The sequence below is a fragment of the Homalodisca vitripennis genome, chromosome 5, assembly GCF_021130785.1.
Source record: "Homalodisca vitripennis isolate AUS2020 chromosome 5, UT_GWSS_2.1, whole genome shotgun sequence".
Lineage (NCBI taxonomy): Eukaryota > Metazoa > Arthropoda > Insecta > Hemiptera > Cicadellidae > Homalodisca > Homalodisca vitripennis.
The window spans coordinates 126,906,706-126,961,329 of NC_060211.1; the positions used below are offsets into that span (position 1 = coordinate 126,906,706).

At 32.5% G+C, this 54,624-nt stretch overlaps 2 protein-coding genes across 3 annotated transcripts; one reads left to right on the top strand and one right to left on the bottom strand.

Moving 5' to 3' along the window:
• The first annotated feature begins 1,911 nt into the window (after window positions 1-1,911).
• On the top strand, window positions 1,912-11,633 carry LOC124363606 (centrosomal protein of 120 kDa-like). Its single transcript, XM_046818862.1, has 6 exons — window positions 1,912-2,034; window positions 2,958-3,049; window positions 7,342-7,458; window positions 8,121-8,167; window positions 8,658-8,756; window positions 11,455-11,633. Exons 1-6 carry the CDS (start codon window positions 1,961-1,963, stop codon window positions 11,593-11,595), a joined length of 570 nt encoding a protein of 189 aa, XP_046674818.1. The 5' UTR covers window positions 1,912-1,960; the 3' UTR covers window positions 11,596-11,633.
• A 6,140-nt stretch (window positions 11,634-17,773) lies between these two features.
• Window positions 17,774-41,096, bottom strand: LOC124362843 (sphingolipid delta(4)-desaturase DES1). 2 transcript variants are annotated; one of them, XM_046817694.1, is made up of 6 exons: window positions 40,940-41,096; window positions 33,588-33,764; window positions 31,607-31,746; window positions 25,725-25,938; window positions 24,652-24,863; window positions 17,774-20,061 (listed from the first exon to the last, which is right to left on the bottom strand). In XM_046817694.1, exons 2-6 carry the CDS (start codon window positions 33,697-33,699, stop codon window positions 19,921-19,923), a joined length of 819 nt encoding a protein of 272 aa, XP_046673650.1. In that variant the 5' UTR covers window positions 33,700-33,764; window positions 40,940-41,096; the 3' UTR covers window positions 17,774-19,920. The 2 variants fall into 2 exon arrangements, with proteins under 2 accessions (XP_046673650.1, XP_046673649.1); XM_046817693.1 differs by lacking the exon at window positions 40,940-41,096 and adding an exon at window positions 40,013-40,378.
• Window positions 41,097-54,624: the final 13,528 nt, after the last annotated feature.

Below are 54,624 nucleotides of genomic sequence, written 5' to 3' on the forward strand. Positions count from 1 at the left end.
CCTCTCCTATATTACCATTTAGTTTTATGTCTGCATTTTTTCAGAGGCCAAAAACAATAAGTTTTAAATCGTATAAATGATTTTAAAGTTTGTCAAACCTTTTTATTGTTAATATTTTATTAATACCGTACAAAATTAATATTAAGGTCACTTTATAGTTATAGATGTTGAAATTGTTCAAAATATGATGATTTAAAAAGTTAAATAAAATAATGCTATGATTCAAAGTAACTTACAATACATTGAAAAATATAAGCTATTTTTAGAAAGTAATGCAGAATGCACTTAATTCGATATAGATATACAGGGTGAGTTTTTTTAAAGTGATCCAATAGCTAACTTTTTAATTGCATGACTTAGCACCACACTTTAAATTTGGAACTTGCTCAATTTTAAGTTTTACTCAGGAATACACTTTCAATTTTTTTGAAGATGGCCGCCATTTTCCAATATGGTGGCCAACTTTAAAATCTTTTATGGAACACCCTGTATTTTATGTTGTTTTTAGATTATACTCTAAAAAATAAAACCTTTTTGTACTTGAGAGTTTTTCCATATCTCTAATGGTTCAGGAGCTACGCGGACTGGAAGTTTTCATAATTTTTTTCCAATATGGCGCCCACTTTAAAATCTTTTATTGAACACCCTGTATTTTATGTTGTTTTTAGATTCTACTCTACAAAATAAGACATTTTTGCTTCTGAAAGTTTTTCTATATCTCTAATGGTTCAGGAGCTACGTGGACTGAAAGTTTTCACCATCAGTCCGAAAAAATCCGAAAACTTCCAGTCCACGTAGCTCCTGAACCATTAGAGATATAGAAAAACTTTCAGAAGCAAAAATATCTTATTTTGTAGATTAGAATCTAAAAACAACATAAAATACAGGGTGTTCCATAAAAGATTTTAAAGTTGGGCGCCATATTGGAAAAAATTATGAAAACTTCCAGTCCGCGTAGCTCCTGAACCATTAGAGATATGGAAAAACTCTCAAGTACAAAAAGGTTTTATTTTTTAGAGTATAACCTAAAAACAACATAAAATACAGGATGTTCCATAAAAGATTTTAAAGTTGGCCACCATATTGGAAAATGGCGGCCATCTTCAAAAAATTTGAAAGTGTATTCCTGAGTAAAACTTAAAATTGAGCAAGTTCCAAATTTAAAGTGTGGTGCTAAGTCATGTAATTAAAAAGTTAGCTATTGGATCACTTTAAAAAACTCACCCTGTATAAATAATAATAGGACTAAGGTAACTCTATATATATGTATTGCTTACACTGTAGTTGTAATTTCGTTGTATTCTGAAATAGCATTTTTATATGGCTCCTTGACAGAGGGCAGATCTGGTTATGAGGTCACCTCCTAGAACTGCTCTCAGCGAGAGTCCGAGAGAGCACTGCACAGTCTTTGAGGCTGAAATTTACGCTAGTTTAGCTTGTGCTAATTTGTGATTGACTGGAAATTATATCGATCAACGGATAGTGATACTTTTTCAACCCTGTGCTTTTTATGGCCTCTAATTTGACAGAATCTAATGCAAGGCATTGGACAGAAACTTTTGGATCTTGTTGAAGGTACTGGGAAGGGAACCCTACTAGCGGAACTTGGGGTGCGCAATAAATTTAGGTTTATGTATTGGTAACTAATAGTCCTTCATAACCCTCTTTTAATCTAATGTAATCTAACCTAGACTAATATACAAGCAGTAACAAAGATTTACCATGAAACTTAAATATTAATACGTGTAAATATTATTAAAGTTTCAGAAATTTAGTTTTAATAATGCATTATTATAATATAAATAATAATGCTAATGTTCGAATATGTTAGACTAAATAATGATAGTAATAATAGTCATCTATTCCACGATAATCAATTCCAGGAAAGTAGACAGGATGTAAGAAGGAAAACAAAAGTTGCTATGACCATCTTTCTTGTTTAATCAATACAAAGGTAAATATGAAGGTGAATATGAAGGAAAGTGTTGAAGTTATGAATCTGAAAGCGGAACTTGAACAAGAAATGAAGTATAGGTGAATATAGTATTACATAATATAGTATAATAACGTAATAAGATATATGTTTAAAAATAATTCGTTTTTAAATGTATTGCTTGCATAGTTGCATTGAAACATATAGGTACTTACTTCATTGGCTTCGCAGTATGTGTGTTTGAAATGAGTTTATAATAATGAAAATGCGTGTAATGTAAATTAATCGTAAAAGTTGTTAGTAAAAGTAATACTTCCATTATTTTCACCCGACAGCTTAAGAGATCCGCTCTTGGCTATTTTTGAATACGTCACTTGATTTTTGTATGTGTTTATGCAACATTAGTGTCATAATAAACAAAGTACACACATTTAGAATTACGAAAAACAAGATCTTTAGCAGCTACACGATATTTAAGTCCAAAAGAGCACTAGGAGTAATGTGACTATTGCTTAGAGATTGTGAGTAATACGCGTAAAGGGAGGTGTAATATGTAGTGGGAAGGAGATCCTCTCTGGTGGAATTCTGCCAAAAGAAGAGGGCTGTTACCTGTTTAAACATCAAAGAGGATCATTATGTCATTCGATTTCCTATTGCGAATAAGTGTAAGGTATTTTTTACTAGAAATATATATTTCATAATAAATTTTGCTTTTTTCAATTTAGACGATTGCAGGCTCTGTCCAAAATCGGTGACTGCAGTTTGAGAGACGTAACAGAAGAGTTTTAGAAAACAAAACTGAAATGATAATGAGAGTGGTGGAATATTGTTCTTCCTCATGCGCATTAGCTGTTTCATGCTTTTGTATATCTCTAACAAAAAATCGGCATTGGTCACGTCGTGGAGGTTTCAAACTGTACCTTAAACACTATACAAAGAGAAAGCTCTGAGGCAAGATGAATTACTTCTTCACTGAGAGCCTTCCGTCAATAGGGCATTTAGTTACATATTTATTTATTTTCAGGGATAAAATGTTTGCTGATAATAAAAACTTAGAGGCCACTATTTTAAAACTGGAAAAGGAGTTGCAGTATATAAGAAAACAAGATCCAAACCGTAAGTATAACTGTGATGATTTAACTCATAATATTAACAGGCCCAGATCAATACTAAAGCAATCAGTATCAGAATATTATGGAAATGAACGAATGAAAATTGTGAGACTGCGGGACTTACACAGTCTTGAGTCTAAACTATGATGCATCTATAGATATATTATATGTTGTTTTGCGACACGAGTCACTTTAGGATAACCGGAGAAGTAGTATTGTGCGAACACCACAGCCAATGTGTTGCACTTTGTAATTTATGCAACAGTTAGTTGAAATAGGACTGTATGTAGTATTGCAATGGCGTAACTAAGGGGGAATGAGGGAGGGGATAGAACCCCCTCCCTCAGAGCCCTAAAAATAAATAACATTATCCCTATTACATCAACTCAACCTTTCTTAAATTCAACAGCTAAATGTTTTATCTTGAATTATGTCTATATTTAATTAATACAAATGTACAGTGTCATCGAAAAATAATGCCTAGATTTAATAAAATTATAACATCAAAACCTTTCATGTTAAATGAGTAATTCTTTCACTGGACGATAACTGGTGAACGCAAGTTTTGTTTTTAGTTCGTCTGATTGTGTTTCCCTGTCTTTGTGATGCGCAGACAAGCTGCGCAATCGTCAAGGTCAGCCGGCCACAGACGCGCCGCCGCTCAGTACGATGTTGACCGTGCAACAAAAAGCACAGTGCGTGATTTGGTACTCGGAGTCAAAGTCAATTGTCAGTGTACAGCGGCTCTTTCGGAGAACATATCCTGGTCAAACAGCACCTGATAACAAAGCTATCGTTCGATGGTTTAACCAGTTTAGGGAAACAGGGACCGTCGGCAAAAAATCTAGACCAGGCCGACCAAGAACATCAGACGAGAATGTTGAGCGTATCCGGCAATCTTGTGTTAGGAGCCCAAAAAAATCCATTGCTCGACGAAGTCTTCAACTAAACATTCCAAAAACAACAATACAAAATGTACTGCACAAACGGCTAAGACTTCATGCGTATAAAATTCAGATAAAACAGCAAATAAAACCTACCGACCGCCCTAAACGAACTGAATTTGCAAGTTTTATGTTAAATGAAATTGATGATAATCCAAATTTTCTACAGAGAGTGTTGTTTAGTGATGAAGCTACGTTTCACATAAATGGATGTGTAAATCGTCACAATTGCCGTGTATGGGAATCGCAACAGCCAAACGAAATCCACGAGTATGTGCGTGATTCTCCCAAACTCAATGTGTGGTGCGCGTTATTTCATGACAAAGTTATTGGACCTTACTTTTTTGTAGAAAAAACCATTACAGGCCTAGTTTACCTGGACATGCTTGAACTGTTTGTGTTCCCCCAATTAGACGATATCGAACAACAGACTGGACAGCGAATCATTTTTATGCAAGATGGGGCTCCACCTCACTACCATCGCGAGGTACGCGCTGCACTAAACGCACGCTTCCCAAACGGTTGGATTGGTAGAGCAGCCCCCATTTCATGGCCTCCTAGAAGTCCTGATCTTACCCCTTTGGATTTCTTTTTCTGGGGGTACATAAAAAATATAGTTTACGCAGAAAAGATTCGGGATTTGGACCATCTTCGGGAGCGAATTTCTTCCGCAATCTTAACTGTTACGCCAGATATGATTGGACGCCCGTGGCAGGAAGTTGACTACAGACTTGATATCTGCTAGGCAACGAACGGTGCTCACATTGAAACATACTAAGGTATGAAAAAAAATATTTCTTTCCGCACATTTTAAGACTACAACCTTTAAATTACCTTTAATAGTTTTTTTATGACAGTTATTTAAAATCTAGGCATTATTTTTCGATGACCCTGTACAATAGATATATTCAATTTATTCCTTACTACCCATTGTGATGTACTCTTCAATCACATTCATATCCTCCCAAAGCCAAGTCCTAGTTACGCCAATGTGTAGTAATATGATGATCAATACAGGAAGTGAATCCTCTCACATCTATTTACTATCTGGCCACCTTGTAGAGCTAAGGGAGACGCTAGTCAGTTGACAGCTACCGGCCGCGCATCTTAGGCTCCGCTATAAATATGGCACTAAAGTTTAGAATTCCGTTATACGTTTCAAATTTACACATATTTCATTATAAAAACTTAGACTTTAGAGTCACACTCAGTACCAATAAATTGTAAAAATTACTATTACTTGTTATAATGTATATCAATCCAGTTTAGTATTATAGTATAAGTATTTTACCACAAGAAACTATATTTCTGTAGCCAATGATAATTGTCTCAGAATATTAAAATGTCGTAGTGATAATTATTCTTTGAAGGATTCTGATAAAGTTTACTTACCTGAGAAATTGGGATGCAGAGTCTTCTAATTTAAACCAAACGAGCTTTACAACATTTCGATTGTTCTACCCAAAAAGAAATGTACTGATGTCCGTGGTCTCTAAGTGGCATGACGCGTTGCTCGACCACTTCATCGCTGCATTGCAGTGATCACTCTGTCAATAGGATGTTCTGTATCCAAAGAAGAGCATTAAGGATTTTCTGGGGCTGAACCAGCGAAATAGCTGTAGGGGGTTCTTCCGATCAAGTGGTAATCTCACTCTGGCATGCCCTCTCGTTCATCACACAGTAGTTTTTGTGTTTACAAAACACAGCTTTTCAATCCCCAGTCATAATTATAACATTAGACACAAGGAAAGTCCAGTTGCCTGATTCCGTCTTTCCTTTTCATAAAATTCAGTTTTAATTTTTGGACCTAAGTTTTACTATTCCCTTCCACATAATTTTTAAATAATTGATAATTGATTGGAAGAGCTTTTTGTAGCCTTCAGGAGGCACTTGAGGAACAGACGACCTAAGGTCAACAGGTCGCTGTTCTCTCGTGATTTTTTATTTGTAAGCTATTGTATAGACTTGTGATTCGTTGTATTATACTACTATAATGGTCAATGATATATTTTTAGTATTATGACTTTCACAAAAAAACTGTAATGTTCGAACTGTGTTAATAAAGAAGTTTAAAGTTTTAAGCACTCAGCTCATTTACGGGGGTTGAGGTGCGCCGGACTCAGCGTACTCATCTGGACCACCTGCTGGTCGTCCGTGAGATTCCGGATGACTTAGTTGTTCTCCGCGCGGGCATGGTGGTCATCGACGATAGACGTAAAACTATCCGAGTCGTCGATGCCACCATGCCCTTTGGAGGATGGTTGGCGTTCCATAGTCGAGGCCTGAGAGAGGAAGTACACAATTTATGCCTCGTCCAATTCCTGCGCGCCTGCGGCTTCACAGTGACGATGGATGCCTTTGTCGTTGGCCAGTTGGGTGTGTGGGATAGGGCTAACTCTTGGATGCTCACTTGGGTGTCTCACGGCAGTTGCCTTCTCCCGCGATTGTGTCTCAGTGGCGGTCCAGTGGAGCTGGGGGATATGTCCAGCATGTGACGGGTATGTCTCAGTCAAGGTCAAACACAGGATCTCTAGAGCTTAAGTTAAGCTCGTAAGATTCAATATTAGATTTAAGTATTTATTAATTTGTTATGATCCTGTTTTAAGAATTTTCTATATAAAACTGAATGAACAATGTTAGCGTTACTTTAGTGGTTAATTTTTTTTTAATTCAACCTTGACCATGTCTGTAAAACAGTATTAAATATGAATAGTTTATTAATAATAAAATATGTGTTTCTATTATTTTCATTAAGGGTATAAAAGGTACACCAGACCAAGTGTCGAGTAACAGGCTTTGCTAAAAATAGAATAAGTGACATCCATTGGAGGAACATGTACGTTCATCAAACTCAGTGTTACCTATGAAGAAATAAATATTAATGCAAAAATGTTACCCTTTGGCTCAACTTGTTTTTGAAATACATGCAGATTTACTGCAGATAAACAGGCAGAATATAAATTTTGTCATACATAGACATTGCCAGACGTCATTATGTATGTATATTGAACGAATAAAAATGATTTGATCTAATCTCTTGAAGCTCCTTGATCAGTTTGTTCTTCCTTCTTCATAAATAACAGTTCTTAGAGATTTATTCTTATCTATACAAGCTATTTGATCTTCTGTAGGACCCAATCTTAATACCAGTTTTAGAGGTCTCACTGATGGCAATAATAGTTTAATTACACTTCAGGTACTGCAACACAGTTCAATTACCAATGATTTGTATTCAATTAAATTCTTCCTGCTGCTTTATTCCCAACTCAAATGTTATATTTGTTCTAGTTTATTCAATATTATTCCAAGAATTCATTATTAGTGCTTTTGATTTATTAATTTTTATTTCCAGTGAATCCTCCAAATACTTCTTGCGATGGTTATCAAAGATGGCAGGCACAGCTTAAGGCCAATTCTAAATTGGAAAAAGACGTAACCTTAGAGAGTGAGAAATTGCGTATACTGAAAGGTAAAACAAAATAATAATTAAGACATCAAATAAAAGAACATTAAAATAATATTTTTTGAAGTCTAATTAGTTAAAGCTAAGCTGCAGAATATTAACTGATTGTCAATATGTAAAAATACATATTTGTCTCTAATTGCAGTGACCTAGAACACTAGTGAATTAAATTTGTTTATCTCTACATTTTTTGTACTTTTACTTTTTTCTGTATAATTATGTGGCCCACATGAGCTTCGAGTGTTGTTCATATGTCAATCTTAATATCACTTTGATAAATTTTAGAACAAATGAGTATTTTTATTCCAGGTTTTATTATTTTTTTATTTGAACGAGAAAATTTAAGTTTTTATTTTCAAAACTATTTAAGTAAATATACACTTTGTAGTTTTTGATCCGATGTACAAGAACATTTTTGCTCTAAGATTTTCTAAGATATTTAATCCCAAACTTGCCAAAGATTAACTTAACACTGATTGCAATAACATAATGGCTGAGGTTACTGGCTCAGTAAAATTGAAGCTTGGGTGTATGAAATTATAGTACTGTTATTAAGTTTAAAAAAAAAACCATGTAGTATATAAAATATTAAGGTGAAAGTTTAATAAATTACAATAAATGTATTCTAATAATACAAACTATTAACTATTGATTATGATTTGTTTTAGATGCAGAGACTGACATTACAGATCTTAATCTAGATAATTTATCACAGGCAAGTCAATAATTAAAGTAATACATTTACAGTTAGTTTATGAACACTGCATACTATTTTATATGTTTGAAGGTAATTTTGTAATGTTTGAATATGTATGCAATAGTAAAATAAACCTTAAAAAATGTTTGAAAGAAGATAATAAGTTGGCAACAGGATTATTAAAATGAAAAATTATTAATTATTAGACATAGTTTAAGAACTTTCTATCACTCAACAATTGGAAATGTCCATAACAAATCCTCTTACCCATAAAATTTATTCTCATCAAAAATAAAATTTAAAGAAATAAAACCATGAGTGTTGACATATGCCATTAGCTACTTCTATACTTTGATTCGATACCAAAGTACTTTGATTCATTTTGGTTCTTTCTTTCATTATCAGTATCATAACAAGGAGTGTGATATCAAGATGCAAGCTTTATCTAAGCACATGGATGTAATTTTTTTATAGTTATTTACATAGTCAGTGAATTGTTCTTTTACAGGCAGAGTTAATTCGTTTGGTCAAACAACTAGAAAGGTTGAAAACAGATTACCAAAGCACATTAAATGATACAGAGCACCAGTTGGATGTACAAGCAAAGGTAATATTTTAAATCCTTATTAGATCGTAAAATGTTTAAAAAGATATTCTAGTGCTGTGTACATTTGTTGAAAACTTTACAGAGTTCCCGATGAATTGTTTCCGAGCTGCACACTTAAATTGTCTGTTTTCAGTTACTAATTTTATGTTCCAAAATTGTAGTCTTTTCTGAAAGTCCATTACATATGTAGACAATTTAAACATATGTATTTTAGAACAGTAGACACCCTATTAATTATCACATCTGAACCAAAAGGTAATCTAGATAACCTTTTGGCTGGTTAAACTAATGTTGCCTATACACTATATTTTTATAAGCAGAAAATTACAACAAATATTATTATATTGAACGGGTGAGGCAAGTGTTGAGGGCTTCATACTCCTACATGTGCAAAGTCGTTTTGCCCAAGCAACACACACAGCTACTAATGCTTTTTTCTAAGAGCTGTACTATTCATACTCGTCAACTTGGGAACAGCCTGGTCCAATTTTCTTCAATTGAAATTCCACCAGACTGAGTGTCTTTCTTTTGCATTTTCTAATATTTTTCTATTTTGGTTTTCTCTACTCTAATCTGTCGGATCACCTGCTAACCAAAACACTTACATGCTATTCTATCCTCATTTTTCTGATTTCCCAAGCCAAGGCGTAACAGCGTGTGCTAAATGGTCCAGGGAACATACTTGATCTTGAGTATGTGGAGTCTGGATATCAGATATTATCCAATTTTAATATAGTTCACCTTCACCAAACAGGGCTCTGATGAGGCTGTTCTAGTTCCCTAGATACTTGTGAGATTCCCATAGCATACAACAAGCAAAATCCTCTGAAAACACCAATCACTGTTAGGTGTTTCACTACCTCAGTCCTTGTGTATGGAGGCTGACCTGGCTGATCTTTCGGCTCACAAGGTTTTCAGAGTCCAACTACTCTACCTAAGAAGACACCTGAAGATGATGTTCTGTCACTTCCTTCATAATCTTCTACCCTTCCTGTTCCCACCGATCCCTCCTTCCACCACCATTCAATCTTCGTGACTTTTTTATCAGCAGCGGTGGAGATTTTACAGAAGTTGTGGTTCTACTGCCTGCAGGTCTAAAGGTGACGTATTAATGGATTCCTCCTAGTCCAGGTAAATTAATTTATCATAAAGACAGTAATCGGCTGAAACATGGAGCTACCATTGTGATGTTTGACAACTTTATATTCTTGACGATTCCAGAATTCATACTTAGAGAAATCTGATTACAGTCCTTCTATGGTTGCAGACCCATGAGGGAAAATTGAGGTGGTACTTCTCGAGTGATGGTTATGATAGCCTGTTGGTTTGCAACGTTATCCAATACTTACACAATGGATAATCTTATCATTGAATGTGGCACCAATACCCATCACATATTGTGGAACAACATAGACATTACTCATAAGGAAGAGTATCTTTACAAATACATTATTAGTAATGGCATCATGCTAGTTAGTAGGGCTAACACTATTAAAAGTATGCAGTTTTAAAATGTAATGTGGAAGGAAGTTCAGGTTTGATTGTAAATTGCTGCTTCATGTAGGTAAACAAATTGCATTTGTCCAGAAAGCCATCTTTTTCTGTTAAAAATCATAAACTGTTCAACATTAAAACAACAGGGCTTAGTATAATAGTGGATTGTTCCACAAATTGCTGGATTTGATGTTGTACCGCTAAAACCCCTACAGGCAATTTTGGTGCATCTGGATTTGGCTGTTTGGGAAAGAGACAGTCCTGACCAAAGGGCCAACAGCCTTATAGTGCTACCCCCAAAGCCTATGATAGAAGGTGGCAAAACCTTTCGAAGCAATAAATGGCAAAGGGAAGTGTGCCTTGGTTGAACACAGTAAAAGTAAAAGCCAGAAGGCTCTTTAAAAAAGCTAAAAGGCTGGTCAGTGGGACTGTCTGTCTATTATTACTTAAAGTGCAGGCTATCCACAAGCCACTCTGATGTATGTGCCAAGGCGTGGGGGATTACTGAGAATACAATAGTGAATAGGTTAGCAAGAGCAAGATGGAGTTTAATAGGTCATAAACCTTTGTTACTTGAAAAAATGTTTAAGTTATAAATGTTGTCACAATCGGTTTTAGAAAAATTCCTGTACAGGAAAAGCCTCCCATTACTGGTACATTATAAGTAATAGTTACATTGAGGGTAATCTAGTGTATATAATATTATTACAAAAAATTAAATACTGTGTAATAATTTGATTTAAAAATTAAAATTCAACATGTTAAATGTGAATCTGATAAATATATACGATAATACATATTTGTGTCACTACATAGCTGGTTAACGTCACGTATTTTGTAAAACTTTTTTTCTTTAATGAACAGCTATATTTTAAATTGGTGTATTTTTTTACTTGATTTTATCAGAATAACCTTTGTATTAAATGTAGGTTATTTTATCTAAGACCGTTTTAATTTTGTTTTGAGCTTAATATAATAAAAAAGTACACAAAAACAATTTAGTACGTGGTTAAAGTCAAACCAGTTTGGTTGGTCTTAATAAGAATTCACATTTGGAAAACAGTTCTAAGATTTTTTTATATGCATCACATATAAGCAACACTAGGTAGCCAACTCATAACTACAATAATGATGATGAAAATTAACAAAATTCTGATAATAAATTCATTTAAAATAAAGTAAATTACTAAAGCTGTGTATCTAGGAGTTCCACAAGCTAAATGAGACAAGGAAGCTGTATCAGGCAGAGATGGACTTACGGGAACGCAACAAGGGAGTGAAGAAGTTGGAACGCCACCCTCATGGGGGTTCAGTGGAACAGATGGCAGGTCTGCAACAACGCTAAATCTCATTGTAGTCTGTTCTGAATCAATAAAAAATGTAGGACCTCAATCATTTCTGTTATTTCTCGTATTCACCTGAGTATACATTCACAATCTGAAGAGCATTAATTAATTGTCTTAATATTCTGTAGTTTTCTGTTTAAAACAACTTTTTAAAATTTAGGATGGTTTTTGGACCAATTGGGCGCAATTTAATAAAAATTACAGAAATTAGATGTAATATTTTTGGATAAGAAACACACTTTCATACTATATTTTAATAGGTATGCATTTTAAGCTTTTTTAGTGTAATAAAATATTGCTCATCCGTTTAAACTGTTGGGTTTAATATATAGATTGTAATTTGTTTAAATAAAAGCAAAGAAGCCAACAATTAATTGTCTGTTGCACATCTGGTTGCAAACCACACCATCATCATTTCTGATGACATAAAAGCTTCAGCTACCCAATTTAATTTTCATTATTATCCTCATCCCCCCCTTAAAACGAAAGAGGACACCCAAGTAATCAAGCAAATACTGTACAATAAGTTAAATGTTGAACACAATGAATGAAAAATACTACAAAACTTATGGGGTATGTACATATGCATATGTCAAACAACATATCAGCTATTTATGTGTACTCTGGGACAGCGTGTATTTTTGTTTTATACAAGTGGGTACTTTACATGTAAACAAAAAATATTTTTTGTCAGGGTTGAATCCGGATTATTTATGGTTCAGACTTTTACAGCTCTACTGTATTATCATTAATATATATGTGTGTGTGTGTGTGTGTGTGTCTCCTACCACTCAGTGGACCGTAGACCAAAACCACTCACACTGAGTCCTCTGTTCTGAGTTTAGCAATAACCATTTTATTTTATGACATTTCTAATAGAATACGTTTGGATGCTCTCGGCTGGGTTTGTTGTTTACATAATAATACAGTAGAATGAACTCAGATGTTTGTTATATTAGTTTGTTTGTAAATGGCGGTATGTTTTGTTCCTTCAGAGCTTCAAATAAATGTGAGAAAATATTTTAGTTCCCTATTTATTACGTTCAGATTTATTTATTTAAGAAATGTATAAAAATATCTTTTAGCAGTTAGTGTAATAAAGAACTGTTGTCAGTAAATTGTGATATGTACCCCAGACTTTCGTTGTGGCCGCTCAATCTACCAATGCAAATAGCTCCAGCCGCAGGGTGTTAAGTATCGAAGTTTTCCACCGTCCGCAATGGGTTAAACGATAAATATAATATCAGTACAAGAATAAGGAGACATAGTGTCTTGTACTATTCATGTTCTGAACAAATATGTTAAATATAATCAACAAACAATATTTATTTCACTTTTTTAAGCATAGCATAACACTGAAATTGTTATATAATGTTTTTAACTCTTCAACACATTTTTTTTTAAAGTCCAGTCCAACCCAGGCTGCACCACTTTTTTACCCGTGTTCCTTTATTTTGACTCTTTTTACTATAAGGACAAAAAAAAATTATAAAATACTCTTATAGGGATATTTTATATAATTTTTTACATTAAATATGAACAGAAAAAACCTATTTAGTGATAAAATAAATTAATTTAATTATTTATCCTGACCGAGATATAACAAAACATGGTTACTTACACTAAAAGTTAGTGGTAGTGTGGTAAACCTTGAAGCATTCTTCAAGGCATAGGCCTGCCTCACAATTTGGACACCAATACACTGTGTCTCTCCTCCTTCCATGTTTATTACACACCACACATCTTCTTTGAGGTTTGGATTTTGCCCAGTAGCAGGAATCTTATCAATGAAATGCCTTTCTGTAAGACGAGACGGAGGTGGCTCGGTTGATGGCCTACCATGTACTTGTTTAGGAACACCAGGTTGATATTTTTCGATAACTCCTTTGATCAAACCTAATCTAAAAGAGAGATGGTCTGTGTTTGGCCTTCCAGATTACATAAGAATTTAAAATTGTTATATTCAGTAATCGTTTGAACACTTTCAGATACCATTTTGTGCCCCGTTTCCTTTCCATCAAATAACTTTCCAGCATTTGGTCCCTCAAGTCCACTCCACCCATATTTTTGTTGTATTCAACAACAACTGCAGGTTTCAATACTTCTTCTTTGTTTCAATTTTTTCTTTGTTATAAAAATAGTCGTCCCACGCGGGCGACTATTTTAGCCGGCGGCACTCGGACTGCGCAGTGACTGTTTGTCATCAGCTGACCTACTATCGATTGTTTTGCTAAACGGAATCAATAACAATAAATCGATATATAACTTAACCATTCGATATTTCAACTCAGTAGCTTTAAAACGAGTATGCGTTTAGAATATATTAGTCCAAAAATAACCGGTTATTTGCTGAACGAACGATCGAATGTCACAAAACGTACCGCGTACGTCGCGGTGCGAGCTCATTGGAATAACGTAAACGTACCACATACGTCGCAATTCATTGAAGGGTTAATGAAAGAAAAATAATAAAATTCACATAATGTTTTCAAAAAAATGTATTTGTGCAGTTTAACACTATTGCAATAACACGTGCTTGTATTTAACACAATAGCAGAATTAATTAATTGTTTAAAGGAACATAACATATTCCAACAGAGATATTAATGCAATAATAAATGCTTGAAATAAGCTTTATAACTTTAGAATAAACTGGTAACATTAAACCATAATTGACTACAGATCATAAAGCTGACTAAAGCACAGTAATAGTATATAAATTTATAGCATTAAACTAAGGCTTGTTATTTACTGTGATTAGAGAAGTTACAATATTTAGATACCTGTCTTTTCTTGTATAATCTTACGCTTTTATGAATTAAGAAGAGATGCAACAATCTGCTAAATCAAAAAGTTATTTACAGGAAAAGAATTACATTAAAAGGATTTAAATATTTTGTTATACCACTTGATTTTTGTATTTTTGATATTCTCTTGATAGATATACAGTACAATGAAATGAGAAATAATTAACAATGTTTAGATTGAACTGTATTAACAGAAAAACGTTTTGTGTTTAAATATTATAATAAAATAATATCATTAATAAACGTTAAATTATCAACTAAACACCATTTTACAAATTTAATTTTGTTACAATTAAGTAGACAATTGTTACTAAAGTCACTCAGGTACAACTTTAATTAAAAATATCAATAAACCTTGTTTTAAACCCTTAAAGCGTAGAAGAAAATTTAACCTAGGCTCAATAAGCATACATTTATAGATTTTAAAAATAATTCAGGTTTTGCCAAGTTTAATTTATTTTCAGTTTCTTAGAAGAAGAAATAACAAGCAATCAAATGTTCTTTAATGCTCAACTGGTACTGGCGACAGTTTTGTGTATGTAGATGTACCATATAAGTAGGTACGTTGTACGGATATATCTCCATACCGTGCCAAGTATCGTCAGATGAAATGACAATAAAAGAATAGCAATGGTTATTGATTTATTTTTGGCACGACACACATACCAATTTGCTTACCGAAAGTTATATATCAATACATTTAGGCATTTCAACACATTCATGAATTATAATGTACACAATAAACCAAAATATGAATATTTCCATAAACCATGTTCAGCGCATTTCTGATAGTAAGGACAAATCCGTATGCCACGCTTTAGGGGTTAACATGTCTACAATTAACTATATTAAATATCTATTATTTTTTTAATTCAATTTAGCAAAATAAAAGTAATATTTTAATACTTATGCTTATTCAATTAATAACAACAAAAACAAAAAATACATAATCAATGTTTTGTTATGTGATCCAACACTTTAAACAAGTTGTTGTTTTTTAAAGTTCACTTAAACGATTTAGTACTACAAAATAGTTTTATGTTTAATCCTCCCTGTATACAGAAAATTATCACTACAAGAAATGTCTCATATCTATTTGACTCTGACATGGTACAACTAAATATATGCAACGACTAGAAAAATCAAAACCAAAAGCTAAAAGTTTTGTTTGGATGACAAAACCTTCCAAAGCCATGAAAAGTTACATTTAATATTTAATAAAATAAATAAACAACCAATCCTTGATGCTCCTTTACAACGTCATACAAATGATAACAGAACATATTGAACATAATTGAAAACAATGAATATATTAATAAATATATTGACAAAGTCCCCAGTCTGCACACTGTTTTACAAAGTTGACAACAAACTTCTTCCAAAGAAGGTTAAATGTTAGCAAAAAGGAAAATGTACGAGAATTTGTTTGTTATTAAAGTTTGGAGAGTATATCTTCAGTTCCCAATAGGATCTATAATATATGAATTAGAGTAATAAAGGTCAGTTTCAGCTTATTCAATACATCAAATACTTGTGTTTAACACGTTCGCTACCAAGGTGTAAATTGGGTCTATCCCTACAGATCGAACGTTCCGTTTGTGTGCCACCTGAGTATCGCCAAAGACTAACTGACATCCCTGACTCGCCACTCGGGCTGTTACAGTAGCCAGTCGTCCCACATAAATAGCACTGTAGCTGGTTAATAAAAATGGTTGCCAATCTGTCTCTACCTATTTTAGAAACAAATCATCTTATCCCTTTTACTATATATTTAACACAATGCAACTTTTAAAACGTTTTCTTACTGTAAAAGAACAAGAAAAAAGATCTAGTACCAGACAGTAGTCTGATGTGGTTGTGTGGATCCGAATGACAGTAGTGGATCAGGGAAAATTTCCCGGTTACAAATGTATTAAAGTGCAGAGTACGTAATGGTTGTTTTTTTTAATCATTATTTACTGAACTTTTGTTTTTATAATCTGTTTTTCAAAACTAGTAGACTAGTTTAGTAATAGTAGCAAATACTTTGTTTATATTCTATATAAAATGTGTGTTCATCATTTTATACTTTAACTTGTTTAATTTTACTTAACTTTAAAAACTTAAAAGTTTAAAACTGAACTTTACTTAAAACGTTGTGTTGCTTTAATTTTTGGGTGGAAGTGAATACAAAGATATAATTTTAAGTTAACATTCAACAAGTCATAGATACTCTTTCCTTATTTGATACTTTTTCATTAATTTCAGCTTCATTTATTATTAATTTCTGTATAAATTTTGTTTAGTTCTGGGTCCAATATGTTTTCTTGAAAGCAAAAAAAAATTACAAAATTATTGGGTTGTTTGATTAAAAATGATCAAGGTTTTGTGTTTCTTTAATTTCTTATAATATTAGACACTTGTATCAAATTTGACTATACAGGTCTAGTTTTTATGTCTGTGGAAAGTTTAATTTAAATATGGCTTGCTAAGAGTTTACAAGGGTTTTAAAATATATACTTATGTTTAATGTAAAGGGTGGGTGAAAAGTAACTAGTTATTATAAAACTGTTATAAAATCTGTTATATTACAGATTTCATGTTGGCAATATGGCATAATACAGAGTATGCATTAACAACATACAACAAAACAAATTCAAAATTTAACAATAGTGGAGTATACAAACTAAAATACAAGGACTGTCAAAACCACTATATTGGACACACCCACAGATCCTTAAATATTATATTTAATGAGCATATAAAAGCACTGAAGACATCATCAAATTAAAAATATGCTAACCATTTAAATAACACTGGCCACACATACGCAAGTATCAAAAACAATCTTGAAATTTTACACACATGCAAATAAAGTCATCTAATGTTAACTTTAAAACATTTTTGAAATTTACAAAAGTCCCAAAATGAATCCTAATGTATTATTAAATGACATAGATTTCTTAACAAATCATTTATTATTTGACAGACTTAAAAAATATAAATATATAATATTTGTCACAATATAAATTGATCACGTATAAAAATTAAATACAAAATATATAGCCATACATAAAATATATATATATATATATAAATCAGGATCATTATTAAATAATTTATAACAGTTTTATGATACCCAAGTTACTTTTCACCCACCCAGTATATGCCTGTTTTGTTCATAGTTGATAATTTAGCTACAATTACTAAATATTATTGTCAATTCAATCTGAGTTTAATTTAAATTTATATACTGACAGAATAGTTTAAATGGTTTTTTGTTAGAAATAAATATCATATTTTAGATTTTTTTAAAGCAGTATATTTTAAATATATAGGGTAATTAAAAATTATTGTACATATATATTTAAATACCTATAAAAATACAAGATTAGCATGGAAACAAAACATATTATTCATTATTCACCAATGTGAAAAGATTACAACTAAAGACATGATATAACTAATACTGACATAGAATCTTTAGGTAATTTAAAACTAGTTAACTATTATAACGTAAATATGTATATAATTTAATAAAGCATTGATTCTTAATTTTCTGTCATGTATTTAATATCAATTCATTTTTATAAAAACAATAAGTAAACTATGACTAATTTGAATTAATTTTTAAATATTAATGCTTACTTACATACTATTGTATTTTAAGTTTAAGAATTAAATTTACGTGTATGAATAAAAACAGTCAAGAAAGAAAGAAAAAAAGATTCTCCTTAGTTTGAATGTAGTTTTACTGTAGCTGTAGACAACTAAACTGATATTTAACAACAATTTAATAAAAAGCTTCAGTTAAATTATAACTGGATTAATTATTTATATAAATCATGTTTAAAGGAGAGAATAATAAATGCATAATATCTTTGTAGAAAACCTACTTAAAAACATTAAAAAATTTCAATCATTACAAAAATATTTTGCTTTGATATTTTAGTACTATAATACAATTTCAGTCCAGTGTTCTATATAATTCTGTTAATGCTAAAGCAAATAAAGTTTCATTAATACCAGTAATATAGTGTCAATGAGCAACGTCATACTTTATCACTCTCAGTGCCAGCCAACGGTGTTCATTTTAAATCAGAGCCTTTATACTAAATGAGTATTTTACACTGTCTTATAAGGGTTGTCATTATTGGTAGATTTGTCACTTAAACAAATAATACATGCATTGTGTTAATAATGCAAATGTATCTAACAATTCTGTGTTTAAATAATTTACATTAATACACAGATAGCTTGCAGTCAGGGCCGGTTAAACAAGGACCTGAGATCAGTGCGGTAAATTTTTAAAGGCAGTTGACCTTTGGGAAAAAATAAATATAATTTGCATAGAAACGGTAGCCTGGAAACATGTTTACAAGTTGCAGAGAGAACATTGTACTTTTAAAGTACAATTGTACTAATGTAACATGAAGGTAAACTATGTGTAGAAATGATCTCAAAAGAACCAATGAATAATTATATGTTTCTCTACATGACAAGGGGTGATGGTTGGTGCCAGTGTGTATTGTAACTGTAAGTTCGTTGAACGTTTTGAGCTCCTCATTGGCCACAGCCTTGTCATTCTCAACTCTATTTAAAAGAATTGCATGAATAACTAGAGATCGGTTTATATTGTTTACAACTCAAGTCAGATTGGCATTCAAGCTACAAGTTACATGAAGTCCGTCAGCCACATTATTGTTTCATCTCCAGTAACCATTTTTCTATTTTTTGGAAAACGCAACTTTATCTAAGCAAAACGTAATGAACAGTAGTAGCTCTAGTAGTATTCTATTTCAATAATTTATCCTGTTATGTGCATTAATTTGCTAAAGACATAAGCAGTTTTGTAGCTAAAGTACTAAAAACTTCATATTATAAAATTCTATTTTCTTTAATTGTATAATGTTCATATTAATATAAAATAATGTTCAGAATAGAAAGTGTATTGCTTTTCACTGTAATATAATAAAGATTATCTTTACAAATACACTGTCAGTATTTTTTGTGCTTGTGATAATGTGTAGGGTTGATGATAAACCAAACGAATAATGACACAATTTTTTAAGAAATTATGGTACTTTAAATTTTTATATTAATTATATACAAATAAAAAAGTAAAAATAAATATCGCAAATTTAAGCAAGATTGAGTTAACTAAATTAATGAAACAGGAAGGGGGCGGGGCGGAGAGAGCTACAAATGTTTTTAGTCCAATGGGTATAAATATTTAAAACCGACCCTGTACTCACGAAGCCATTGCTTGAAAATCACTTAAAATTATATCTAAAAAATAAGCAAAGAATTAAATATATTATTGATCAAATGCGTTATTCATTATTCAGCAAAATCATAATAAAGGCATTAATTTTTCATTACATTTAAATTCATATTTTTTATAGTTACTCAAAAAATAAATAAAATACAACTAATAAACTAAGCAATAACAATAATTTATACACATTTTAAAACTATGAATTTTTTAGTGATTACATTTTATAAGACTAGTAATTTTGATGTAAGTAAAACACAATTTCAAGTAGAAAGGCCTCTGTGTTTACGTTTTATTCTTGCGTAAGGCCCAATTTCTGGATCCATGATGAAGTCGTACAAAACAGCCACCCAAGAATGGTGTTGAGGGAGATTATCATAATATTCTGCAGCTATTCTCTTCACCTAAAAACACCATTAACATGAAAAAGTTTAATTTTAAGTTTATGTACATACACAAATATTATTTAAATTATTATTATGCTAGCAAACCATTAATAATATATTAATATAAATATGTGTTGAACATCTTGTATATTGCTACCAAATAAAAGATCATGTATTGAAATATTGATCACTCTCAATAATGTTTATTGGTTGGAAAGGATGATAATAATAATTGTTTTTATTTAACCCTGTCAATGCCAACGTCCGGGTAACCGGAGTTACTAGACATTTTTCAGAAAATGCAATACATTTTATTTTGATGTGTATTTTATATCAATTCGTATTAAAAATAAAATTACTTTCTGTTAAGCATATAACATAGTGCAAAAACACAGCTGATCTATCAGTAGCAATGACAAAAGTTTATGATCAAGTTGGTCGGTCGTCATTGACATCGTAGCCGAGATGCTTCGTTTTCATAGTTGTTAATCTGCTGTTATGGGGAGTGCTCTGTTCTAGGCATGTTTACATTTGTTTATAATTATAATATAACCAAATAGTGTGTTAGTAATTTGGGTGTGTAGTCAAGTATTATAAATCACTCAAGGTCCCCACTGAATGAAAATACTCTTAGAAGAGTAGTGGAGGTAGAGTATCTAAATGACAACTTTGTAACTGATATTTATTTTACAATATAAATATTTTTAGATAGCCAAAATCATGTTGGGACTACTCTTTTCTGTTCAATCCTTTAGTGTTGTAGTGTTACCATTATGTCATAAGAAAAGTAGTAAACTCAGTAAAGGAAATGGACATTTGCTAATCGAGATATGCATTTTAGTTCCTCATAAAAAATTAGTGGCATTAAAAAAAATGTTATAGTATTTTTATTTTGAGTGATAATTCTTTTGAAATTAGTCAACATATTCCAAATAAAGTGATTTTAGTGTGCTTCACTTTATTGGTGTGAGAATCTTGTGAGTACTCATTTGAGTGTAAAACCTATAAATTAAAACAGAAATTCTTTTAAAAACGTTACTGTTATTTTTTATTTTTCTTGAAGTATAAGAAGTTTTTGAGTACATTTAATGTTAATATACACATTTCCATACAAAACCAAACAAAAATTATAAAAATTCGCCAATACATAACAGTTATGACATTTTACATATAATAACCGTAAGCAAATTGCTAAAAATCGTATGGCACTTTTATAACATTTGTAGAAATACCTTTGGCGTTATTGAATAACATTAAAAAATTGTCTGGCACTGAAAGGACTAATTGAATTATTTATTGATCTTTACTCAGTAAATTTGAATGTTATTGCCTGATAAAGTTGTTTTAAATATGATATCTATTTACAATGCGTTTTGATTTGTAAATTTCACGATGTTTTCTAAAAATAAATTGAAAAAATCACTTGGTTTACCGTCACCAGGTGCATCAACCAATAACCTTTGATTTCTTCTAGTATCCAGTCCTCAATCCATACAGGTGGTACAGTGGCAACCATACAGGTGGGGCATCATCATTGTCTTCACTATCGCTTGCCGATTCAAACTCCTCTTCATGCGTAGAAAACATAACCTCCGACTCATCGTCAGAGAAAGATCTTCCTAAACCACTTGGACCCGGTTGTTCATCCATTCTAAATATAAGAAGTTATACCACATCCGCGGAAATAACAAAACTAATACTAGTAAACACGCCAACAAAAGAATACTAGTAATTTATTAGGAACGAGGAATTAGGAACAACATTTAATTATTGTCCGCTAGACAGCAGCTATAAACAAGCCAAAAGTCGTATGTTCCGTTGACACAGTCCGGACAGTTGAACCGCATTTTCCAGGCAGAACTGAATTAACAGAAAGTAAGTATACTTAAGTTTCAGAGACCTACCGCAAGATCGAAGCATGTAACAGGTGAAATAGCAGAGTGCTGCAAGGATTGATCACACAACTGTCCGAACAGTGGTCCGCAGTTTTGGCAAGGGGCATGGTACTGTCCGGACAGTGGCCCGCAGCGAACGTGTTAATATACAGTACAAAAATAAATCACATGAAAATTTCCCATCTTAGTCTTTAAAGTTGTGCAATGTGAACTGAAAATCTGTTAAATGTAATCAAATGCTCTGTGTAAACATTGTATTATGTTGTGTATTTGTTTACACAACAATTTGTTTATAGAGTGAAAGCATAACAAAAGTAACACTTTTTATTTTAACATTGTGGCAACAAGACAAACCAATTAATTTATTCTGTATTCTACTTAATCAGCTAAATTGGGAATGTATACATGTAAGGTACTGAATTTGGTTTCCTTAGATATTGTAGGACGGCATATTTATAGTAGCTGAAGGAACAAAAATGGAGAGACTGGACACTAGCTTGATTCAACAATTGTAACTTCATGACTACAATTTTAGGAAACAAGCGAGCACAATGTGTTTGCCATTATAGCAAGTGGAATCACAAAGCAATGTACGAGACACTAAATGCAATTTTTATGACAGAAAATTGTCGAGGAGACATCATTCTCAATGAGATATACGATACTGATTAGGTATATAAATCCCATCCCACTAATATTATAAATGCGAAAGTTTGAATGTTTGGAGGTTTGTCCTCGAATCACGCTGAAACTGCTATATGGATTGTGCTGAAATTTGGAACAGGTATAGCTTTTGGTCTGAATTAACATTTAGAGTGCTTTTTACCACCCATAACACATTCATTTCACCAAATAAAGTTGAATTCAAATTGAAAAATTAGTTTGTTTAAATTCGAATGTTATGATAAGAACGAAACGTAATAACGTTTCATAATTCAAATTAAACTGGCACTAAACAGCTGTTGACAGCTATAATTCAACAAACTTTCTGAACTTTCTGAAACATCTGTTTACATTTAAATTTTATCAATAATAAGTAAACAGTGCTTGATCGGTAGTGTAATGCAGATAGTAAATAAAACATTAATATATAAATTTTACTCCAGATTGCACCAGTGACGAATTAAAATCATCTAATGCATTAAATACTGTTATAAAACTAACCTTAATGAACAAAGTTATGAATGTTTTCACATAAGTTACTTTAAACTGGTGGGCTTCCTTGACATTATGATATTACATTTTAACAATGGCTTACGGAAAAAAACAGAGAAATGAATACTAAGATACCTTAACGATTCATTCTTTCCCTGGCTACAGTCCAAAAAACAAGTGTAACGCAAAACTTTAATAACGATTATTTTGGAATGTTGCATAACCTTAATAAGGATTTCCCCCTAATACCAGAAGTACATAAGAAGTAGGTAGGACTTCCCTCTAGGTAGTAATAGGCTTTTCAGTCCTAGCAAACTCAACTATGCCAACACGATTTTGACCAAAATAGATTTCAGAGAACTACATAATCAAATGTATATAGTATTCTAATCGAGGCAATATGGCAAGCTAACCTGTGACATAGTAGGTAAGTGAATTTAAACGGTCTTAAGTAGGCACTTTTTAACCGAAGTAGGCATCTCAGTCCTATGTAAGTATATATATTTTTTCGTCGTCAGAACAACAAGGCAAACTCTACTATGGTACTGGAAAAATCTTAGACCTGAAATATATGACAAGGACTGGAAATATAAGCTTTTTGACCAAAGTAAGTTTCCGAGACCTGTGTGATCCGAGATTTGTGTTTTCTTGAACGGGATTACAAGGCAGATTCAGCTGTGACATTATGTATATAATTAATTAGAACCAGAAATTCTCCTCCTACACGTGCCAAACATGATATAATAATTAAGTTAAACTCTGATTCTATTTACCATGAACTTAATAATATCTAACTGATGTATGCCTACTTACGTTTTAAAATGTTTGTAGGACTCCCATCATATTACATCATAAATGCTTTTTATAAGGACTTCAGTTCTAAAAATTGCGTGCGAAGCCGCAGGTAAAAGCTAGTACTGATATAATTAATAGACTGGACCGAGGAAATAGTATGATATTGCGAAAATGGATTGGAAAGCAAGAACATATACTTTACTGTATCATGTATCATCTTTACATATGGATGACAGCTGTCATAATGTAAATAAGTATTGAAATGTCTTAGTATTATTGATGTTGACTTTAGTTATTAATTTTCAGTAACAATATCTACAACCATACAATTTGGAAAACTGTACTGTTTTGAATCCAACCTCATTACAAAATTATATATATAGGTCTATTTATATTGTTTCCTATGGCAAAATAGCAAACTCCAATTTTGCGTTGGAAATAGGATTAATTTAAACTAGAATTCAAAAATCTGAAATAAGAATTACTCGTGATTTTGCTTAACCTCTGTTCCTCTTAATCATGAACACTGAAAAATCGGTACCTGATGCATGATATATAAACTAGTTCCATTTTTTAAATGTCAAGTGCGTTAACTAAGAAAGCTTTGGACTTTAAATTTGGAGTTTTTGTCAACATTGATCTAAAATAGTTCAAGTGTTGCTGAAATCGTGGGAGCTATTCAAACAAGTACACAGAATGTTGCATAGAAACTGCGAGTGAAGTATGTGCTAATAAACCATAAATTAGAAAATAAAATTCCTACTTCTGGCAGTCTGGAGCCGGGAACAAATGGGAAGTCGTGATGTTCATTATGATATCCAACATTGAAAGTGATCTTGTTCAAACAACCGTAGTAGGAGTAGGTCTCGAAGCCCTTGCGGAACATGTAATGTTCGGATATGAAGTGTCCAGCTACAGGATGTAGACCCATGGCCATCAGTGATCCAGCTAACATGTAAACCAAGACCTTCACGCCTGCACATACAACATCATTCAATTGTTTACTACAACACAATCTTTTGTAATAAATAAATACCACCATATTAGTATTTGCTTGAGTATCACACGTGTATAATATGATTGTAGTTAATTATTTATATTAGCCTGTGTAATAGATTTTAACCACAGCCATACATCTTAATCATAAAAATACAGTGATCTTTTAATGACACCAAATAAATTCAACCACTATTGTAATGAGTGATTCTAGATTTAGTTACAAGTTAATTTTTGCTGATATCTTTATTGCTTCTTAAAGATGACTAATTTTAATTTTGTTCAACATTTTAAGGAATACTTATCATATAGTACAGTAGATTAATTAAAAGAACTTAATAATGTTTTTATTTGTATTGTCTAATTTTATAAAGTTTTAGGTACAAAACATGAAATAGAATCTCCAAGCTCTTCATTTTGTTATACCATTTATACATCTTTTGATATGTCAACAATTTTTTTATATTCAACAATAACATTATATTATTTAAAAAAATGTTGTATAAAAAAGGTCAAGTTTAATTATTTGTGTATCCATAATCTTTTAAGTTATCTGTTGAAGAATTAAGTCCATGACTTAAGTTACATTGGATAATAATTCCATTTGTACAATAAATTAAAGAAATCACTGAATTCAGCTTGTTGAGGTTACAAACATTTTAAAATCTCTAAATAGCATTTATCATCTACAATAATAATAAAAAAACTATTGTAGAACAGACAATATTTTTTTTATCTGTACGATACTTTCAAAATTCCAGTATTGTATTGTTTAACATAAAAAACCTTAATTTTTTAATGTGACAATTAAACTGACTATCACAACATTAACTCACTTACCGAGTGTGTAGCAAACAAGTCCATTGAAAGAGAGCTGTATGATAACATTAACAACCTCCAGAAGAGTAGGAGGTTTCGGGTATGTAAACACAGGTCTAAATGCATAGAATAGTGGCTGCAGCAATACCCACACAAACTTTCCAAATGTCGTACAAAATAATTTGGCTTCTACATAAGTTGGGATATCTGTGTCCAGCACCTCATCTCCTTGATACTGAAAACAAAACAAAAAAAGATGATTATCTAATCATATCATCACAATTTCAGTTTAAAATGACACACAGGCGATTAATGGAAAATAATAAACCTCATTTGTTTAAACATCAAAATATTGAAATCTTTGAACATGAATAATTATGCTTCACTGAATTGTAAATGCTAGACATATTACTGTTATGTATAACATGAATGCTCCCTTGAATGACAAGAAGTCATACACGATGATGTAATTATTATTGAATTTGTTATCCTGGGAAAACAAGGTTTCGGTACCCAATCCAAATGTTCCATAACAATCTTCGCTAGATTTCAAGGTTATAGACATCACCTAACAATATCCTGATGGGATATAGTTCTCCTTGTTGTACATGAAAAACTGCCTTGAACTAACTACTGCCTACTAACTAAGTATTAAAAATTACCTGTAATTATGCCAGGAGGACTGCATAATACAACCTCGTCCCCCCTGCTGATAGGTAATGGGCATACCCTTGAATACATCCTAGCCAGATGTGGAAATTCCATTAAAAGGATCTTACCAATGCAACAATGAAGTTTCACTCCAACTTCACTTCACAGCTTAATTCGTTCTCGATAGATACCCCTAGTACTAGACTTCACTACCGCTTAACCAAATCCCATGGGGGGGGGGATGCACGACCATCAAACTCAATGTTGCCAATATAGAAATGAAACATCTTGGCTTTACTAATGTTCAGCCAATTAAATACATTGCTGATTACATAACACTGAAAAAATTATAACTTTTATAACAAATTCAATTTAAACTGATATTCTACAACATAGTTTTTCACTAATGAGCTGTTTAGCTTGTTTGTAATAGTCATGGTCAAAACTTGTTTGAAAGTATAGCTTGTATATGATATAGAGGACCAAAAGAAAACATGTAAAGTGCTGAAGAACATTTAAATACGTCATTAATTCATGTTAAATAAAGACTCGTCTATCCAGATTTCATCTTTTTCCAGTCATCATACTATTTACATTTTCTAAATGTAACTATTTGTTAAAAATTAGTATCGTACTAATGTATAATGTATTTACTAAGATAACAAAACGCACAGTTGTATTAAACACCCAAAGGATGTAACAGCTTTTGTTACTTTTATCATTATACATAAGTACTTATATTCAAACATACATAGGAGAATTTATTCCTTTTTTGTATTATATCCATTACACAAGGCTAACACAAAACATAAGAAACTGGAAAGGAATTGGTTATCTTATCAGCAAGTGAGATTGACTGACAACCACACCCAAATACTCAGTTACCACACACACACACTACAGTCTGCCGATAGTATTCTAGTCACACAGGCAGACAGCTGTTCATTTTGATCTAGCATTACAAATAATTGAAATATACAAGAATACAACCTCTTTGCATACCTCTCATAATTTAACATACATTTACAGAAAATTGTTAGATTTTAAATTTTTCACTTATGATAAAAACTTGACTGTAAGATACCTGAAATGTTCATTTGAAATGAATTACTCAGGATACTATGAAAATTGAGAACTTGGGATATCAATCAGAAGGGATACCCAAGAGTGAAATTAAATCGAATTACATTTTTTAAGCACGCTAGTGTAGATGAACAAATTAAAAGGAAAGAAGATAATCTTATTTGGTACTGTCTACCAGGGAGTCTGAAGAACCAGCTGGGAGGTCCATGGGTTCTAAATATGGACTTTAAGGTGTTAATAGCTTTAAATTTAAATTTTGGACAGTTGAATCCTTATCTACTGTAGACTTGTTAACACGTTCCATAGTTCCAAAACATTGATGCGCCTAAATTGGATGGCCATAGCTCCTTTAGAATGGATGAAATCTTACATTTCAATATTCTAATTTATATTTATTTTAACTCAGTTAAAAACGAAATAGTTTTATTCTCATCATTACTAGAGAGTAATTGGAAATGTTATAATGAAAAAACCTACTTTTAAAAATAAATACTATTAATAAATTTAAAGTATAAATAATAATACGCATCAAGTTTATCCGTGATTTACATTACTAGAATAAACTTTTTATTTAGTGTAAAACTGTGTATATCACAAGCTGTATGACATATTAGACAGCTCAATAGGCCTCAGTACAGGAAATCACTACTAAAAACCAATGAATGTGGTGCACTATAAATGTAAAAGCAATATATGTATATAGTTGAAAATATAGTTGAAAAAATCTTGAGTTAAATATAGCCTACATTGCTTTAATTGTATATAGAAAACAAAAAAAAGCATATAAAAAGTTTGAAAGGAAGTTTATTTTCAAGTTGGTTTTAATCTTTTCTGGTAGTTGAAATATGTATGATGACATCTTGATTTATTAATGAATCTAAATCTTACACATTATCATCAATATTTAATGTGGTGATAAAACTAAACTGCAATCTGCGTATTTGTTCAGACTCATATTTCTCTTGTTTTGTCTAATTTCACACTAGACCATGAAACAATAACTAGCGGATACAATGATTAGTTTTCAGAGAACAGACATTTTTCCGTCACAAGCGTGTTATTATTATATGCTTATTATACCGTGTCATATCACCAGATCAGACCTAATTGTCATTACTCAGTGAAGGTCAATAGGCTTATTAATTGTGAACTAGCAGGAAGTAATTAATTTAGTTTATATAATTGTTGTAAATTTCAGTATGTATATATATGTTGAAATTTAAGTTGATGCAAGCACAACTCTCACAGATAAGTAGAGCTAACAATAAACAGTAAAATTAACAAAAGTCTTTAAAAGCAAGAAGGTCAGATCTTGATTAAAGGCCACTCTGAGATACAGGCTGCACTGGAAGCTCTGAAACTGCAGGTTTTGCTTAACAGAATCCATCTTACAAACAATTTTATAACTTTCGAAGTAAAACTGTAGATTTTGGACATTTGTACTAACATTTGCCTTCTTTTAATCATTTAACAATAAATAGTAAAACTAACAATATTCTTTAAAAGCAAGAAGGTCAGATCTTGATTAAAGGCCACTCTGAGATACAGGCTGCACTGGAAGCTCTGAATATGCAGGTTTTGTTTATCAGAATCCATCTTATAAACAATTTTATAACTTTGACATAAAAATTATAGAAATTAAATGTGTGATACTTCTCAACATAAAAACAGTTTAATTAAAACATGTGTCTTTCTGTTGGACCCATCTGAATATGGGGGTTACACTGTACACTGATTAGGGACTGAGGTGGAATGTTCACATTATTTAAATATATACAAGATAGGAGTAGTACACCACACCACGTGTGTTGTGTGGACTGAGGTGGAATATTCACATTATTTAAATATATACAAGATAGGAGTAGTACACCACACCACGTGTATTGTGTGGACTGAGGTGGAATATTCACATTATTTAAATATATACAAGATAGGAGTAGTACACCACACCACGTGTGTGTTGTGTGGACTGAGGTGGAATATTCACATTATTTAAATATATACAAGATAGGAGTAGTACACCACACCACGTGTGTTGTGTGGACTGAGGTGGAATATTCACATTATTTAAATATATACAAGATAGGAGTAGTACACCACACCACGTGTATTGTGTGGTGTAAACATTATTTAAAATATACGCCACGCTGTGCTTGGACTGAGGTGGATATTCAAATTATTTAAATATATACAAGATGTCCTGCAGTAGTAAATAGATATATTGTTTAAATATATACAAGATAGGAGTACACCACACCACGTGTGTTGTGTAAACTCGCCACGCTGTGCTTGCATACAGAATTTCAAATCTATAGTTCATTTCATTTTGAGATGTCCTGCAGATAGATAGACATACATATAGTTCATTTCATAGACATATATACAGACAAACATGCAGAAAAGAAGTTGACACAAAAATGAAACATCATAGAAACTATTATGATAAATTTAGAAATGAATTTTGATGCAAAATTTAAAATCTTTAGGTCAGTTTATTTTTTTGATATCGTTCGGACAGACAGACAGAAAAGAAATGTTTCTAGCTCCTTGAGTAATAGGCTTTGCCGGCGCTCATTCAGTTAATCAATGTCTATTGTTATTTAGCAATCATTCAGTTAGTCATTTATGGTGTGTATAAAATTGAGCAAATTGTTTTTTTCTGAAAAAAAAAAAAACTTTTAAATAGAAAATATACTTGGATCAAAAAAAATTATTTTTTTTTGCGTTTTACATAATTTGTTGTACTTTTGTTACAATATAAGAAGTTTCAAATTCAACCTAGACAAAAATTAGATATGGTAAATGATGCCAAAATGAGTTGTGAATACAAAAATACAAGTTTTTATAGTTATATATTATACATAAAAACAATCTATAAATGTATAAAAGAAAGAAAGATTAGAGAAAAGGCTCAAGTAATAGCTAATACTAATGTTGTCTGGAAACAGGTTATTAGAAAATCAAGGATCTTCTTCTAACGGGCTGTCTATTGCCATGCAATTAAGCCTCAAAGGCATCTTACGCACCCCAAAGCATACCATGAGGTCAACTAGTTTACAATTTCAGCAGTACTACAAATCGCCAAAAACAATGATTTCCCCCCCCCCCCCTCCTGGAGAAATTCACCACCCCTGTCCAGCTTATCAAAGATTTCATAGTGGTTCCTTGCTATTGCAGGGCAATTAAAAAACAATTAAAGAACTGGTGTACAGCAGTTTCTCCCGGTCATCAGAGCAGATACTCCCAGAAAAATATGTCGACTGTGCTGATAATTTCTTAGGAGTCCATGTCCTGTATTCACACCTACAACATGAGAAAACACAGACTACCTAAGGAGAGAAGATTAGACGCCATTCTGAGGGAAGGCAACTGCAGGACAAACCTACTCATCCTCAGACCCTAAAATAAAAGACCAACATATGTATAGACTATGTTTTTAGAATCCCCAATAAGGATGAACTTATTCTGGTTTATAGCTTCCATTTGAACCTACACTGTGTACATGAAAAACTGATGTGTCAATTAAATCTGGGCAACTCTATGGATGTACAGAAGCACACCACTAACCGAAAATGTCAAAAGATTGAGCAGCAAGGATAGATTGATAGGTCTACTTTTTCTGCGGGAGATGACTGTTGGAGTTGGTGGCTTCCAAGTGTTTTTAAAGGCAGTTGCTAGTCTAGACATAAGGGCGTGCCACCCCTGCTTGCTTTAACTGGAGAGGCTGGTACAGACCTGGCCTCCTCTTCTTCCAAGGAAACATGATTGAGATTAATTCCCATAATATTTTCTCATGAATCTGAAAGGAGACGACTCCTACTCCTAAACTTACCCATCCAGAATATCCTTTATTTCCAGAATCAGTGTAAAGGTTCTTTACAGACTAAATTCAATTTCTCAGCTTCTTGTCCTAAGAGAAAAAGATGTCTTTAACTTTCCATTTAAGTATCTTTGGCCATTTAATTTACTTATACGACCTTTACAACCAATACATTTTAGTCGTTAAAAACAACACCAATTGACACTGTGAGGTTAAGTGTTGAATATTTATACCTGAATAAAACTTAAACATCATCCTCTATAAACGTCCTAGTGAAGAAACATAATATCTGCAACTTGCACTTGAATTCTTTTATTTAAAGTATCACATTTTGAAACAGTAAACTTACCTTGTGATGTTCAAGGTGATATCCTTTAAAAGTTATTGAAAATGGCAGTCCTATTGGCAGGTTAGCAAACATTCCCAACAATCTATTGGCCATAGGTCTTGTATGTCCAAATGCCAAATTGTGCGCTATTTCGTGGATAGCTGAAATATTTATTATTTGCATAAGTACTTAAGATATAAATACTATTGAGGAAATATTTATTAGAGAGTAACATATGAATAAGTATAATCAATACTAGAATTTATGTGTTTATTCACAAAACTGTGAGATATTTATAGATTGATTTAAACTTACCTGATAAGCTTAATAATATTTAATTAGCTTAACCCAAGATTATGGACATTATATTTTTTTTAATAAAAAAGGTTTAGTATTTCAAAACATGTTTATTTACATTTTAAACAATTTTACAAACTTAAATTTCAATATTTTTTCTCGTGTGAAATTATTATAAACAAGGATAAATGGAAAGAGCACCACCGCAGGTTGGGCACTCATACGTGTCCTCCCGTTTTTTCAGTGTCTCCTGAGTGTGCAGATAGACTTGGCACTTCCTGTTTCATCCTTAAATCTGAGGTAGGGGATGCATAAAGTGACGACCATATATATATACAGTAGGCATATATCACCTGCTGGAATGAATACGGAAAAATATAGCCATATGAAGCAGTAATTTGGCTAACTCAGCCGCAGTACTAGTGTTACCGGGAATCAAGGAGTGACCATTGCAATAAGGTGGGAATTTCTGACAGTAAATAAACGCCCACAACTCAACCCTGGGCTCAGTGGCAACTGCAATAACAAACCAATATGCACGGAAACATGAAAGTTGAGAAATTGGCCACTAGATTAAACCAATGTCAAACTAATCCGCTCATTGGTAAGCCGGATGTTATTGTGTTTATGAAAACAATATATAATATATATATTGTTCTGTATATATTGAAAATTCAGATATATTTTTATGTAATGTTAATTACTTTGTTCTTTAATTAATTTCTAATTAAAATATACTTATATTATTCTTTTAGGCTTTTGAATAAATTTTATTAATTTGTAGTATGTTTCTACAGAAATAATTTTTTTTTTTTTTTTTTTTTTTTTTTTTTTTTTTTTTTTTTTTTTAACAAACCGAGAGTGCTATATTTTGAACTGGGTTGAATGAGAATGCTAAACATGCATTTTCCCATTATTTACCATTTGTTCATAACAGATAAGCCATTAAAGATATTACTTACTTTATGCTAAATCAAAATCAAATCAAATCATAATTTATTTCCCAAAAATATTTACATGCTAGCACATTTACTATCAAATCTATATTATCTTGTTACTATAATATTTAAATGTGTACTTAAAAAACATTAAACATGAAAATATTACACTCATCAAATTAAAGTGGCCTAGGAAATGAGCCTACATGGGCAGAAAGCCTAGGCTCATAAGGCAATAATATACTACATTTGTAAATTCAATATTTAAAATTAATATTTTAGAAAAATATATAGAAGTACGTTTTTTATCATTACTCTTTTATTTGTTAAAAAAATTTAATGTTATATATATATATATATATATATATATATATATATAAACATTCTAAGTAAGAATGAAACACAGAAATGTTTTAAGCATATATATATATATATATATATATATATATATATATATATATATATATATATATATATATATATATGCTTAAAACATTTCTGTGTTTCATTCTGAACACTGATATATAATACGTTAAATTTGGAGTACTGCTTGAATTTAAAACAATACATTACTATTAGTCATATAATACTGTACCTGTACAGGAAATTCCCATACCAGATCTAGGGGTAAGATTCAAAACTATAAAATATTTCCAATTATACGGTGCATGCCACAAAATTAATCATATTGTCTCTAATGTCAATATTATTGAAGCAGCAATGTACGTAAAAGTTGTAATTGAAAGATAAATTTAGCTATGACTTACCGAGCATTAATGAATGGTTGATAACACCTCCAAAGCAATAGGCTACTAAAAATATCATAGTCCATGATTGATTTTTCATTATGTAAAACATAGTAAATTGTACTAGCACCATCAGAAGTACTATCCATTTGAAGTTTGGATCGTGACCAAACAGCTTCTTTATTTGAGGATATTTTTCTGGAACAAAGCAAATCATCTCAGATCATACATTTAGCACTTATATAAAATAATTGAAAATGGATCAGTATTTGTATAAATCATCATTACATTTAAAAACATATACATTAGTTCTCTTATTACTTTAATATTCTATAAAATTATAGTCCTTGATATTCTCTTTGTATACAGAAAGCCTCTTCTTACACCTTGACATGATATAAGCAAACTACACAGTAGTTAACAGTCTTCTTTAGACACACAGAAACGTTACTTAGTATTTAGTGTTTTCACATTGGGTATTACATAGCTAATAAGATGATAAATTGAAATTTAGCTAAGCGAATAACTTAGTTAGATATCGTCTTTAGATACACAGGACTGTTATTTAGTGCTCTGAGGGTTAACATAAGAGAGTTTCATCAGTGCCTGGATCATAAATTGCTGGTTGCAGCCGGGAACTATAGTTGTTTAATTTTAACCAAAGTAATGCACCCTATATTGCAACCAATGTTGCTTCAGCCAAAATCATACTCGCTTTGTTGCTTGATTAGATATATCCTGTAGAGTTAACTTGTGTTAGCACATCATGGGGTGTCTGGATGGTTCTTATCTCAACATGTTTATAATGATCAGGGGAATCTGTAATTTTATTTGAAAAGAATATTACAAGGTGAGTAATCTTAAAACACTAAAATACATATATTTTGCACTCATCCATTCCCACGCCTGTGGAAACTTAAATACATAGAGATGTATTCTAGTTTTTAAGTAAACAAGGCAAATCATTTAAGGAAATTCTTTCTTCCATGACAGATGTTTAGGAAAAGCAATGCAGTAGCCTGACTTATCCCATTGTTACTGACTGATGAGTTGTAATCATGTCAAACTAGTGGAAATTGAATACAGAGTTGTTATAGTTGTTGATTAACACTTTTACCGTATCACCGGTCTGTGATACCAGAGGGGAATTTTATGTTTCTGAAATTGGCACTACTGGTGTTCGGTTGCCCCCTCCACGCTCAGTAGCTGTTAACCGGTCTCTCCTGAGCCGTTTTTGATTGGTTTTAGTTTGTCTAGGGCGTTTGACCTTGAATCAGTCCAGTTATTTTGTGAGTGCTACGGTCTACTGTACCGAACGATACGGTTACTGTAACTATTTTACCGGTCTGTCATACCGGGTGATACGGTTAAAGCGTGAATAGTTATTACGTGTTTGTATATATTAGTTTTTATGTTTTATTATAACTTGTTATAATCATGAGTAACTCAGAAATTTTAAGAGTGAACGATGAAAGATTTAACGGGCGACTTTTACAACTCCTACTTAACGTTGAAGGGGATGATAGTTACGATGAACCTGTTGACGATTCGGATGAAGATCCAAACTATGTAGTGTCTGATAACGAACTAAATCAAAGTGAAAGTGATGATAGTTTTGCTGTTGATGAACCCCAACTGGAAAAAGAAGATGACATCCACTATAGTGTCGAAAATTAATTGGTTCAGGAATCTGAAGATGACTTTTTTGGGGGGAAAGATGGTAGCGTATGGTGCAGAAAGGAGCCACCCAAGCAGCGCAGAACACGTCAACATAACATTTGGAGGGGACCATTACCCGGGCCTACTGCAAGAGCAAGAGCCTTAGGTAACAATCCACTCATTACAAGATTTGAATTCATAAAACGTCTGACCTTAAAAATTATAAAGCCTCACATGACAAGACGCCTAGAAGTTCAAAATTGGCCAAGAGATATTAGACGCGTCATCACGGAATACGTTGGAGAAACAGAAGCTTCAAATCCTATTGAATGTGTTCCTAGTGACAAACTGGAAAAACGGAAGACATGTTCCAAGTGCCCAGCTGCTAAGGAAAGAAAAACCAATTACAAATGTATCAAATGCTGACAACCCATCTGGTTGGAGTGCAGCAGATAGTTGTGCATTTCATGTGTTCAGAATATCTAAAATCTGTGGATACTTTTTTTGTATGTACTTATGTCTTTTTAAGTTTTAATTGCTCTGGTAAAAATGTATGTGTATTTCCGATACTTGTAAATACAGCTTTATACTATACGAGTATTCTAGAATATTATTTTCCATCCTAAATTCCCCAAATTATTAAATGTTATAATTTTTTGCAATTATAAAAATTTAAAAAATATTAATTGTAGTTTTGTTATCAACAAAGAAGAATTGTAAATATATTTTGTGTTTAAATCTGAACTAAAAAACAAGAATAGCCCAAAAACAGCCAAAAACCTTCCTCAGGTCTGTGAGACCGGATGATACTGTAAGTGGTTGTAATTTCATGATACGGTAAAAGTGTTAAACAAGGGTAATAATTCAAGAAAATTCTTCCTTCTCTGTGATGTTATGGTAAGCAATGCAGTAGCCTGACTTTCAGTTCACTATCTAACTTATCCAATTGTTACTGAATGATGAAGTGTAATCATGTCAGACTTGAGCAAATTGAATATAGAGTTGTTATAAAGTTATTTCTTAAACAAGGCAAATCATTGAAGAAAATTCTTTCTTTTGACAGGTGTTTATGGTAAGCAATACATTAGCCTGACTTTCAGTTCACTATCTGACTTATTCTATTGTTACAAACAGTGGTGATCAGTGATCAAGTCACTCCTGTGGAAAATGTAATACAGTACTGTCATAAAGTTGATGACTAAACAAGGTACATCAGCTGAGGAAACTCTTTCTCCCATTACGTATATTTATAGTAAGCGATGCTCAATTTCTATGTTAATATAAAGTTATGATGGCTTTTTTTGTAAGACATTTTGTTCATAGATGATCAGAAATATCAGAAACTTATACCTGTTCTAAAAAATGCAACTGCAGAATCCTGCTTTAGATCACAGAACAACAATTTCACAGACTGCAGCAGCTGCAGACATTATCAAAGAAATAGTGGGAGAAGTTCATTGCATGTTTATTGTATTCTTCAAGAAAACTCAGTGATGCAGCAAGCCTTTGTTTTATGTGGTCTCCAGTAACCTGGCTAGAATGACCACTGTGATCCTCGTTGAACTTTAGTGGGACAATTTTTTAAATCAATACCCCACTGTCTCACTCTGCTTTCAATCATTATTTTCTTCCCATAAACATCACAATATTGGTGGTGGATTTCCACCAGTTTGTAGTTTTTAGCAACAAAAACCTAATCACTAAACACATTTCACAAGTGGTGGAATTTTAAATTGCAAAGCACATTTAAACTAGTCATAGTGAGGAAAGTTAAGAGGGACAAAGATAACCCAGTACCACAGTTTGATGTTTGATGCGCAAAATACGGCTCTAGCCCACCCTCTGCAGAGCTAGTCTCAAACATCTTTTACTTTCTGGACAACACTTGTATTTTAGGCCAGGAGGAGGATCCTTAAGTTTGTGTCTGTAGCTATCTCGAGAGCACTTATGATAAAATACGATGAAGTCCTGTAATAATTTTAACATGAAAGTAGTCACACAGTATTTGAGATACATACTATTATTTTGTGTTTATGAAAAAGTTTAACAAGATTGTAAATAATTTAGCTTTTACGTAATAGAAGCCCTTATAAAAACTAGGAAGTTTGGACTTTAGGCGTAGGAATGTTCTTTGTTCGCCCCCATCAGTAGGCTACAGGGTAGCCCTTACTGATAGCCGGAACAATTACTACCAGCCCATTTAACTACTACTTCGTTTTAAAAGGTTTTAAAAATTATTTTGAGCTTGCCAAACAAATGTTTTTAGTTGGTTATTTAATTGACTTTTTTAATTTCCTTTTGAAAAAACAACAAATAATGTCAATTGGTTAAAATAAATATTTACCTTCAGTAAATGATTACAAACTCAATTTGTATATTTTGTTGATTTTTCATGTGTAACTATTTAAGAAGTTATTAGAAGAGAATTGGGCAGTAGGCCATAGCAACAATCAAATCATCAATGCTTCTGATTAACTAAACTACTGAAACTACTGAATAAACCAAAATTGCAAAACAATTTACGTTACAGGTATTTCATATTATGGTAGCCTATAGTTCAGTTAAATTACATACCTAAAAGGTAATTTAATGATGAGTTTAAAAGCAAATAATTTATTAAATGTAACAAATAAAGCGGTTTAAAAATTACTTCTTATTATTTTCATCACCATTGTAGTTGCGGCAATTACTCATATACTACACAAATGATTTTACACTCTTTGAATTAATCTAAACAATATTGTTATTAATTAAGGGTAGGGTACGATAAGCGGACCCGGTTTTTTATATAGAAATTGGCAAACGATATTACTTAATCATAACCATCGATGTAATCAATCGATACTGATTAATTATTTTGAACAATTAACTTTAAATAATCTGTATCAAAAGCTGTAAACACTTTCAAATAATACTCGTAATGTAATATTTCAATTTTATATAAGTAACATTTGATTATTAAAAATGGCAGTTAATTTTAGAAAACTACACGACATTGCTTTGAAAGATGATAAGACATTTTTTTCGTGACTTCCAACATGTGGGACTCGTACAGAAAAACCCATTATGTGAAATTTGTGGGAAAGAAACAACTGTAACTGTGAGAGGAACAAATATGGTCGTCTTCAGTTTTCCTAATTTTGGTTATAATAATTTGTTTAATCACAGAAAATATTAAATTTATAGCCTATTTTAATTTAAAATATATGATTGTTATTGAAGACTATAGATACTTTTATATCGATTGATAGTCTAGGATTTGAGATGCGATTATTAGGTATCGATGATTACATTCTTCGATATAAAAAACCGGGTCCATTTATCGTACCCTACCCTTAAGTAAAAACAACTTGTAAATAACTAATTAATTGTAAATAACTATAATAAGAATGATTTGATAGTTTAGGTATTTCAAATCTATAATTTGGTTCACTGATTAAATTGTCATAATGGTTGCTTATAAGTACTGATGGCGAGAGAAAAGAAGAGACCTGGATTCTGGCCTATATGAAAATTGCAGGCGCTACTACTAGTATGTTGCCGCGCCTTGTTTCGTAATTCCATTATTGTTTCACTGTTTTGATTGATTTGCGGCCTAATTGTTATGTTTTATAAAATCATTTAAATGTCGGTAACTTACTGTTTTGATAAATTAAAATTGAGCAAAATTTATGTTTGTAACAAATTCTAATAATTAGGCTCTACAGTGGTTGTAAACAAACAATAATTAAAGGAATGAATTGCTGAAATTAAAGATTTTTGGTATTTATTTACAATACCGTGACCATGAAAAATGGACTTTTTTTCATGGGTTGGGCATTTATAGCCAAGTATTATTATCACAGGTGCATATAAACTGGGGGGAAAGTATATCATTGTATTATATTGATGCCTTTCGGGCATTATTGCATTAAGGATGGAAAATAACCAACAAAATTTTGTCGAACAACACTTGGAGGGTTAAGGATCAGGGGCATCACGTGATCTGGGATTCGACTTTTGCAAGCTCGAGTTAATTTTTTTTTCTAAAAGAGCAAGCAGTGCGAAGCGGGCAGGCATAGTTGACAGGATTAACGTCATCATTTCAGTAAAATTGCCAGAGGTACTGTCAAAAACAGTTTTCAGAGGATTTCAAAAAATCGTAACTCCTTTGATTTTCGTTGCCGACGAATTTTTTCTTCACTATTGTTTTCAGGAAAAAATTGTAGTTTTCAGGAAAAAAAAATGAACATACCTTTCCATGGTCACGTTATTGTAAATTGATACCAGATTTTTTTATTGTTAAGATAACAATTACTAATGTTCATATATGTATAATGTAAATTTAGTGCTTTTATGTATATAAAATTTAACATTTAAGATGAGTCACACTCTGCAGGAATGCCACATTACTGAAAACAAATAACTCGATTGCTCGGATAAACAATTCGCAGGTTGGCTGTGGGTCAAAGCGCCTGAAATTACCGTGCGGCAACACACTAGTACACAGCTGTGCGCCGGCACGGGCCAGGTCTCTTCTTTTCTCTCGCCACCAGTATTATACTGCCAGCCCAATATTAATTTAATAAGAAAATGCATAGATTAGCCTATTTTAAAAATCCCCAAAAATGGATGAAAATCTGTCAAAATAAATAATTTCTAATGCAGCCTACCAGGCTTATAAAAATATAGGTGATTAAACTAAATTAAGCTATCTAATAATTTTTAAGCACTTAAAAATGGAAGTAATATTAAGAATGCATTGTCAGAAATAATTAGCATTCCTATTAATTAATATACAATCTAACCTAAAATTTCCTTTCTTCTGCTAGCATGAGGTTCTTCTGTGTAGGTCCATTCAAAATCATTTCTTGATACATGAGCTCCCATTTTGAAATTGTAGGAAATAGGCTATATTTTTAAAATAATAAAGTTGCAACCGCAGGTTGATTAGCACCGGTGCATCGTTTTTATTATGATGACCCAAATTATTCCGTAACACAAACAATAAATCGGCCGTATTTTTTAAGAAACTCGTAACCACGATTATAAAACAACTATTTTTCACAATTACGATGTGCAAAAAGGACAACGTAAGCCTAACCTCAATCAACTTTCCAATCACTCCTGACAGTTATATCTAGCTGTCTGTCTTTTTACTGACTGACGGACTGACGGGCTTCGGGCGGCTCATTAGTCATGAGCGAGCGAACCGCCTCACTGATCCGGTCCGATCGGTGGTGAGTTGAACCGACTCAGATGATCTACCAAATGAGCCGGATCATTTGGTGACCAATGTTGGTTATCAAATTAACTTTGTTTTGGTGATCGTATGATCTGAGTGAACTATTAGCCAGACAAGGCCTGTTTCAGATGATTTAATATCTAAATATCCCTTCGGAACTATTAGAAGTACATATTTTTATTGTAAGAACTGTAATGAATAAATATACATGTCGCATTCCATGAAGTACGAGGTTTTTATTTACAATAAGGTAGGTACCATATAATACAAATACACTAAAAGTTATAAACATAGTAAACAATTAATACTGGATTGACAATAACACATTGTTTTAAAATGTTTATAAATTGTACTTTTAATTCTAAAACACAAAACATAATCAACGTTTATAATCTACAAGACTATACAGTGTAAAATTACTTATAGGATTCAAAGTTTGAAGTCATTTGACTAAATATTATAACTGAAGAAAAGATATTTCAACGCTTACATTAGGGTAATCAAATAAGCCGTGATTTCAGAGGTCTGAAGATCCGGCTGATAACCGGCTATGATCTAAGCTGACTGAACCGGGTCATTCCAAAAGAGTCCGATCCTATCATCACATCATACGATAGCAACAAAGCACAATTAATTATCACAAATTACATAACTGAGTAAAGAGAATAAGACAAGTTAGTCACAGTCAGGTGTTTGCTAAGTTTCGTGCCACTCCCAAGAGGTTTTTAGACACGTTCTACACTAACTGGAGGAAGGTCATAGGGCTAATAATTAATAACATTATGCGGAAGGGGAGAAGGAGCTTCTTATCAAATATTTTTAATATTGAGTTTTATATATTTTAAATTTACACCTTTACTACGGCTTTATTTATTTTTTTAATAATAAATGTATATATTTTCTCTTTCTGCCACAAAAGCATACATAAAATATATGAAGAACTTACATGATTAAAAATCATAAACAATATAGTTATACTTGCCAAGACTGTCTATATGTACTAAATGAACATGTTTTTAGATTTAAAAAATAACATAGCGTAACTTAAAAAATAACTTAATATAAATTTTTTCAATCTCCTTACATATAATATTGTTATTGAACTAATAGGTCACTTGAATAACTCTAATTCTATTGAAAATCTAAAGATAGCAATCGAAGAAAATAAACCTGTAAGAATGTAAGAAATCTGGCCAATTTAAGAAATAGAGTCACAAAGAAACCAATGTCTCCGTTTTTATTGATTAAGATCCATGCCACGCAATAAAGAAATATAATAAATTCAGTATTTATTAACGCTAGTTTTATTTGAATCGCTTAATATAAAGAAGGAAGTTGTTCAATACAAGCGTTGCCATCGTCATGGACATCCTAAAGCCTACTGCCAAGTGTTAAATATTCCCATTTTCATGATACAAAGGTTTGCAACTTTCAACAGTACTCTTCTTGCGTTTTGTGCTCTGGTGAGCTAACTAAAAATTTTGTCCTGTGTATAGAGAAATGCAAAATAAACAATTCCCTAACCTTAGAAAAAAGACTTTTGAAATCAACCAGGATCATTCTGCACGAAACTACCCAACTTATGTAAACTAAAATCAATCCTTTCAAAATAGTGTAGTCACTGAAGGAGTCACCTTCGCTCAAGCTGTGAAAAATGATCACAAACATGGCAGTTTTCCTCCAAGGGAACAAAATTCTAAAGGACACATGGATGGATCTGAAGGTTGTCCAATATAATTCAAAAATGTTTTGAACGATTAGAGAGTATTTTATCTAAATAAACAGAAGAGATAGAAACAAACAGTACGTTACTTAATTTGTTGACTGCTATTGTTTCTCGTATCAAATTTAAATTTGCATGAAATTTACTTTGAAAATTCCAACGGCTTGACTTATCATAGTGAGGAGTCCCAGTTATTAATCACCCAACATAACTTAGACGTCTTACTTATTTCAGAAACTCATTTCACCGACAAATTTTACTTCAAAATTCTTAACTACAAATTATAGTAATAATCATCCTGACAACACGGTCCATATAGGGGTCTTTAACAGTGTCATTTTATTTAAAGACACAACTAAAACTTCCCAGCTTTAGAGAGAATCGCCTTCAAACGTCCAGCAAGATTGGTTAGGTCCTGTTACATTTTCAGCCGTTTATTGTCCCCCAGACATGTTATAATAACTAAATAACAATTTGAACAGTTTTTCTCTACATTAGGGAATAAATTTATAGTAGGAGGTGATTACAACGCGAATCATCTAGAATGGGGTTCTCGATTAGGCATTCCTAGAAGACGACAACTATAAAGGTTCTAAATCATCATAATTTCAGTCATTTTTACAGGTGAACCTACATATTTGACAACTGATATGCGACAAATTCCAGATTTGTTAGAATTTTGTTACAAAAGGTATTATTGTATTGTATTGTATTCAAAACTACACAGCTATCAAGTCCTGCCTGATCTGTCTTCTAATAATTCGCCTATTATACTTAATATAAGCACAGAACTATTTTTAAACAGTAAAGTGAAATGTTATACAACAAATTTACTAACTGGGTTCGAGTTTGTGATTCATTCAATGAAAAGTTTAATTTAAAAATCTAGTATAAAAGTGTTAAGAATTTAGAAAAAGCTACCCCCTACTTTAATAATTGTTTACTATGTTCTGCCAAAAAAGCTACACTTTACACCGTTCCTCAAAAGATGGAGTTATATTACCCTAATTACATCAAGAAAAAATCACATAGAATAGAAGATTAAGATTAAGCAAAACAGTAGAGATTCATATGATAAGGCAAACTTCAACAGGCCAACTCAACATTCAAAAAGTGTTTGTTTAATTAAAAGAAACAGTAGTTTTAATAGTAAACACAATTTCTCACAGCGACTGAAGCTACAGATTATTCGTTATGGAAAGTACCAAAAGTAATTGAGCAACATAACATATCCATTTCCTTTAGTTTAAAACAGATGGAAACTGGGCGAAAAGTAATATTGAAAAGTCGGAGGCATTTTCAGATTATTTCTCAAATGTTTTTTTTTCAAACCAAATGACGTCTTTGTACACAACGATGAGTAAATAAACATGTATTTAGGAGTCTCCACTTTAACTCGATTTCCCATTACAAAAGTTAAACGGTAAATTTCATTTAGTTATAACTTACAATCTCAATCCTCGTAAGTCTCCTGGCTATGATTCTATTACCGAAAAAGTAATGAAAAAACTTCAAAAAAATGTACATTCTTAACAGTCTTATTCAATCCCATACTGAGACTGGAACACATACCGTACCTGTTTAATTTAAAAGAGCCAAGTTAATTTGCCTTACCAAACCAGAGAATCCTCTCAACCAGCTGACCTGATACTGACTAATAAACCTCTTACCTATTATATCAAACTGTTTGAAAAGCTTATTCTGGGAAGACTATACACATTAATCAATGAAAATTCTTTAGTAACTGATCAGAAGTTTGGTTTTTGGCAGAAAAATAGCGCAATAGAACAAGTCCAGTAGTTGAAACGATAAGGGATTGCTTATCAAATAAAAGTGATTGTCCAGCTACCTCTTTAGATGTCAGTCAAGCTTTTATATGGTGTGGTATAATGTTTATTATACGAAATCAAGAAGTTTTTGCCCCATCAAATTTCCAATATTAAAATCATATCTTTCAAACCGATCTTCTCCAATAAAATAACAAGATGTTCTTACTCAGATACATTCAATACAATCGGGAGATCCTCATGGAAATGTACTTGGTCCATTTTTATACCATATCACTGACCTCCCAGAAAATGAACATACTCAAATTGCAACTTTCGCAGATGAGACTGCAGTTTTGTCAGTCCATGAAGCTTGTGTTTGAAAATCTCATTAATTACAACAGAGATGCAAAAAAAATTGATTTTTAATTGCAAATGCAATTAAAAATTGATTTAAGACATGGAAAGTCAAAATTAACGAAATAAATCAGTTCGCATAAAGTTTAAATCAAAATTCTTTTCTTTCACATACATTGAATAACGTTAATTTTTCCACGTAACTGAAGTAAACTATCTAGGCATGCACTTATGTAGAAGGCTTACATGAAAATCTCACATTTTGCAGCTACGCTTAAAGACAAATAATTTTAAATGGCTACTTCGATTGAAATCAAAACTTAGTTTGAAGAACAATTCACTATTATTTAAGACTATCCTAAAACTTGTATGAACATTATGGTGTACAGTTATGGGACAAAACAAGCAATTCAAATTTGGAGATACATCAACGGTATCAAACAAAATTGTTCAGACAAAATTGCAAAATCGACGTTACATCAAGATACGCATACAACCAAACAGTCAAAGAAGAAATTTATTAAATTGAGTCTAATTAATTGTCTTTCAAAATTAAAAGATCTTTAAAACCATCTTGTAGTAAATGTTCTTGATATTTCTAAAACTGTTTACAGACTACACCGATGTACTATCCTGGAACTACTTCTTAGGTTCTTGAATTAATTACGTTAGTGTTAACATCTAACTCAACTTTAATTGTTAATGTTGTTTCTGTTTAAAATATTTATTGATTGTTCCTCTTAAATTTAACAGATTGATTGAAATCATCTTAAATAACTGTTGTAAAACAAGTTTTAGTTGGACCATTGGTTGCTTCCATGGAGTATTCCAGGAAACAGGTGATAACATTGATGAAACTATTCAGTGATAGACCTGTTCTCTAGGACCAAAACCTGCCAGATTTTAAGGACAAATACGAAAGAAGAATTAATTTACATTTGGGGGAATTTAAAGTAAATAAGGGATATGTACAAAGTAAAATAAGAAATTTAATTTCAGATTAACAGGAAAACAAAATAATGAAAAAATAGCACAGAATTAGATAAAACCCAAAAGGATTGCTCTTGAATAATTTCAGGTTTACGTTCTAACTAACATTTCTAACTACCTGCTGCAAGCACGACATACTCCAAAGTCATTACCGGAACTTAATTTGTGAATGCCTTTTATCTCTTTGTGTCGTCAACAGGTTCAAATAAAACTCAGAATGAATAAGTATCTTGTCTGGCAAAAAATATCATCAACAAATGTCATTGACAAAATATTACATACAAATATCTGTAACATCCGGTGTAAAGCGTCTTTTTGGAATATGCGCATAATGAAAATGATAAAATACTTGTATGTGTTTTAGATGATAATTTATAATATCTCTTGTAGAAGATATTTTTTCCACAGAATCCCAAGTAAATTCATCACAGAAAATTGAATGAAGTATAACTGGAACAGAAAAGTCAGTATAATCGTGTAAGGTGATTCCGACTCGCTACATCCATCTTTATTAGTTTTGTGTAAAAAGCGTGCCATTTGGATGTATTTAAATGGAAATAGTTTCTTTGGAATAAGTAATAAAAAAAACTAGTAACATATTTAACCTTTATTTGCTACATTAAAGATATTCCAAAATATTGCTTATATTTCTTCTATTCAGTGGTATAAAATATCAAGCTTAATAGTTACAATAAGTGTTTGCGGCATCTCTTCAATGGTTCGAGCAGGAACTGCGTCTTATTAACCATGACCAGGCATGACGACTGCATTGGTTTCCTTCACGAAAGGGTCAGGACACAATACACATTAAAATTTTTCTTAGAAGTATTGCCTGATGTTCTTGAATAAGTAAGTATTCTTTACTGTCTCTTGTTATCATTTCTGAGACCTTCTATTTGAAAGATATTGTGTACAAACCCATTTACAACAATATCTGCTAAGAGTTCACCATGCCTTTTGAGCATAATGAACTCAAGTGGTTATACTGAGTTACTTGGAAAACTGTACTAACAATATTTTTTCAGAAAATGCAATCAGTCTTGTACTTTGACATTTTCACTTAGTTACATAATGATTTACATGTGTTGTTAGTTTTGATTTTCTTATGCAGTCAATTAATACTGTCAATAGGAAGAGACTAAGCCTCGGTTTATTTTTAAAAGCCCCATCACAAGCAAATACTGTGTGACCTTCTGAATATCAGGACAGCTTTAAATTTCAATAAACAGGTGGATTGCTCAGTCAGTTTCTATTTTTGTTTTTGTTTTATGCTCTATGGTTTGCAGCTGCTTGATGGCTTCTAACCCCTACTTATAATAATGAAAACCGGTATTTATACGTCATTATTGATGTTTATACATTAAGGGGAAACAGAATTTTCTTATTCTCTATATCCTCCTGAGAACTTTAAGTTACTTTGTCTAATTAAGTGTTTATAATAAAAATGCTTTTAATTTTAACAATAACATTTCTTCCCATAATATAATATACAATATATAACAGCTTGCAATAATGGGCTTATTTGCCCAATGTTGGCCAATCTGTTATTTTCTAAGCAAATTTGTTTGTTTACATTGGAAGGATTTTTTGTAGTCAAAATATTGGTTAATAATCTCTATTCTGAATTTTTGTTGAATTTAGAACGAATTGTTCACTCGGATATGTGGCTCGTAGTGCCCAATATAAATAGTGTACTCTTGACACTCAAAAATGTGGAACTTATGATTTTATATTTACAATGAGGGATATGTACAGAAGTTAGAATTGAAAAAAGGAACACGAAAATGACCAAAATAGGAATGCAGTAATAGAGACGTCACTTTTACCTTAACATATAACATTTTTTTATAATAGTTATTACTAATGGTTATTATTATGATCATTATTAATGAATAAGTAATTAAACATTAATAATATGAGTACGGTTGGAATTATTAGCAAGATTTATTGGCTTACAAGTTCAGGAAAAATGGGATCTGATGTTGTTAAAGATAATAGTGTAACAAGAAAGAGTTATTTTTTATGAGAAATCTGTTATTCAAACAGCCACCAGAGTTCAGGATCATATATGTTTACTCACGCTGAAAGTCAAATTCAGACTAGACACACGTCGGTAGTTATCAAACTCAATAGTTTATCATTGGAAGGAAGTTAGATAGTGTAATGTTGTCGTTTTCTCAATGACGACTATATTTCTGACATAAAAATATTCCTTAAACAACAAATATTTCAGAACTAAAGTAATTTTAGGAATGATTAGAAATTACAATTACTACAGTAAGTTCATACCAAACTCCCCCACTACAACCAACGCCGTTGCCGGCTCCAATCCATCAGTCGTAGCCGAGCTACGGGCGAGTAAAGATGGCCGCTACGATCAATTCTCCCGCCAGTTGTGAGTTGCGAAGTGTGATTCGTTTCCTTCAAGCTGAAGGATGTAGTGCTGCTGAAATCCATCGCAGAATGAGTGTTGTGTATGGTGAACACTGTATGAGTGATAGCGCGATAAGAAAATGGTGTAGGCTATTTGCTGAAGGTCGAACAGACGTCCATGACGAAGGCGGTCAAGGACGCAAGTCGGTCGCTACTGCAAGTTTGGTTGAACGAGTTGACCAAGCGATCCGGGAGAAACGGAGGTTTACAATTGATGAACTTTCTACCGAATTTCCAGCCATTTCAAGGTCTTCCTTGTACAAGATTGTGACCACCGAGCTAGGGTACCGAAAATTGTGTGCCCGTTGGGTACCCAAAATGTTGAGTGAGGATCACAAAACGAAGCGAATGGCGTCAGCCCTAACTTTTCTGACGCGATATGACAACGAGAAAGACAGTTTTTTAAAGTCTATTGTTACTGGGGATGAAACTTGGGTCCTGTATGAAAATCCAGAAACCAAGGAACAATCAAAGCAATGGATGCACACTCACTCCCCTAGCAAGCCCAAAAAATTCAAGCAGACTTTGACCAAAAGGAAAACAATGGCTACAGTGTTTTGGGACCAAAAAGGTGTGCTTCTGGTTGAGTTCATGCAACAGGGAACAACGATAACAAAGGAATCATACTGTGAGACTCTACATCGCCTCCGGAGAGCAATACAAAACAAACGGAGAGGAATGCTGTCATCCGGCGTGGTCCTGATCCACGATAATGCACGACCGCATAGTGCCAATGTCACAAAACAACTTCTGCAAAAGTTCAAATGGGAAGTTTTCGACCATCCGCCGTATAGTCCTGACTTGGCGCCCAGTGACTATCACCTCTTTCGAGAAATGAAGGCGTGGTTAGGTGGACGACGCTTCGCTGACAACGAAGAGCTTCAAGCAACTGTAAGGGTCTACCTGAGCTCACTGGCGGCAGACTTCTTCGAGGAGGGTATAGGAAAGCTTGTCTCTCGCTACGACAAGTGCCTCAACATTTTTGGTGACTACGTAGAAAAATAAGTAAGAAATTACGAATCTTTTGGTAATAAAATCATCTTTTTATCTCAATGTGTTTATTATTTATGGCCTATCGGAACTTGAAAAAAAAAAACAGCCCTCGTATATACAATTTGTTCACTATTACTCTAACTTTATTCTAAAGAATGGAAATGGACAAAAGATCATTACGAATTACAAACACCTATGCACATGTTTAGAAACCTTGGACTATTTTTGAAATGATCAAACAATTTTTTCCGGCTAATGGATCTGTAAAATGAATGGAAGCAGTGTTATTAATAAATTATCAGTCGGCTCTGAACGGGTGGTGTATTTATACTTCGAGAACATTTAACGTTGTAAAGTCTAAATATTCTTCGACTGAAAAGCTGTTTATTTGGTTTTCACTGTAACAAAACCATCAATAATTTGTATGGCAAACGTTTATTTTGCACACCGCTTCTACGGATTTTAAAATAAAAAGGGAGATACCTAAAATACTTTAAAATGATTAGGGTGCTAGGTTATCAAACTCAGTATTAGTCACTATATTTTCTTACTACGGAATATATATACGAGGATTTTATCATTTATCTACATATACCTATCACGACTGTCTAACAAGAGTTTTGAGTTGACAAAAGGAGATCTCTTGCAACAACTCCGTTTTAATGAAATACTGATAAAACGGGAACAAAAACAGAAATATACTGCTCAGGATGTTTTTGTGTTATTGCGTAGGTGTGATATCGCGTAGTAAATGGGTGGTCTGAAAAGAAGAAGCTACTAGAGGCTTCTATCCGCTTTTAAAGGCAAAAGACCTCATAAACGAGGGAAATATCTTATTTTTGGAAAATAATGAACGTGATACCAAAAACATTGTAATGAATTTCTTAAAATGCTTCATAAAGTTCACCTTAGTATGTCAGCAATGAACTCTAGCCAGTACATGTATAGATTGCTACAGTTTTGTAAGAGATTGTACGCCATTTAAAACTAACAGAACTAAACAACTAGTTCACAATGTATAGATATTTTAAATTATCTGTGACCACAAACACAGAAATCTGCAAAAAAAGTTTAAGATAAAGTAATGAATAACAAAAGGATTTATTTAATAACTTCGTGTTCGGTGTAAATTAAATAAGAATACTTTTAAATCAGCCGCTCACTTAAATCTTCTTCTTCCACGAGGCTGTCTATTGCCATGCATTTAAGCGTCAAGGGCCTTTTGCACGCCCCGGAAGCACACAATGAGGCCGACTAGTGTACGGTTTTATCAGTACTACAAACGGCCAAAAACAACCGATTAAGTCCTCCTGAGGAAATTCACCACACTTGTCCAAACTACCAGAGATGGCATGCAACTGTTCATCAGTTTTCTACTGTTCGTCACACGTTCTACAGAGTGGATCCTCCAAAGGCATACCGACTCTGTGTAGATGCTTTCTCAGGTGACCATGTTCCGTAATCAGAATCATAAACCGAGCAAATACCAATCTACTTAGTGAGAGAAGGTCAGACACCACCCTAGGGAAGGTGACTGTAGGACCACTCTGCTTATTGTCAAACCCGGATGCAGCCTCCACCAACTCTCGTGTTCAGTGCAAACTGATATCAAGACAGTTTTCAAGGATTCACAACTAGGCATGTCACACCACAGACCGTTTGAGATCTCATCATATTGGATGCTGAGCCCAAGTTGGCCAATACTCGTTCCCAGGAATATCCTTAAGACCAGTCACCCAACAAACAGTCATATTCTTGATCCTGGCAAAGGAAAAAACGACTTTTTAGCAATCCCAGACAATTTTCGAGTTGAATACATAAGAGTCTAATCCTTGTAGTGCTGCCTGACTATCCGTGTAAATGCTAATCGTCTTACTCCTGTATCGCAGATGAAGATTCTCAAGAGCACACTCCACAATGACTATTACTTCTGCCTAAGACTGTGGGATAGGGACACATAGGGATCACCAACTCTCTACATGGTATCACCCCCACAAATCCAGCGCCTGTGCCACTTTTTGTTTTAGAGCCGTCCGTAAACCATTCAACCTCCGCTGCAGGAAGCGGTTTCTTTCCTTCCTGGTCGGTACAATCCAAAATGGTTTGTCAAAGGAAATTTTTTGGCATCTGATCAGAGATAATGTGCAGATCATTCCCCTGAATAAGGATGCTTATTATGGAGTGCATGTCTGTGAGCAACGCCTTTATCCAGTCACATATTTGACCATCAATAACACGGGTCAAGACCGCATTGATGATCGCCTGAGTGCCTGCAGTGTGAGTGCGTGTCAAAAGCTTCTTCGGTGTCCAGAAAGACACATATGGCTACTTCTTTTGCTGCCAGCGTCTTCTGAATCCTGCACACCAGTTGATGAAGGGTTAAGTCACATGATCTTCCTGGAGTGTGTGCATGATGATTTGGATATAGATGGTGCTCCAAGAATGCTTCGTTTACGACTTTGAGGATTGAGGATCACCTGAAATAAGGTAAGCCGATCCCCTAGACCTCCAATGGAATCCTAGTAATATGTTTATAATAAATAGTTTAGGAATTTATTGTATTTATTATAAAAAAGTCATGTATAAATACAGCGCAGTCTCTATAATCCGGCCGTGCGCTACTGTAATACGGCACGTCCAGTAATCCGGCACTGTGCAAGCGATGACGGGTCGGGTGAATGCCAAATTTTTTGTACTGTATCCTTCCGTTGTTTATTTCACAGCCAGATGAGGCATACTGTACTGTTTGTTTATTACGTTGTATTGTGTATTTAGTTATTTTCCTATTGTACTTTTGCGTTCTACTTATGTTAAACTATACTTTAACTGGTTTCTAATAAATTTCAATGTACATTTGTATGTTTTTCGTACGTTTTTACCCATACATCCATTTATCCGGCAATTTTGGTAATCCGACACTACCAATCCCGATATACTGCCGGATTAGCGAGATTGCACTGTAATATTAAAATAAAATTGATGAAGGTTCACGTCTCCGTCAAAGTCTGGGCTGTAATCAACTTAGGTAGTGGACAGGCCGGCGCGGCTTGAGTATGGTTTTCCGATTAAAACTTACTGTAACCACAGCGATGCTGTCATTCCTTACAAATTAAATAGATATGTCAGTCATTTAATAATAGCTTTCCTCTTTAGGATAACAGATATTTGAGTATAATGTGTAGTATTCAAAGTTTGTTGACACCTCTGTTACATATAATATTAGACCTATACATTTATAAAGTAGTAACGTCTACCATTCTATACCAACACGTTAAAACCGACTAACATGCTATCATGAATGAAACAAAAATATTTTTTCATAACAATAAGGGATCAGAAATACTAATGTACCAATTGATTCAAAATCTTAAAGAAGAAATCTGGAAAGTAAAAAAGGTTATATATATTTTAGGTCTTTTTTAGGTATTTTTAGGCTTTTGCCTCTAATATATAAAAACTACATTCGAAGTTTAACTTTATTGGATTACAAGATAATGCTCTAAATTAGTTTACTAGTTATATAGATAATAATTTGCAAACAAATAGTATCAATGTGTCGTTTCTGGCTGAATATTATCTAAGATTACAATTGGCTTGTGCCTTTACGCCATCTCCAAGCGTTCAGTAATCTGAAAGCCATGTCGTAGGTTTGATTACTGAAATCTTTGATCGACACCTTTCTGAAGAGATCCAGTAAGATCTAAACACAGTACCAGTAATAGAACAACCATGTATCTTTTCACTGTTTTTCCATTCCGTGCGGTGTCAATAACTTTTGGAATGTAAGAAATGGTTCCAAACAATTTATTCTGTAATAACAGTACACTCAGTCAGCGCTAAACCCCTATTTATGATTATCAGTACAGTAGTACCAGTACAGATATAACATGAGTTTACAATTAATAAGATCTTCAAAATAAAAAGTTATTTTGCAAGCAATAAGACAGAAATGTGTACAATCTACAAGGACTATATGTGCGTTTTCACAGATGGCTCAAAAACAAAAGATGGTACAGGCTCTGCATGATATATTCCGCTGCTCATTATTACTAGTTAAACATATATTCATCGAGTTATACAGCAGAACTAACAGCAATTTTACAATGACTGAATGTATAATTCATTTATACTACTGATTGTGTTATATTAACAGATTTGCAAGTACTAGTAAGCGTTACAGAAAACAGCTTCGAAGGACTATCGAAACAAAATCTAGTCTTCTCAATAATATTCGATATATTAGAATTGAAGAAAATATCACCCTACATTGGTTCCAAGTCAAGTATTGGTATAGGTATTGCAGGTAATAAAAATTGACATATTAGCACGTGATAATCAAAGATGGCATTAAAATTGAACGATTGCACATTTCCATAGACAATTTCAAAGCATACCAAAAACAATTATACTTCTCAAAATTTAGCTATCTGTTTATAGAAGTAAATAATGCCCGATGGTATAAACAGGTTGTTCAATCGATGCAAAAATATATGGTTCAAAAATTTGAAATGAAAATGTTGGAAATAATCAAATTCTAAGATTAAGATTTGGTCACGCCCATATAAGTAAAAACCTAGTTACTATTGGTTAATACTTCACTCCATTATGTTTGAGATGTACTTCAGGCCATAGTGAGACTTTGGAACAATTTTACGTGCCTTATTTATGACCATGCTAGAAGCAAAGGTTTAAAACTAATTAAGAATAAATGTGGGATGAACTTTTAAAACTTATCTAAAATTCTTCAGTCAAGAGATTTCTTAAGAATTACTTGAAATTTTAAGTTAATTTAGAAAAATTATATAAAAAATAACATTGTTGAAATAACATAAATGTAACCGGGATAAGATGATTCATCCAAGGCCCTCCTTTTTCAGAGTAGGAATGCCTGATGGACCCTTGGCGAGAAGTTGTCCTAAATTTTTACCAGACGTAAGAACTTACGTCAATAGTCAAGTAGGACGATGAGGCGGAATGGGATTTCCCGTAGCCTATTAGCCCGGAGCAAACAATTTGAGAAGAGAAAACTGTTTACATGTATTTATCATAGCTTTGGTAATTCAGCATGATGTCAATCTGTTCTTCGGCCATAGCCTCTGGCACGTACATGCCATTACAAGGAATTTCTAGTGTGAGCCAGTCTCTAATTTCTTGTTTTTTTTTCGATGTCGGAGCCTTATCTGCCTAGGCGTTATGATATGATGCGTTATTTATTAACACTACACTTATTAGTTCCCAATATTGTTTTTTCCCTTTAAAAATATTTCTTAATTCATGTTAGAGCATTTGGAACAAATCCAGTTTCTCTTCCTGCATGTATTATTGTTAACATGTATCTCTTTGATATAAGAACTCGAACACCTTCACTTGATTCATCTGATCATAACCGAGATTTGACATGAGTAGAAAAAAACACGTCTCATCGAGAAACTTTGTTTTGCTCTCTGTAAAGTTTTATTGATCTTAAATATGCTATTCTTTTTTCAATTTGGACAATGTTCACACTTGGTTTCCACTCAGAATGTACAGAGTAGGGCCCATGCAGTACTATTAAGTTATCAATTTTCGGAATTTGGCAACGTATACAGTTTTAATTGTACATTTATATACCCTAAATCATTGCACATAAAGCATCAGTAAAATTAATTAGGTTATGTATAACACAATATGAATAAACCTTTAACACTTTTTAAACTTTTATTTACCTTATTTTGTACCTGAAGATGAAATCACAGATTTCGAAATGTACATCGTAAGAAAAATAAAAGTTTAAAAAGTGTTAAAGATTTATTCATATTGTGTTATACATATTTATAAAACACTTTTCGAGGCTACATCTCTAATTAGGTTAATTTCTTTTGATACGACTGTCTTGCAAACAAATCCATTAGAACAATTCTTTTTACATTTTTC

Excerpts from the sequence above, each read along its gene's own strand:
- LOC124363606 (XM_046818862.1), top strand. The coding sequence starts at position 1,961 with ATGAAGGTGAATATGAAGGAAAGTGTTGAAGTTATGAATCTGAAAGCG. Across the intron at positions 2,035-2,957 it reads GAACAAGAAATGAAGTATAG|GGATAAAATGTTTGCTGATA; the intron begins GTGAATATAGTA and ends ATTTATTTTCAG. Across the intron at positions 3,050-7,341 it reads AAGAAAACAAGATCCAAACC|TGAATCCTCCAAATACTTCT; the intron begins GTAAGTATAACT and ends TTTTATTTCCAG.
- LOC124362843 (XM_046817693.1), bottom strand. The coding sequence starts at position 40,094 with ATGGGAGCTCATGTATCAAGAAATGATTTTGAATGGACCTACACAGAA. Across the intron at positions 25,939-31,606 it reads ATCACCTTGAACATCACAAG|TATCAAGGAGATGAGGTGCT; the intron begins GTAAGTTTACTG and ends TTTTGTTTTCAG. Across the intron at positions 24,864-25,724 it reads ACTTGTTTGCTACACACTCG|GCGTGAAGGTCTTGGTTTAC; the intron begins GTAAGTGAGTTA and ends TTGTATGTGCAG.